The sequence below is a fragment of the Euleptes europaea genome, chromosome 8 (genome assembly GCF_029931775.1).
Source record: "Euleptes europaea isolate rEulEur1 chromosome 8, rEulEur1.hap1, whole genome shotgun sequence".
Taxonomy (NCBI): Eukaryota; Metazoa; Chordata; class Lepidosauria; order Squamata; family Sphaerodactylidae; genus Euleptes; species Euleptes europaea.
The window spans coordinates 57,054,808-57,118,009 of NC_079319.1; the positions used below are offsets into that span (position 1 = coordinate 57,054,808).

Consider the following 63,202-nt stretch of genomic DNA (forward strand, 5'->3'; position numbering starts at 1 on the left):
CCTGGAGAAAAATGGCTGCTTTGGCCATTGGACTCTATGGCATTGAAGTCCCTCCCCAAACCCCGCCCTCCTCAGGCTCCGCCCCAAAAAACCTCCCACCGATGGCAAAGAGGGACCTGGCAACCCTACCGACTGGCCATCTTTCAGCCCGTACTTTGCGTTGGCCCGTGTTGGGCGTAATCGTGAGGATTAGTGCAGACCTTTCCCTTCCGCTTTTCTTCACTTTCCATCAGATCCTGTAGCCAGACTTGCCTTCACTGGTTTCACGAAGGTCGGGGAGCTGTTTTGGTCTTTCTTGGCACTGTTTTGTACCCTTTGACTGATGCGGCTGCCTTTTCCCAGGAAGTTCCTCAGGGAAAAGCTTCAGCATCCTCAAAAACGTTTTCTGGTGCCAAGGGATCTGTGACAAGCATGTGGTGTGGTGGTGTGAACATTCAGGTGGAATTTGTTGGTTTCAAGTCAAGTCAAGTTTATTAATACGGTCTATTTGATCAGCCAGAAGTTAGTTTATCATGTTGTCCAACTTGATAAAACTGTAAAAACTGTTACAAATTACAAAAATTGATAAACAATAATATTAATTAGATATACAAAATTAGTGCATGACACAAAAGTGGCTTGCCAACTTAAGATTACTAAAAATATAAAAGTGTATAAGAATTTAACAGTTTTTACCCAGCCTATTTTTGCGTATTTTAATTGCAGTGGCACAGAATTTAGCAGGGGAGCGAAAGATGAGGAGTCTCCCCCATCAGAAGCTTCTTAGACAGGAACTCAGCTGACTTATCTGGGAATCTACTGATCAGGGGATCAATAAGTCTAAGAGGAGCCACATGATAAAATGGACAGCTGAACAATACATGTTTGATAGTTTCTATGTCACCCGTCCTACAAGGGCACAGCCTTTCAGATCTTGGGATCTTCTTATATTTTCCATCTAAAACTGCTGATGGCAGGGATTGGCATCAGATCGGGCTAAAGTGTAGGCCTTCCTATAGTTAATGTGTTCCAAGTGGGAAAGATAAGCCGCAGGTGTAAATTTGCTGGTTTTAATATGTAAACGTTCGTCCCTAGAACAGGTTGGTTTCCTTCTGAGCTGCTATGAAGTGAGTGGTAGGGTTGCTTATTGTAGGTGAACAGATGTGAAATGTTTTTTTTTTTATGGTGAGGAAACACCTACTTACTTGCCTGACAAAATCTGAAGCATTGATTCAAATGGATATTAGAAATTTCCGGTAGACCTTTCTGATTGTAACTTGCTTGGTATATTTCACTGAAGATTTTCTGGCCGTTCATGCCGCATCCTGAAAAGTCTTTAGCCCTTCTAAGGACATGATGCCAAACCAGTCAACCAGAAAGGAAGTAGTGTATCAGAGCCAAAAGTACAAGTGGATTTGTCAAATCTAAACACAATTTTATTTTAGTTTTTATTTACTTAATTTATACCCCACCTTTCTCCCCAATGGGGACCCAAAGAGATTTACACCATTCTCCTTTCCTCCATTTTACCGTCACAAACAACCCTGTGAGGTAGGGTACGCTGAGAATATGTGATTGGCCCACAATCACCCAGTGAATTTTCTTGGCAGAGTGGGGATTTGTACCTGGGTCTCCCAGATCCTAGCCAACAGCCTAACCACTACACCACACTGGCTTGAAATGGTTGTTAGCCAAGATGATCATGCTGTACATTCTCTGCCATTTCCCAATACGTTAGGTTGCTGGAAACTGGAAGTGACTGATGAAGAATTACACATTCATATAAATAGCATGACAAAATTCTTCTAAAGCATCCAGATGCCACTATTTGAGACACTGCTTGGTTTAGACAAAATTCCTTTGGCTCAGAAAAACTGGGCTTATAAGCTGTGGGGAGCACCTCGAAAGGAATCGGTCATTTTGACCGTCCAGATCTCTTTGACGAGCTCCAAATCCTACATAATTTTGACCTATGAAGTGTTGTCAGTGCCCAGAAGGTGGCAAGTAGAGTACTGGTTGGTTGCCAAAGAAAAGCTTCCCTGGTGCCTGGCGCTCAGTACTCTGCTGTTTTTAGACTGTCTCACTTTGTAGTGTGATTTTGGGAGCCAATAATTAGGAGTGATAGGACTATGTAGTACAAATGGATAACTGGCACATGCAGAAAACTGACATAAGCACATTATTCCATTCACAGATATGTGCGTTGTATTAATATAAAATCTCAGTACTCTGTTTATCTGCACATGGCACCCATCCAGTTCCTTGTTCGAAAGCCTTGAATGTAAATTAATACATCTAGACAGGTGGTGTTGAAACGCTTTGGAGTTGTGTTAAAACATGTTTGCATGTTTTAGAGAGTCATCCTTGCATCAGCTTCCTTGTTGGTTTCCTTTGTCTTGCTAACCTATCAAAACACTTCATTTAATCACAATGCATTTATCTTGCCAATTCTCACGCAAATGAATGCTCCCCCCCATACCCTGATTAAAATTTAAATTGTCAATCTTTAAGTAAGTTTAAAGTCTACAGAAAAGGAGAACGCTGATATATTTAAGGGCTGATGTTTTTTTGTCGTAAATACTGCTGAATGTAGAAGGCCCACAGAAACAAGAACTATTAAGAATTATGTGCTGCAGAGGAAAGAGACTTAACTTCTGCCTCAGTGTCTCTATGTGATGCTTCTTGTTTCAGTGCTGTCTGGAGGTCCCAGGAATTTCCTGCCCACAAGGAACATGAGGTTGTGGTACAGCACTGTGCCGGCACTAGTTAGCATGATGTTGTTTTTCTCGATCCAACCATCAATCTGCTGCAACAAGGCTCTGTGTGCTAGTGATGTCAGTAAATGCTTAATTCAGGTAAGAGAAAATGTATTTGCTATTTGTGTGAGTGATTATCCTATAGGAAAATCAGGGCCAAGAGTTTGGCTTTTGCAGCATCAGTTTATGTAAATAAACAGTGACCCTGAAACAGGAATTTAGCATAGACAATTATAAATTTGGGAATCTTTATTTTGTTTATATCTTTATTTTAAAGTATTTCAGTACATAACTCTTAATTCATAAGCATTTTCTGCATCTTATAACACAGAAGCTTAATAAGATGCTTGTGAGACACAGAGAAAGGACATAGACGTAGGGACCTGAGCAGGTCTACTATGTATTGTATTCTATGTATTGTATTCTACAACTAATAATTGTATTCCAAGTAGACCTGCTGGAGAGCCAGCGTGGTGTAGTGGTTAAGAACGGTGGAGTCTGATCTGGAGAACCAGGTGTGATTCCCCACTCCTCCACATGAGCGGCGGAGGCTAGTCTGGTGAACTAGATTTGTTTCCCCACTCCTACACAGGAAGCCAGCTGGGTGACCTTGGGCCAGTCACACTCAGCCTCACCCACCTCACAGGGTGTCTGTTGTGGGGAGGGGAAGGGAAGGTGATTGTAAGCCGGTTTGATTCTGCCTTAAGTGGTAGAGAAAGTCGGCATATAAAAACCAACCCTTCTTCTTCTATTCAAGTCTACTCAGTGAGCTTTGCTCTTGGGAAAGTGTTTTTACGACATCACTGATATATTTTAAGCTTTAATCTATTAATTGTAAGCTTTAATCTATTAATATATTGTAAGCTTTAATCTAAGGCATATTTTGCTCTCAAACAATGTGCACTGTATATCTAGATTTCTGGGATAAAAGTAGAAAAGAGCAAGAGTCCAGTAGCACCTTAAAGACTAACAAAAATATTTTCTGGCAGGGTATGAGCTTTCGTGAGCCACAGCTCACGTGAGCTGTGGCTCACGAAAGCTCATACCCTGCCAGAAAATATTTTTGTTAGTCTTTACGGTGCTACTGGACTCTTGCTCTTTTCTACTACTGCAGACAGACTAACACAGCTACCCACTGGGATAAAAGTGTAAATGTCTGTGAGGAGTGGGATATAATTAACATACTTGAAATATTCTGCTCACTTGAAGATGGAGTAGTCAGTAATGAAAATATTGCTTTCCATAATATAGGGCTGAGTGAGAAATGTTTGTTTCATCAGCCTGGTAATGTGCCTGTTGAATATAATATAAAAGTATTAGATGTAGACATTGTTGGTTCGATTAGTCGCGGTGATGTTCCTTACATGTTGGTTCATTTCCAGAGAACTTTTGTATTTTATCTTGTGCTCAGCATTTGAGGATTTGGCAGAGGGGGGGGCAGTAATTTTATAACTTCAGTAATAATGGAGCAATGAAGCACTAGGACAAGGTATATGGGTGATGGATAGATGAACATGGAGGAGGTGGGATTAAGCCATAAAGCTGAAGAGCATCCTTTAGAGTCACTGAAATGAGAGAACTAGCTATAACTTCAAAATTTGAGTTAGTACTGTTCTGAATTTTCCATCTTCCCTGAGTAATCTGCACAACACTATTGAGCGTGTAATTAACCCCTGTGGCACAGAGTGGTAAGCTGTAGTACTGCAGTCAAAAGCTCTGCTCACTACCTGAGTTTGATCCCAATGGAAGTCGGTTTCGGTAGCCGGCTCAAGGTTGACTCAGCCTTCCATCCTTCCAAGGGTGGTAAAATGAGTACCCAGCTAGCTGCTGGGGGTAAAGCGTAGATGATTGGGGAAGGCAATGGCAAACCACCCCATAAACATAGTCTGCCTAGTAAACATTGGGATGTGACATCACCCCATGGGTCAGTAATGACCCAGTGCTTGCACAGGGGATTACCTTTACCTTTTATTAACCCTGATAATTGTAGGATGGGGAGGGAGAATCCAGGCACCATTATCTCCCTTCACCATAGGACAACAAAGCTGAAAACATCAGTCATGTGGGAGGTGGGTAAAAGAAACCCTTGTACGCAGGCACAAAGCGCGCTGTTGTGTGTGAGAATATCTTGACTGGAGCCTGTACCTATGTTTATATGCAAGTAGATACAGAAGCTAAACTAGGAAAACTTGTTTAGCTTGTGCTTGTTGCAAAACACATACGAGAAAAATAATTAGAGGACATCAGCTTCCACCCCGATAATGGAGCCATAATTGTGACTCATAATGGGGAAAGGTGTAAATCATGGAATCATAGAGTTGGAAGGGGCCATACAGTCCCTCTAGTCCAACCCACCGCTCAATGCAGGATCAGCCTAAAGCACCCCTGACAAGTGTTCATGCAGCCGCTGCTTGAAGACTGCCAAGTGTGGGAGATACTAGCGATCTTCGATCTTACTAGGATTGACTTGGAACCTCTGTGATCTTGCACCATCTCTGCTTCCTGGGTATATTTTCTTGGCCATTGTTGAAACGGGGCATCAGTCTGGGGATATGACCTGAGGCGGGGGTGGGGGTGGGGAATAGCTTGCTTTAAGCCTTCCTTGATGGAACCTGGAGGAAGGGGCTGAGTCCTCAGGCAATATGGAACCATCTCCAGCCTCCACTATGTTACACAGCCTAACCAGATTTTTAACATGAGTTCCTGCCTGATAAAGGAGCAGAGTAGCTCGCAGATGAAGCCCCAGGTCTTTTTGCCTTCTGTGTTGTAGATCTTCACAGCCCTCAAACAGATGGTACTGCTCTCTCTATGTATTATTTTATTGCAAATTGTACTTGTGCAACATACAGGTATTTAGAGATTTGCATATAATTAGGGTAACTACAATTTGGTATCTTAAGAACACTCAAAGAAGAGTTAGAATTTCTGGACACTTTGAACCTCGCTTTAATTAGTTAAATTGGGAGTGTGTTGAAGCATCACATCCCCTCTCCCCTTCTTCTGTTATTTCAATCTGAATCACTGCTGTATGGGCCTGATTCACCTTCCACAGACTGAGAGATCCATGATCTTCATTATATATGTCTGTGCGCTTTGCCTCTATACTCTCCCCCGCAGTGGACTGGGCTTATAATCCCATGGCTAAGAAACCTTTTGCTCCCTGACTTCATGCTGCAGATAGACATTGCAGTGGGCAGGGATTTAAAGGGCCAGAATGCATCCTCTCCTGTAAATCCCTGCCCACCACATAGCTCTGTGATGAGGGGGGGGGGAGGCATGGGAAGTGCATTCTGGCCTTGGCTGGAAGATATCTCCTACCCTCATGGGAGGCACATTCCAGCCATGGCCAGAACATGTCTCCTGCAACCCCCACCCCACCCCGTCGATGAGCTGTGCAGCTGGAGGGGATTTAAAGTACTCTAACTGTGAGTCATTGCCTGCCACACAGATGATTGGCAGTATGGGGGCTGGGCATCATCCCTAATGCTGCCTAAAGCACCTGCTGCCACCTGAGGTGGTGCCCATGGCCAGGAGACCATCAAGACAACTTCCTCCTCAGCCTGCTCTCAGGCTGTGGAGGAGCAGGTGTTACTGTACCCCCACAAACACGTGAACAGACATTCAGATTAACATGGGGAATTAGCTTGTGTGTTTGTGCCGGGCACAGCAAGTGTTTAGTAGGGAAAGGATGACAGAGATCTGACTTAAAAGGAATACGGAGTTTATTGAGGGATTTAGTACAAAAGTGTGTGTGGGGGGGGGGACGACTTATCCTAAGCAAATACTAGCCATACTAAACCAAGACACAAACACATTCCTTATGCTAATTAATATAGCAACAACTTACAAGTATTCAGCAGAGCTCTTCCAGTTTGGAGCAGGAGTTAATCTTTGAGCTAAATGTGTGGAAAATGGGGAATAGTTGTTTGGAAAATAGGGGGGGGAATAGATCAGGGAGAGAGCAAAGATTACCTGTTCTAATCTGCGAAGAAATCAGATGGAAGGAGGAGGGATCCAGTGTGTGTAGGGAGTCTGCTGTAGTTCAACTGGTCTCCAGGTTCAGAGAGACTCTCTTTTCTGGCTCTAAAGCTAGGTTAGTTATACAGTTTTTGGCCCATAGCTAAATGGGTTATTTTCAGGAAACAAAAGATTACGATATAGGATAAAGGAATACTGGAGAGTAGTGGAAAAGAGCAAAAGACCAGTAGCACCTTAAAAGACTAGCAACATTTCTGGCAGGGTATGAGCTTTCGTGAGAGTAATCAAAAGAAAACTATAGACCGACTAAAGGGCAGAAAGAAGGGCAGTTTTTGATTGAATTATAATTCAGGATTACAAAAACTGGAGATATTACAGTGAGTCATGTGTTGGGCAGGAGCTTTGGGGACAATGGGAAGCTTTGAATCGGAGGTTCCAGACTGCCACAGGGCACTTAACATCCGAATGGTGTAAATGGTCATTGATTGCATATCATGTACAAGACAATACAGGAACTGGCATCTTTGTCTTCTTGCCTGGCGTGGCTTAATTGCTGTCTGCCCTGTTTGCACACCCCAGTTTCTCCCAACGAGGGTTCCTTGGGCAGTTGCTGTGGCTGTCATCCCAGGATGCTCCGCTGTGTTCACCGCTTCACAGCTCCCTATGAGACATGAAACATGGCTGTGCTTCCCATGTTTGGCATGTGCCTCGTGGGATTTGTTCACGGTGTCACTCTGGCAGTACATCCATTCAGGCTGGGAGGCAAGGTGTGCAGATAAAAGTGGGGCTGGCAACACACGCAGTGGGTTTCTGCTTGGTTAACCAGCATGGTTAGTTCACTAGCAGTCCCAGCTTCCCAACCATGCTGGTGAACACATTTTTCACTGTAAATCCTATATCCTTCAAAATACTATGTTCTAAGTTTCTTTCTCCTATCCAAATTAGTTTCTGGAAGAACAATAGCTTCCAGTTCTGAATTTGGATATTTATCTTCATGGGCATCAGATAACTGAAGCCTTGCATGGATTGAAACAAGCTTCTTTACTCTTTCATATACATTTCCAGTCATGGACCAGCTTCTTTCATATGCTGAAGAAGATAAATCTGAAACGGGCAAGAGGATCTGAAAGTTTTCCGTATCTACAGTATACAGGAATGCGTCTTATGTAGTTATTAGAAAGCATTTTGAGAGAGTAAAAGGCAAGTAAAATATTTGAAAATCTAACCTTAAAAAGTGCTTCACTAGTATTTTATAAGGATTTTTTTCTTGAGAGGGTTTTTTCAGTTTCCCTCAACATTTCCAGTGTTTCCATAAGAATTTTTTTAATAGACTGTCTGTGATTCCCCCTCCCTTTCCATTTCCCCCCCTAAACCCACACATCTCTATCTTGAAAGCTTTTGGCCCACACACCCTGCCCACAGGTCTGGTTAAATACAAGAGGCATTTACTCAGTCTGGTTTCAACATCACACTACTCTGTTCCCAGCGGAGTATCCAGCAACCCGACGGAGCCCTACTATCCTAAGGTCCAAGCCAAGTTTGCTAAGCATTATTACTGTAATTTAATTACTGTTGTTTCAGTCCTGCTTATTCTCATTCTCTCTCTCTCCATTCCTCTATAAACATGTCTATACACTTCTGGTTTTGAACAAGTTTTAAGGTCATTAACCAATATGAGAGGCTGATAATCTTCAATATTTCTTTGTGAGTCTATAAATCAATAGTTGGTAAATTATTGTGGGGGTAGCAAAAATTAAGAATGGAAATGTTATTTTTCCCCTTTTTTCTTTCTGTACCCAAAATATGAAATAAAATATTATTAAGAATATTTCTTTGTGATGCTGAGGAGTAAAAGCAAAAGTATCCTGTCTGTGACACATCTGTTTATCTTTACTATATGTTTAGAAAGTAATTCTAATGATTTCATGAGAAGAAGAACAGTTCGTTTTTATATGCTGACTTTTTCTGCCACTTAAGGGAGAATCAAACCGGCTTACAATCGCCTTCCCTTCCCCTCCCCACAACAGATACCCTGTGAGGTAGGCGGGGCTGAGAGAGCTCTAAGAGAGCTGTGACTTGCCTAAGGTCACCCAGCTGGCTTTATGTGTAGGAGTGGGGAAACAAATCCAGTTCACCAGATTAGCCTCTGCCGCTCATGGGGAGGAGTGGGGAATCAAACCCAGTTCTCCAGATCAGACTTAACCGCTCCAAACCACCATTCTTAACCACTAAACCACGCTGGCTCTCCATGAGGAGTTTCCATGTTAACCAACTTCATATATAAACTTGTCCGGTTTATAACAGAAAACATCAGCTTAATTTTGATACATAGCAAATAATACTGAATAATCTTTGTGTTGAGTCACAGTAGACCTGTGTGCTTAAACCCAGATCTGCCCCAATCACATAGAAAGGTAGGGTGGAGGAGACCAATTTAAAGATATAAATGCAAGCAGGGCTGATTGCTCTCTCCAAGTGACTTATCCCACTGCAGTGTGTCTCCAGGGGTTACTTCCTATATCAAGCCTGAGTGGGGGGAAATCATGGCAGATAGTATACTGCAGGGAAGTAAACCACAGATGGGAGAAACGTTTGGCATCTCACCACCATGCCCCTGTTGTAGTTTAATTTGGATTCTCTGCCCATTTTCTGTGTGATTAAACTAGGATTTGCCCCCCAAACACCTTGATCTGCTACTACCGTATCTAATTTTAGCCCTTACAGAACCACACTGAATACAGGTATATGATACATTCTTAATAATTTCAGCCTTCCCCTCCCCTTTTAAATACAAAGATTTTAGTTCATTACTGTAATTTTCTGTACTTTTCTGAAGTAAGAGGAAGTGGCTGAAGATGTATGGATAGCAGTACACTTCAAAAATGTCTTTTCAAAATGCAACAGCATCCCATGAGATGAGGAGTAGAATGCTAAGATGTTTGAGATGATGATCAGTTAATTAAGACACTGATACAGTAATCTGTCCTTAAATTGCAAGAACTCTGACAAATAATGTAGATGTACTAGTGTGTGACTATCCATGCTGCTGTGTATTTAATTTTGGCACTGCTTACACAGGAATGCCGCTGCATGTCAAAATGACACTTATTGAATGTATTGTTAGATATTCTTACTGGGGTCTAGTCTTGCTGAAATTGACGAAACTTAACTTTAGTCATGATTAACTTGTCCACCGACTTCAGTGGTACTCAAGGATAACTAACTCTATAGATCATGACTGATACATTTATTTAAAGACTGTAACACAGTAGTGAACTGTTAGAAAAATATAAGTTAAATGAGATGTATTTGCTCTTAGATTTTTTTTCACCCACATAGATGCAAAGGATTGCACATGCATTGTGCCTTTTCATGACAGAATTCAGAAGGGTGTAAATATTTATTTTAGCAGCTCTGTAGCAGATGTGAGTGAGATCAACAGTTTAATGCCTTGAGACATGCTTCACTTGTACTTCCTTGCTGCATGGGTCTTTTGAATATCCTATTTGTCATGTCGCCTTTCCTGAGATCGTTGACTTCCATAAAGTCCTTGGCAATCTACATATATGCCTAGTACTGCAAGTGGAAAAACCCAAGCTATAACATATGGATTATGGACAATCTGTCATTTTAAATGCAGACAGTAATGAGTGACACTTTCACAGCAATAACAGCCAATTTACTGTGCTGCCTAATCTTGCGGAGTTGAGGCAGTCCTGCTTAAAAAAGTTCATTGTATTGTATCTGAACCAACACAATTTACTTAGCAATGTACCATCAAAAATAACTTTTCTTAACTCATTGTCTCTTCATGGAAGTGCGGCTATTCTCTCCTTTCCATTTCTGTCATCCTTTGAAAAATGTTGATCATAGCGGCTTGGTGGGTACAGTATTTGCAAGGTACAATGCTCAGAGTTTTCCATGTTTGCTGAGAACTAAATCTCACTGAGTTATGTGACAAAACTCACGTTTTTGAAGTGCAAAACTCACTGTTTGGGTGGACCATTTTCTTCTGAATGATAATGCATAGAATCGCGGCCTTAGGCAGTAATGCAATATAGGCAAATTAAAATGGGTAGCGTCGTAATTCCAGCAACGTGTTTGTGTGTTTCCCCCCAACTAAATTTATTACTGTGCAGGTCAGAATCAGTAAATTAGTATAGTGGCACAACCTCCTCTTCTCTTAGAGTGCATGTAGTAGAAGACACTGTGGCATGGATGAAATACAGTATCCTCATGGGTATAAAGTTCACAGTATACTAATTCCCAGATTGCAGTTGGGAATACAATTGAAGTGGGGACAAAACCTATCTGTGCCTCCTGATGTAAGGAAGTGAAACTGTCCGGTTGCATTCCTTTAATTTCTGCCATGCATGACTCCCATGGCACTCAATGATAAATTTTACAGAGATGCATCTGGGAACATGGTTGAGGCAGGAACCAAGCTTAGCCCTCACACAGACCCAGGTTTCTCCCAGCTCAGTGCAACTAACAGCTGCAGCCCTATTACAAGCAATCCTTTAATTTTTTATGTGAGAAAGCAAACACAGATTGTCATGCCATTGGGAACTTTGTTAGTCATTTCAGCCTTGAACTATGTATCTGTCCTTAGAACACAGATATTTAAAATTATGTATTACGAATTTGACCATGAGTTCAATTTCATAATTGTTATACTTGAACCAAAGCTGAATCATTCCAAGGTAAGGGCTGTTTGCAGTAAAGATGTTTTCTGTTGCCCCATAAGGTCGGACCAGAAACAACGGGTTGAAATTAAATCAAAAGAGTTTCCGTCTAGTCATTAGGAAGAATTTTCTAACAGTTAGAGCTGTTCCTCAGTGGAACAAGCTTCCTCGGGAGGTGGTAAGCTCTCCTTCCCTGGAGGTTTTTAAGAAGAGGTTAGATGGCCATCTGTCAGCAATGCTGATTCTATAACCTTAAGCAGATGATGAGAGGGAGGGCATCTTGGCCATCTTCTGGGCATGTAGTGGGCGTCACTGGGGGTGTGGAGGGGGAGGTAGTTGTGAAATTCCTGCATTGTGCAGGGGGTTGGACTAGATGACCCTGGTGGTCTCTTCTAACTCTATGATTCTATGTAATTTCCTAGTAATTTGTATATTGGTTATAAAAATTCTGCTAGATTAAGCACTGTGATATTTGTAAAGAATATTTTATTACTTGTTTTTTTTAAAAATTATGAATAAATGTGCTGTGTAGCCTAAAAAAAATAACATTTGCAAAAATAGTTTTTCTGCTCTCAGTCTTCTCATAATAAATTGTGATGAGAACAAATGTTTTTAGATGTCTCCAGTGCCTTGAAGCCATGTTTCTGATTACATTTGGAAAATGAATTTGTTTCCCCCCTCTTGCACAGACACTGAAAGATACAAATATTAAATCCCCTTTACAACAATTTATCTGTTTCGGTATGTTAATAATTAGGCATGCCTGAAAGTTTTAGGATTTTTTTAATTTGGAGAAGAAATATATTCACTGTATGAAATCATAATTATTTGTGGTTAAATCTGAGTTTGTTTTCTGAATCTACATTTTCTCAGCTTACATCCTCCCTACCATTAAGTATACATTTCATGTCCTAAAAATACATATTCTGGCTATCATGTAATGTGGTATAGGAACCAGCAGAATAGTAATTTAATTTGGGTTGGGGAGAAATATGATGCACAAGTCTTTACATAGACTTATGTTTTGATGAGTGCCTTCCTGGAGCTGTGCTCGGCTACAGAATTTGTGGATCAAATTGAGAATCTTAAAAAAAAACTTTAATTTTTCAGCGTGTGTATGTATGTGCATGCTCAGCATTACTTACTACTTGGGACTTCTTGTGCAAGACCAGTCTTTATTGATTAAGACTTGAAATTGTTGGGTTAGATGGATTTTAAAATGTTCACCTTAACTGGAATCTTGCACATAGGAAGTTCTAACATGCTGTGGTGTGTTTCTAGGAGCTATGTCAATGCCGACCAGGTGAAGGAAACTGTTCGTGTTGTAAGGAGTGCATGCTTTGTCTAGGCATGCTTTGGGATGAATGCTGTGACTGCGTTGGTAAGTTCATTCTTCATCACTTAATGCTCTCATCTTACAGCTGCGTCAGATAGTACCCAATGTCAAGCCAGAGAATCATTGAACCCAACCTGAATAGGAACGCTGTTGCAAGCCAAGCAAATGAAAAATCAGATAATCCAAGCCAATGCACAGCCAAAAAATCAAGGCAGTGTCAAACCAGAGAATCCATCGCAAACCACAAACCCAACAGACCAACTCAAGCAAAGAACACCATGTTGCAAGAGCAACAAAACAATTTCAAAGGACAGAATCAAAGCCACATCAACATGGCAAGCTGATGCCAAGTCCATCTAGTCCACCATCTTACTTCCAATGTTGGCCAGTCAGATACTACAGGGAAACCCAAAAGTAGGGCCATCTGGCAGCAGCCCTCAGTAGCCAACTTCTCCCTAGCATCTGACAGCCAGAGGTATTCTGCCTCTGAACTTGGAGGTCCCATTCAGCTATCATGGCTGCACCTTGTCATACACCCACTCTGGGTCTATATGTGTTTACATGTGTGAAGTGTGTTCATGTGCATGTAAAGCATGTTCTTCATGTCACCGCTCCACATTAAGAATCCAGCCTTAGACATTACCAGTTACTTGGAGAACACTAATAAAAGCTGCCTCTGAGCATGTGAAAAGGGCAGTTTACTAATTACTTTAGCCCTACCCCTGTGCATGCATGTGTAGCATGAGGGAGTAGCTAAGGAACATGAGGAGGAGTTGAATCACAGTCTGCTCTCTTAAACAGGAAAACTTGATTGCTACAGGTTAAGCTAGAGCACAAGACAGGGAAAATAACTATCACGCCTACTGGTTGTACAGATTGAAAGAAAAGAACAGGAAAATCATAACACTTAGCTAAACTTAATAAAGAAGATTTACCTCTGACATCCCTTCCTGGATATCCTGGAGCAAATGCAAATCCTGACCCCCACCCGTTCCATGCAGGGGAATCCAACTTCTGCCATTTGAACAATGTTACAGGGGTGTCACACTCAATTGTTATGAGGGCCGAATATGACATAAATGTCACTTGGTCAGGCCATGCCGTGCCTCAACAGCCCAGATCGAGAGTGGGTGATGGCTGCCTTGGATGGCTCGTGGGCTGGATAAGAGCTCTCAAGGGGCTGGATCCGGCCCCTGGGCTGTATGTTTGACACCTCTGCTCTAGATACATCAGTTTTAAGCCTCTTCTTTCAAATTTTATTCAACTTTGTCTCCAGGCCAATTTACGTGTTACTTGGAGCAATGCGGTTACTGTTCCTCCATGTATCATACGCTGCTCCAGTAATGTTGGTACAGAGGAACCACATAATTGGGAGGAATGACGCAATTCGTTCCCCAGTCAAACATCCGCAGCACCCTGTGGAAGGGGTGGGGCAACGCTGGGCATAGGAAGTCACCATAGTAGTTATCCCACTTGTGCCCTTTACAAACATCATTGAAGTGGTCCAGCCAAAAGGGAAGAGACAACCACATTATTCCAGGAATACATGAATCAAGCCTCTTGCTAGGGGAACTATTTAGGAAGGCTTCATCTCCCTGTTGTTTTTCAAAGTTAAGTTTACTTGTGAAAGACGGGTTAGGAACCTTATGGTTTCAGCTTACCACAAGCCAAATATATTATACCTGTTTGTACCTCTTTTGTATGACAGTTTATGCTTCTGTTAGATTTGAAGTGAGTTCTGGACTGATAGTCATTGATTATCCTGTGCCAAATAGTCTGTCTTCCCATCTTTCTCTCAGGATGCATGCGAAGGGGCTGTGTCTATCAACTGCTGACCTAGATTACCCTTTACAATGTTTTAGTCTCAGGAACATGTGCAGTTGCTGATTTCTTTCATATTAAAAAAGTACCCTTGCACAAACTCATACTGTATATTGCAAAGGAATAAAATAATCCTGATGGATAATAAGTTCACCAAAGCACACAACTGCATTTTGTGCCAATCAGAATGGACAAAAGCAACTTGGAAAAAAGCAAGAGATGGGCACAAGCGTCATGATAGCCATGGTTAACTTTGGATTTTTGTTTCTGCAGAAGCCTAAGGATAGACCAGGAAACTGGAAAGGGTGGGGGAGGGATATATTTTGTCCCTTGTTTTTGTTGCAAACTGGTTCTTCGACAAACTGGTTCCTCGTATTATCTTCTCTCCATGCCAAAGCTCCACTGAATCTTTTCATACCTATACATTTTCCCACATTTTCTGATCACCATCTAAACAGTAGGGTTTTCAGAGCCTTTTAGGGAGAATGGAAGGGCCCGGCAGACCCTTCCATTCTCCCTAAGGCAACGAGATGGGAGAAGCTATGGGAATAAGCCTCCATAAAACACAAGCCTTTTTACAGTTGGCCGGCCATTCTTGCCAAGCTAGGAAGCCACCATTGGGTACCTTTCTGTGATGATACATTTGCTGACATACACAAATCAAGAATAGCTTCAAGATACGCAAAACAGAAATGTATATTAAAGACCTGTGAATTTTACAGTGTCAACACACGATAGAGGATATTTAAATGAAAGTAATGGGCTTGTTTACACTTAATTTAAAAGTTTAAAATGGGCAATACAAATGACTAAGGTATAAATGAAAACAGTTCATTATATATTGATGTATGTTTGAGCCTAACTGGAATGGACACCATGAAATGCATGGTGCCGTGCAGCTGTAGATCCTGACCCACAAACATATGCTTGATTAGATCCCATGAGTATGTATTTGCCTACAAAATATTACTTCCTTTAGCTTAGTGGATAGATAAATTATAAAAATAATGAAATAGCTTTCAAATGTTTAGAAATGTAACAGGTGCAGCTAGTTCATTTATGAAACTGTTTAGCAGATGTGTAGCTTGGAGAATAAACAGTCTGATGCTATCTTGCATAATTTTGGATCAAATTAAAGTGGTTTTTCTGGGAAAATATGAAATGGAAATTTTTCTAGTGGCCTCAATCAGCATGAGCTGGTTTAGAGTATTTATTTTGACGGAATGGGCAGCACAATCCTAATGGCGGGGGAGGGAGAACTGACTTAGGAGACAGTGGGACCTCAGCCCTGCAGTGTTGCGCTGGCTAAACTGGCACTAATGCTGGCATGAAGCCACTTACGTCAAAGGGGGAGTTCCCCAGGGCGGAGCTGGCTTTAGTCAGCTCCCAAAGTCCTTTCAGCCTGGAAGCGCCCCCTTTAGCCAGCACCGAGTTATGCCTGCAAAAAGGCAGGCATAGTAGCCCGATGAAACCCTATGGAGGAGTTTCACGGGGATTTGTTAAAATTATCTTTTTGCCTTCTTTTTTGGGACAGGAAGCTTGCTCAGGAGGCAATATAGTTCCTTTATGCTTCTCTATATATATTTTTTACATTTGAAGCAATCTATTTCAACAGAATTAAGCTCATGTACAGAGGTCACTGGTGCATCTCAGTTTCACTGTTGGTCTCTGCAGCATTACATATTAGTACCACATCAGATCGGTGATTACAGTAGGGGAAGGGCCATGGCTCAGTGACAGAGCATCTGCTTGGCGTGCAGAAGGTCTCAGGTTCAGTCCCCGGCATCTCTAGTTAAAGGGACTAGGCAAGTAGATGATGTGAAAGACCTCTGCCTGAGAACTTGGAGAGCTGCTGCCGGTCTGAGTAGACAGTACTGACTTTGATGGACCAAGGGTCTGATTCAGTATAAGGCAGCTTCATGTGTTCATGCGTGTTCAGTATCCCTTCTGCCAGGAGAGAAGAGACATAAAAATAAGAATTTTAGTATTCGTTAATTCGTAACTTGATTTCTTATGTTGCTTATTATGTGTGTTTGGGGTTTTATCCCCTCACAATTCCTAGGGATAATCCAACTGAAAAAACATTAATTGCAATTTTGAAACTGCCAAACTTGCCTCGTGTAATGGTAGTCATCCATTCTTACTGATTTTATGAAACACACAATCTTAACAAATGAAAGTTTTCCACAGAAGTACAGAGGTCTGGAAGGCTTTCTGCCCTTCATCACTGAATTAAGTGAATCAATTTTTCAAACTTTAGATTCCACAGTTGTCAGTGTATGCCAGATATGCACAGATGAACACATTTTGTTCAAGAAAATAATCCACATTGCATTGTAGTCCCTTGGGGAAAGGAAGGTTTTGGTGACTAGCAGACATTAGTACAGTGCAGAAAATAAAATGCAGCAGAGCACCTAAGCAGCAATGTTCAGCTGTGCTCTAAAACAGACGCAGTCTCTTGTATATCAGGAGAGGTTTAATCCTCTCTTGTGACTTGCAATGTTAATCTTTATAATTCTGCTGGGAAATTATACTTGTTCCTAAAGCAGACAGGATCAGATTCTTGAACTATGATCAAATAAGCTTTGTGTAAACACGAATTGATGGGCAGAACACAAGTTGTCATGCTATGCCTATTAAATTCTGATTTACATCTAAGAGATGGGAACCTGTCATTTGATCTTTTTGTCAGATTAAATTGGCGGCCGGTGTCTTGACACTGCTTGTTGCAAATGTTGTTTATAAATTCACCTGGAAGAGGACAGAAGGAATTCAGGGAAGTATTCTGTTAAATTCTCACACATACACACACAGTTTTTTACAAGAAGTAGCAAAAACAAGCAATCGTACAAACAAACCTCCTTTTCTGTAGAATATTCTTTTAGAGTTAGGGCTTCGTGAGTAGAAGAAAGTGTTAGCTTCAACCCCATGAATGCCCTCCCCCATTAAAAAATTTCCGCATTTCAGTATGGGATGTGGGATATGAATCTTCAAACCAGCCATACAGGGAAGTTTTATGTCACTTCTGAGAAACTACAGAAGGAACAGAATGTGAAGGTCTTCATTTATACATCAATGTTGCAGCATGTGTTTCCATCTCAGAAACTACTTTTGTAAATCTGTACAAGGATGTTAATCTCATATTTTTAAAATGCTGCTTTTTAATGCATGCTTTTTCTCCAGCAACTTTTTGTTTGATGTCAATTTGTTTGCAGGGATGTGCAATCCTCGCAATTACAGTGACACACCTCCAACTTCCAAGAGTACTGTTGAAGAGTTGCATGAGCCAATCCCTTCTCTTTTTCGGGCACTCACAGAAGGTGACACTCAGTTGAACTGGAACATTGTTTCCTTCCCTGTTACAGAAGAATTATCACATCATGAAAACTTAGTCTCGTTTTTAGAAACTGTGAACCATCCCCAACATCAAAATGTCTCTGTTCCAAACAACAACGTCCACATATCGTACTCCAATGACAAAGGTAACACTATTGTGGTTACATTTACGCCTTAAAAAAAACAACAGGAGAAAACTGTGCTTTACATGTGGGTTTTTAAAAAGTCTGATCTCTGTTCCAAAGTTTTGGGATATGTAGCCTAGATATAATGTGACAAATTGGGAACCAAAATCAACAAAAAGGAGACAGAAATTATACCAAAAAGAAGGATTTCACTGTTTAGTCATTCCGTGTGGGATAACTTCCTTTTTAACATTATATCAGAAATTGATGAACCCATTTGGTAAAACAATTCCCCTCCTGCTGAATGTGGCATTTATGTTGTCGTTTTAAGAATACTTTCCTGAGAGGAAGTACCACTGGACAAAATAGACATACTTCTGAGTAGACTAGCTTAGGCTTGCTCCTTCGTAGCATTCGGGTCTACTCAGAATCCTACTCGGGTCTATTCAGTGGGACTTAAGATGGCACTGCCAGGCTTCTTTAGTGGTTTGTAATTCACTACAGTGATCAAAGGCCTCCATTAAAGACAACCCTGATGCCAGGAAAGAGGGAAACATGGGAAAGAGGAAAACCTGGGAGCTCGAAGCGTTTTAATTACTGAACTATACATTTCAGGTTGTTTACATTGTTTAATTTTATAGGATTGGGTGACAAATGGTATGGAACATTTCTCCCATACAATTTACATTCTTACGAGATTTAAACAATTTTAAGAATCTCCCTTAACTAGAATTTTTTCAACTTTAAAACAAATATATATATAAAAAATCTCATTTTAAAATAAGCACTATGCTGCGTTTTCTCTGCTAATTAAAATGTTAATTATTCTTTGTGTTGCTCTCAGCATGTTAGCCCTTTTATGTAATTAATAAACCGAATCCCAATTGCTCCAGACACATTCCGTTTTTATACCAATGCTGAACTTTGAGCTAGTAATGTTTCTCAGCAAGAGTACTCTTCATTAAATGAAACTCAGAAGTTGGGCTTTTCTAGTTTCCTTTGGATAAGGTAACTAAATTAATTCCAGATCCTCAAATGCATGTTCAGAAACTTGTTATGTCTGCATGGTATGCTTAAATATGCTGTGGCAGGGAGAGACAGAAAGGCAGCCAAAGCATTTCCATCTTTTCAATGGCAGACCCAAACAGGAAGTTAAGGCACATCCTTCATAAGAACATAAGAACAGCCCTGCTGGATCAGACCAAGGCCCATCAAGTCCAGCAGTCTGCTCACAGTGGCCAACCAGGTGCCTCTAGGAAGCCCCCAAACAAGACGACTGCAGCAGTACCATCCTGCCTGTGTTGCATAGTGTCTTCCTCCCCTGTGGGAGCCTTGTAGAACACTGGTATGAGGTTGCTGGGACTTGAATGAAGCCCTGGATGCCTGGAGCCTTGAAGAGACTCCTTTTCAGCATCCCAGGGCAATCATAGCACCTTCTGTCTTTACCCTTGTTAAGCCAGAGCAGAAACAGTCAGCTGAAGGACCAGGGATAGTATCAGGTCTGTAGCATGACTTTGTCTAGGCTTTGAAACCCAGCAAGGCTTGGAGAATATGTAGAACAATGTAGACAAGTTGATGCATAATGCTGTGATACAAGAAGACAAACTGTAGATGGTGCACAATAGTTGTACTACTTCACAGTCTTTGATGCAGTGTGGTGGAGCCAGCAAGGGGATTCTTTGAATTCACTGTGTGGGGAAAACAACTGAGTTGTAAATATGATTTTGTTTGAAGGATGTATGGTTAACCTTTGTTCAGTAAACTAAAGGCCTTTCCCACTTTCTCCATTTAGAGCGCATGTGTACAGTGGTTTACTTTGATGACTGCCTATCAGTACATCAGTGCAAGATCTCTTGTGAATCTATGGGTGCATCGAAATACCGATGGTTTCATAATGCCTGCTGCGAATGTATTGGACCAGAGTGTATCGACTACGGCAGTAAAACTGTAAGATGCATGAACTGCATGTTTTGAAGCGGAAAGGTTGACTGGTAATATGGACACTAAAATTATTTTTAGTGAGACAGATGGAACTTATTACTATTGTTGATAATGTAATAGATTCAATGAAAGCACAGCGACTGGAGAAGATGTATACAATTTTAAACATTTAATTCTCCCCCTCCCTCCAAAAATCATATAAACAGTATTACTTAGTAAATGTTTAGGTTTGTTTTTCTTCTTGATTGGATAATAATCTTATGCTTATATATTTAGACTGTTTTGCTTTTGATCTGAATTTATCAACTAATTTGCATATTGTAGCATCTTGTTGATCAGAGGATCATGAAGCTTCAAAGAAACTGCAACCAGCTCTTAAGTGAATTTCTGTTTTGGCTTATCACGTTTTGAAATGTTCAGATCAGTACTAATATTTAGCTTATCACTATAGACCTCATGCATTTCTGTTATGAGATGTGCTAAACAACTTCTCAGCTAAAGAAAATGTGTCCAGGTTGATTGTGAGGAAAGAAAACAGATGTTGCATTTGGTGTCAAGATTTCCCTTCTCCTTATGAAAGCCTTCTCTGTATCAAAACAAATTTAATAGGTTTAATTATGTTTACTTTATAGCATCTTTTTTTCTTGCTTTTTATTCTACACTACAGTGAGGCTATTATGAACCAAAAAGAGAACATGCATTTATTGGGAATTAAATTGTGGGTCACAGTGAATTTAGAAGTTATTGATGTATAAGAAGCAGAAATAGATTTAGGTTAAGTGCAGTTGTATGTTTTAAATAGACAGCTAATTATGTTTTCTATAATTCATATACTTGATTTCATATCTGTCCACTTCACTCCAGACTCTTAAATCTTTACCATAGTTTTGGTAACATACTTCTTTGTAATGTTTATGTTCAACTATACTGTGTATAGTTTAACATTCTCCCTGACACAGTGAATCCAATTTGTACACGGAAACTGACTTTCACTTGCAGATTCCATGTTTAGATGTGATCTGAAGACACAGAATGGTATTGTATCGGGGAGGGAATGACACCGAATATCCACTAATATATGTATGTACATATGTGCATCATGTCACAACCAACTTATGGTGTCCCCAGCAAGAGGCTTTCAAGGCAACTGAGAAGCAGAGGTGGTTTACAGTTACCTCATACACTTAATAGGTCACTATTATTTGCAGTAGGCTAAGAGAAATGGATAATCTGGAATGTGAACCCCTCTGATATTTTTTACCTCAGAGCTATTATGCAGACCAAAGACTGGATTTCCAAAGGTAGATTGAAAAGCTACAGTTCTTCAAAGGAATAATTTATGCTTGAAAATTTATCCTGTCTAGGAATGTTTATATTCTATCTGTTTTACCAATAAATGACCAGCAACCTATTCTGTTATCTTTTTGGCCCTCTTCAATTAGAAAAATAGGAAGATATCTGTAGATACACATCAGTGACATACTGATCTTTCAACTGTATATTTTTCTGTCTGTGATGATTTTACACCTTTGCAAGGCTGTCCTAAGTATGTATACTCAGCCGTAAGTTTCATCGAGTTGAGTAGGACTTACTTTCTAGCAAGTATGTTTAGCATTGAAGTAGAATCGTTTTCTCTGTAAAAAAAGAAGGCTATCAGTCCTTTCTTTTAATTTGTTTTTATTTTTAGCTACTGCTTGAAAGAAAGAAGTAAACTAGTTATGAAATTTGGTAAATTGGCAGTGCAGCAATACGTACTTTTAAATGGCAAACTCATTCAACAAAATTCATGTGGTAGCTTTGCAGCTATTAAAAATCTTTGTACAAGGACATTTCTCCTTTACATTATTTTATACTAGTGGTAATGTTTTTCTGGTTGGGAATCTGCTACCACAGATCACACTAATAGCATAAAGAACGGTACACAAAAGGTTAAAATTTGAGAAGTTTAAAAAGACCTTGAAATATTATTTTAAAATTCATAATTCTGCCTAGAAATCCTGTACTGTGAGTTCAATGTATATATAGTTCAATGATCTACAGCAATATTAAATATATTTTCTTAGATTATATGTTTACTTCATAAAGTATTTTAATAAATAACATTCTACATAGCTGTGTGGTTTTCTTTTTCATTGTATTCTCAGTTTCACTTGAGACATTGGTAATTCAGAATCACTACTGGTATCTTTGCTTCTAAGAGAATTTATTAATGAAACAAAGGAAGTCCCCACCATCTCACTTTTATCAAACCCTTTGGGTTGGATCCCGTTCAAATTCCATGCATGGAAATGTGACTTCCTTGCTTACCCTTCCTACTGTGGCCTGAACTGTTCCCACAAATACTAGTCCTGAAGGACAGGGACCACCAAGAGCAGCATGAGGGGGGAGCTGAAGGGCTGCCACAGCAGGGAAAGAATCAGCTAGCCTTGCTTTCCCTGCAGATCTGTTCCATGAGATCAAACTCTTTGTTTCACCTTACCCGGACATGGTGAATTCACTTGTCATAGCAAATCATCTAAGAAGTAGTGGCTTGTGGCTGTTCATATTTCAGCAGAATCACGCAGTAAAGCTTTTCTTTGACTTCACCACTTTTGGCAGTGGAGCTTGGGGTGTGTGTGTTTGAATGTTATACCTTGGGGAAAAACATCACTACATGTAGAAAACATGGTCAAACTAGCTTCCTTCTTAATGCATTAGTATTCTATTTTTTTAATTCCTTGAATGCAACCCAAAGTGTTTTCCATACTACATGAAAACATCCAGTTAAAATCCAGAAAATATCCAGTTATGTGCATTCCACGTATGATTTCCATGCGTGTGAGGAGGGGGGATTTTCACTAATTCTCCCCTCCCACACAAGTCTTCCCAAATGTTGTTCCTAGGGGACCCCTCAGGAATCGTTTGTGGGGAGGTAATGGAGGTCTCCTGTGGGGGTGGAGGAATTGCCTAAAATCACCACCACCCTGTAGAAATTCTAGGCAGGATTAAAGGCAGAGCCTGAACACAGCAACACAGAAAATGCCCTTTGGATACAGTTTAAGTGTGAATCCTGAAAAAAGACCTACTCTTGACATAATAGAATAACAGTATCCTTACTCTAACCACTGCCATATTCCTAGAAGAATTGCATGTGTATGTGTATAGTCTACCAGTAGAATAGTCTTCATTGATTGGTTTTATTCCCAACCTTTGGAAATCTGTTTCCATTGCACATAGATTAATCAGCAAATAAATATACGCTGTGCTTATCTCTTTTAGTGATGGTTGAAATTCTTGTGCTTTCCTGTATTGATTAACAGCTGAATGATTAACAGCCTAATTCCAAGAATTCTTGTTTGGATGCACATTCAATTTAAATTAATTAGATGTATACACAGATGTGCCTACAATTGGGATATATAATAATTGAAATAATGAGATAGTACCAGAGACTGATTTGCTTATAAAGCATGCTTTGAGTGCTTTGCTAAATAGTGAGATACAAATCATGTATAATACAAAAATTATAGGGAAAATAACCATTTGGTTTAAGAATTAAGGCTTTTTTACACAATAACTCATGCTTTAAGAAACATGGACTTGTTAAACATGGGTGTATAAGAAATAAAAAATGACTTTTTTTGCATGTTACTTGTTGACATCTCTGTGAGCCTCAATTACACCTGAGGTTGTCAGGTCCTCCCCACCCCGGCCACTAGCGGGGGCTGGGGGGGTAGGGTTGCCAGATCCAGGCTGGGAAACTCCTGGAGATTTGGGGGTGGAGCCTGGGGAGGACAGGGACCTCAGTGGGGTACACTCCAAAACATCAATTTTCTACATGGGAACTGATCTTCGTAGTCTGGAGATGGGCTGTGATTCTGGGAGATCCCCATGTTCCACCTGGAGGCTGGCACCCCTAATTACACCTCCATGTTGTCTGAGCCTTTTCAGCTGTAGTTTTCTCTCTGCAGGTTGAGAGCAACTGTGAGCTAGCATCCCTGCTATGCATGTTTTCAATAAAGGGTTTGCCTACATGTTAAAATTAATGAAATTGAATTTCCATTGGCAGTTTGGAAATAAATCCTACTATACCATTAACTGTCTGGGAAAGAATGTATTGGAGCTGCTTCTTTGGGACTGGAGTGGGAAGAAGTATGACATAATGAGGACTGCACAAGGGAGTAAAATGGCAAGTTTCGCTGTATAGGTTTCGACACCGCAGAAAAGAACAGGCTGAAATGACGGGATTAATACCATGACAAAATAATGACAAGATTGGAATTGGCAAGCACTGGTGGTATCCCATGCAGTCCCCATAGCTGCTTTCCTTTTCTTACATTCTAGCCTACTAGGAACGTGCAAACATTACATTCATTTCCACATTTTGGATTAATTTGTTTGGTGGCTTTATTCTTTTCGTTTGTTTCAACATTTTGTTTTGATTAATCTTTACTTTTCTCTCCTTCCCACCAACCAACCTTTTATTTGCCCCCCCACCATCTTCATCTTATTTACTTCATTTATACTCTACCTTTCTCTACAGTGGGGACCCAAAGCAGTTTTATATCATTCTCTTGTCCATTTTCTCCTGACAACAATTTTAGGCTGGGATTATGTGACTGACCCAAGATTACCAAGTGAGCTTCCACAGTAGAGTGGGGATTTGAACCTTGGTCTCCCAGATCCTAGTCTAAAACATTAACCACAACGGCTTTTGTGCAGGGGCTGTTACTGAATAGTAGTAAGCAGCTGGGCCTGCCAGTGATTGCTGCCTGACCGGGCCCCAATGAGTCCTCCCTCAAAGGTCATAACAGGCCTGGAAAGGGCCCTGTCATGTCCCCTTTGCTGACAGAAACCAAAGCTTGAAAGCTGGCAATACTGTTCTGGATGGCTAGCAACCCCCACAATGGCCACTGCAGACTGCATTCATTTCTTAAAGGTATAGGTGCTGCTTCTATTATTTGGGGAAATTTAACTCCTCATTTATTTATTTGAGAAGTTTTAGGTTTCAGATTTTTCTGCAAACATGGGGCTTTTACTCAGAATATATCTATATACATTAAACATATTGGGGGTATAGAAAGAGAAACGAAGAAAAAGATGCTCGGCTTAGTAAAAAAGAAAGTGGGGAACCATCATAGCTGTATTTCAAGTAAATGCACAAAGCAGATGGCAAACTGCCACACAAATATAGTGCCACAAGTTGAAGGATTATGCCTTAAGCATGTGGAAATGAATTAGAGCAAATCCATTTTAACCAAATTCCTATGCTTATTAGAAAAACTGAAAGAAATCAGAACTAAATAGTTGTTCTGTTACTCCAAAACTCATTTTAAAATAATACAGAAAGTTAGATAAGAACAAAACAAGATACAGCATGAAGCCTAATAAATTCTCGAGATTACATGACGTTTTTGCATTTGTTGGTATTGCCGGGAGGAAAAAACCCTGTAAGAATTCATTCTGGTACATGTGTATACAATAGTGCTGTCTAACAAATAAAGATCTTTACAGCCCAATCCTATAAACCCCAACACCAGCCCTGCTGTCCTATGTTCACTCAGCAGAGAAAACAACAAAAGACCTCACGCCAAGGTGCTGAGCACATATCAACTGCACTCGCGTTTATAGCAACCCTTCCACAATGCACCAACCATGGTTTAGTGTACTGACAATGCCCTTGAGACAACCAGAGATGATGCAGCCAGCTGACACCACCATGTCCCCCTGATGCCACCTCACCACCAGCATGCAGAACACAGTACCCTTCACCACAGGAAGGGCTGTGTTGTGAATGAGAGGAGCCCTGCAATGAACACACATCATGGAACTCCATAAATGTGGATTCAGTCCCCTCCTGCAGTCATATTACCTTTTGCCACGTCCACATAAGGGAATCATGGCTACTCCTGCTCTGGCACTTTCGGCTTTAACTTCATCAGGAGTCATTTCATGTCTTCACTATTTTCTGCCGGTAATGTGATATCATTTGCATATCTTAAATGGCTATTTTCACTCCACCTTTATCTAAATCTAATCAAGATTTCCTTATGGTATAGCTTAATCAGATAGTGAGATAAAATACATCCTTATCTGTCAACTTTGCCAACTGGAAATCTCTAGGGCCTCTTCCTTTTCTGAATCCAGCTTGAACATCTGACATTTCTCTTTCCATATAAACCAACAGTCTTTGTTGTAAGATTTTGAGTATCATTTTACTTGTGTGAGAAATTAATGCAGTGGTCTGATAGTTGCTGCAAGTCTTCCATGTCTCCTTTTTTCAGAATTGGAATGTAGATTGAACGTTTCCATTCTGTGGGCCATTGTTTTGTTTTCCATATTTGTTGGCATAGTCTTGTTAAGATTTTGATGGATACGATTTCTGTGGCTTGAAATGCTTTATTGATATCCCATCTACTCCTGATGATGTTTCTCCCAATTGTTTTGAGTGCAGCTTTCACTTCACTTTGTAAAATTACAATTTCTTCAAAAGATTCTTCTTGGAAGGAAGGACTCAAAGTATCTTCTTGAAACAGAGCTCTAAAATGCATTTTAAACTAATATAAAACTTCTGCAGAGCCATCAAAAACGTTATGTGATTTGAAGTGTAATCCCAAACAGTGCTATACCCTTCCAGTCCCCAGAAACCAATGGGTTTAGAAGGGTATAACTCTGTTTAGGATTGCACTATGACTTTAACTGGTAATTCGTTGGTTTTTTTAAATCTCGATATTCTTACTCTTTTATAGGTTGTAATTGGATGAGTTATGCTGGCTATTGCTACAAATAAATTCATTCACTATGAGGGTGCAGGGATGGGGAGGTGCTAAAAGAGAGGCACACAAAGCCAATTCTCCCAATATTAAGTTTTGCAACACATGGAAAAGGATGTGCACATCAGTGTGAAACACTCATCCATCAGCAAAAGAACCTAATCCTGGACATCAATAATACCAATAGAGAGAGAATAATAATCAGACATTAGTTTTATTCTCACAGTAGACCTACACTATGTTCAAAATGAGATACTGCTATCTTAGACCACATCAATTTCAGTACTTTTATCTGATCTCTTTCATCATACCTGTTATGTATATTATGCTGGCTTTGCGGGCATTGTTCCAAAACTTATTCAAATTGGTCTTTGCATAGACTTGTTGCAATTGCAGTCTGTTTGCTTATCACCATCATAAATATATCCAGCCATGGGAGCTTGGCTGACCGTTCCTTCCCAAGAATGCAAGTTGAGTGAAAGACTCTTTCTTGGGTGAGAGAAACAATGTAAGGAAAGTACCTGCTACGTTGTCTTTAAATTTTTACTATTTTTTTTGCCATCAAGTTGCATCTGATTTATGATGACCCCTGGTGGGGTTTTCAAGGCAAGAGACATTCAGAGGTGGTTTGCCTGTTGCCTGCCTCTGCATCATGACCCTGGTATTTTTTGGAAGTCTCCCATCCAAATACTTGCCAGGGTCAACCCTGCTTAGCTTCTGAGATCTGACAAGATCAAGCAGAAATAATCTCCATATGAAGATTTAAATCTGTTTGAATATAACATTTAAATGATGATTTCCCCCCTAATAAAATATTTTAGTTCAAGTATATCTTGCTCTTGAGATGCAAAATTAACATGGAGTATTTTACAATTTGTTTTTACTAAATACAAGTCAAAATAAACATGCTAAATCAGCTCTATTTGACATCAGGTACTTTTCAGGATTTCCCCACCCCACCCCACCCCTAAAAACTCAGGACAGTGTAACAGGGTGACTACACAGCCTCCTAATGAAACAGGGAGAGAAGTCTTTATATCGCCGCCTTCCTCCAGCAGCATAAAACATGCTTCCCTTCCCTTTCAACTTCACAACAACCCTGTAAGATAAGGTAGGTTGCACTGAGAGATAGGACTGGTACCACGCCCAATAAACTTTATTTCAGACTGGGGTTTTGAGCTTGGATCTCCATGCTCTAGTCCAGCACACTAACTGCTTTATCCAAGTAATCTGAGGATTAGGTTCCTTACAAGAGAAACAAAATAGTAAGTGCTGTTGAAGTAGACAGACTGGGGTTTTTAATCAGAAATTCTATTTACAATTTTTAAAAAAATCCACCTGTTACAGAATTGTTTGCAAAGCAGTATACTGCCATTAAAATATAAACGGTGGTCACTGCTATGCCAAGGATTTGCCACGCTGGCTAGTTTGCTGCTAAATAGTCAAGGGCTGAGTCTTGGGTTGCCAGGTCCCCCCTGGCTACTGGTGGGGGATGGGGGGGTAGGGCTATCAGATCCAGGTTGGGAAACTCCCGGAGATTTGGGGATGGAGCCTGGGGAGGACAGGGACCCCACTAGTGTAAAATGTCAGTCCACCCTCCAAATAATCCATTGTCCCAAGGGGAACGGATGTCTGTAGCCTGGAGATGAGCTGTGATTCTAGGGGACCCCCAGGTCCCATCTGGAGGCATTCCTAGCTGCATCGCTTGCTCCTGAGCTGGGACCCCACCTCACTAGGCCAGACCTTTGCTTGGGGTCAAGCCCCAAGTGCAAGCAAACAGAGGGCACGGTTGTGAGCAGGTGACCCTTAACATAAGAAAGGCCACGCTGGATCAGACCAAGACCCATCAAGTCCAGCAGTCTGTTCACACGGTGGCCAACCAGGTGCCTCCAGGAAGCCCCCAAACAAGGCGACTGCAGCAGCACCATCCTGCCTGTGGTCCACAGCACCTAAGATAATAGGAATGCTCCTCTGATCCTGGAGAAAATAGGTATGCATCATGCCTAGCATCCATTTTTACTAGACCTTTCTATTTGGACTGGGCTAGCCTCCTCAATGAGCGGGTTCAGTGTAGCTTTCTACCAAACAGGTGTACAAAAAAACCCCTGAGACTCATAGCCTCCCGGCCTTCCTTCCTGCCAGAGCCATGCAGTAACGCCCTCACATGCTTCATAGAATCATAGAGTTGGAAGGGGCCCCCAGGGTCATCTAGCCCAACCCCCTGCACAGTGCAGGGATTTCACAACTACCTCCCCTCCCCCATACCCCCAGCGACCCCCCCACTCCATGCTCAGAAGATGCCCAAGATGCCCTCCCTCTCATGAACGGCCTAAGGTCGTAGAACCAGCTTTGCCGACAGATGGCCATCTAGGCACTAACTCCTCGTGGAACGAACAAAAAAGCCTCCTACCGAAACACCAGCCGGCCACCCAACGCATGCGTAAATTATTTCTCTTCCTTCCCGCATGTGCCTGAGGTAAAGACTACATTTCCCACACTGCACTACGACGATAAGGAGCGGGTGAAGCGCGAGCCGAGGTCCACCACTTACGTAAGGAGCGACCCCTTCGGACTTGCGCCTCTTGCGCAAGGGCGCGCAGGCGCAGCGACGCCTCCCCGTTTTCGGCTTTTGCAAGGAAGAGCTCCCTGCTTCGGAGATTATGACGGCCCCTCCCTACGAGTAGTGCGCGTGCGCCTTTCAACCCCGGCCTCTGCCTTCGGTCGCCAAGAGGCTGGAAGAAAACGGGCCGGAGGCAGAAAGAAGAGGGCGTTTGCGCATGCGCCCCAGAACTGCCTCCTTGTAGTCCTTATACCCGACCTTGTAAACAGATAACGGTAGGATGGGGCACAGAGAGGGGCGCGCCTGAAGGCGAGGAGCATCCGAGCTCAGAACGGCCGTCCTGCGGGCGACGGGGTTCCCCTCTCAGGTCAGTATCGTGGGTGAAGGCTCCCCGCCCTGGTCTCTCTCCCACAGCAGCTCCGTTCCCAGCGATGGGGGGAGGGGGAAGTAATGTGACTTCTCTTCTGCAGGCGCAGATGTTGGTTGACTGGGTCTTCATATTGCGCATGCGCACAGGGATCTGCTCGGCGCCCTCTAGGGCTCCGGGGGTGAACTTCACCGCCGGCTCTCCTCGTCCCCTTCCCGCCTTAGCTTGGGCTATCGGCGCGAGGGCTTGGGGGGCGTCGGACGGCGTCGGCACGGGCCTCGTGCACGTGAGCATGGTTTTGCAATCCTCGTAATTTCATTTGCAGTAGTTTTTTTTCCTGCCTTGTGGCTTCTCAGAATGACTTCATAGTGAGGAACACTTTTTGAAAAGGCCAGTGGCACCCAGGGCTACCATTAGGCGAACTAGGCGGTCGCCTAGGGCACAAACCTCAGAGGGGCACAGAACTGGCCCGAGGGGCACAGTTTTAAACAGATCAGTTTATTGGAAAAAAATGCAACTGGCCATTTTTATTTAAGTACCACGACATTGCAATGGAATATAATTAATTATAATATATTATAAAACGTTGTGTGCTGTTTATTTTTCTGCAAGACATCTGTTTTTGAAAATTGGTTAGCAATGGGGGGCACAAGTAGTTAGCCTTGCCTAGGGCGCAAAAATGACTGGCACCGGCCCTGGTGGCACCTTAAAGATTGTGTGTGTGTTAAGTGCTGTCAAGTCGCTTCCGACTCATGGTGACCCTATGAATGAAAGTCCTCCAAAATGTCCTATCTTTGACAGCCTTGCTCAGGTCTTGCAAACTGAGGCCCGTGGCTTCCCTTATTTAGTCAATCCATCTCTTGTTGGGTCTTCCTCTTCTCCTGCTGCCTTCAACTTTTCCTAGCATGATTGTCTTTTCCAGTGACTCTTGTCTTCTCATAATGTGACCAAAGTACGACAGCTTCATTTAGTCATTTTAGCTTCTAGGGTCAGTTCTGGCTTGATTTTACTTTACAGATTAACAGCAGCTATTTCAATATGAGCTTTCCTGAGTTAGAGCTCGCTCCTTCATGCTCTCTCTATCAGTATGACAGGACGGTTTAAGTATAAGAAACTTCATTCATGGTCTCCGAGTTGGTTCAGACGTTACTACGCTTCTTTAACCCCTCTCCTCCGTGAATCCTACTTGTGTGGCCACTGTCCCCACCCACCCCGCTGAAGTGGGAATATATACAGCACTGCAACAAGCAGGCCCTTGGAGCATTCAGTCAAGATGACTAGTTAAAAAAGGTGTTTATTGGGGAAGAGCCTTTTGCTTGAGTTCCTGTGGGTGGTGTGCTGCAGACTAGGGATCTGGGTGTTCATTAAAAACCTGTAAAATCATACAGGTGGTGTTTTGCAAAGTGGAAGTGATGGGTCTAACCTTTTCCCCACTCCTCAACCATCTTTTCAATCCTTTCCCGCTTCTGGCATTCAAAAATACATTATTAGCCTTTCTGTCACATTATGAGAGGGAGGGCATCTTGGCCATCTTCTGGTCACTGGGGAGGGCGGGAAGGTAGTTGTGAATTTCCTGCATTGTGCAGGGGGTTGGACTTCGATGACCCTGGTGGTCCCAACTCTTATGATTCTAATACCCAACCTGTTGTTTCTCGGCTGTGTTCTAAGTAGGGTTGTCAACTCCAGCTTGGGAAATTGTTGGAGTTTTGGGGGGTGGAGCCTGGGGAGGGAGGGGTTTAGGAAGGGACAGCATGGTATAATGCCATAGAGTCCACCTTTTAAAGCAGCCATTTTCTCCAGGGAAAAGCGACCTCTGTAGTCGAGATCAGTTGTAATTCTGCAAGATCTCAGGAGAATGTGGGGGGAGGGGGAAGGCATGCATGTGTGCACACAGAGACAGGGTGTTTTGGAAACAAGCCTAAAATATAGGAATGTTCTTTTTTCTTGGGGAACTTTGAAACCTGGAGCAGCACTCTTATTTATACAGCTCCGAGCAGTAGACACATAATAGGAATGGGTGAAGGGTCTTGTTTACTTTAGAAGCTAGCATGTTATTCTGTTTCCTTAAAATGGCGTAAGCCGTACCATTATGTGTAACATGGTATTATTGCAGTCCTATTGTGAATTTCAGAGGTTTTAGGATTTCAGTGGGCTTATAGGAGTAACTCTGCGTAGGATTAAATTGTATATGACCTATTGGGGAGGTTTGGGGATGTGTTTGTAGTGTTAAGCTATGATACTATACGTGTTACACTTACTTTATACGATGCTATGATACTTTAAGTCCAGTTCTCTTGCTGCCTACTACAGAATTTAATATCAACCCAGACTTACCATGATATCTTACAGAGACAGCGTGAACAAAGTATTAAGCTGTTTGAAGTTTGTGAGTATGCCAGTTATCAGAAATTGTATATATAGTAGTAAGAAGTTGAAAGGGAGTCCTGCCTGAGATACTGGAGCTACTTGTAAATTTACAGACAGCCTGCCAAGTCTGCTTTATTTTGGTATGTGATGTTTGAACCTTTAGATATTTTTTTCTCAAAGGAACAAGTATTGTTCTGCTCACACAGAGTGATCTTGGTTATAAGTTTCAGCTATTTTTTCTGAAGTTTTGGAAGCACTTCAAACTGTAGACCAATTTATACATTGCCAGTGCTGTACTGTTTCTGCTCCGCCTGTGACTGGATCTCCCACAGCTCCACTAACATATGAACGAGAGAATCACATTGCGAAAGCAAGAACACCCCACCCATATTGTTTACATCGGCGTTGTAGATCTGTGTGTGTCCCCTGAAGTGCAGCTGATTTGAAAATAACATGCTCAATATTCTATCCCATATGGATCTTGGTTTCATTTTACTTGAATACTGAACACTGTTATGAGAGGCTCGGCATATCCTGGCTTGGTGGGGGGAGAGGAAATATGTCCCCTTTTCAATTTTGTCTAGTTATCAGGATGTGCTGGGCTACACATATACCATGTTTCAACAATGTGTTATGGAAGTATCTTAACGATTCCATGGACCTGGGCAAGTGCAGTATCATTAACAGCTGATCATCAGTTGACAAGTAAAAATTTTAAAAGTAGCAGTGTTCCCCCAAACATGCAGGAATTTTTATTCCATGTGACAGTGCGTTAAAAGTGCCCCAGCACTTTAAACACAATGGTCTGTTTGTCAGGCATTTTCAATTTGAAATTAAATTATTAAAATCATATTGTCAACCATTTCTAGGAGTTACTGTGCTGTACACTCTTAGGTCAGGGCCCCCTAGCATGGTACCCATGGGCTCCGTGGTGCCTGCTGACACCTTTTCTGGTGCCTGCCAAGTGTTTTTAGGAAGTGGGTGGGGACAGGTAGGCTTTTGCCCAGCAAGGCTTCTGACTAACTATTGGAAATTTGATTGGCTGTGCAGATTTTTAAAGTGTTGCTTTGGCAGCAGCTGCCACCGCAGTACAAGGATATGCACTGTGTTACTGCGGTTAAGCTGCGGCAATCATTTTGTGGCTGCCTCCACCTCCTGTGGCAACCAATTTGTTGCTGTGCCCACCAAGCCATGTCAGAATTTGAAATGTGCCTGCAGGCTCAAAAAGGTTGTCCTAACTATTATTAGTGAAATATCATGGATGAATGGGTTCTGTGGAAGGTGTGTTAAGGCAGCGCTTACAGGCTTCTGTTCCGTGATTATCCACTCCAGCATTCCCCCTTCCTCTCTCCCCCGCTTTCTTTTTTCTATTCCTTGTTTTTCAAGCCTACTTTGCCTGGCATGGAGCTAGGATATCCTTTTCACATTCCCCTCCTTCCCATGATGCATCAGCGTGGCTCTGCCAGGTGCTTTCTGTTTTTCTCCTTGCTACTGTTTTTTGGCCCATTATCATTTCTCAGAAGAGGGCCGCGTCAAACCACATGGAGGGGGGTCTTTCTCAGGATCTTCATGCTTGTTTCATTGCTTGCTTGGGGCGTTTGAGTTAAGAAAGAGCCCCCTGAGGAAGCGTATGCGAAAAGTGTAGGGACAATCTGATTATGAAATATTTTTCCCTAGCACCAATTGTTGCTTTTTGTGTCCATTATCATTGCTGCCAACAGCTTCTCTGCATGCTGTGAAAAGATCATTGGAGATGAAACTGTGTAGCTAGAGTGGCTATTTTAATTTTTTTTAAGGCACCGGGGATAGGAAGGGAAAGGTAAGAGCCCACAAGATGGGAGGGGACATAGTTGGTCTTTGGCATATTCCTATTGTCAGCTTTTCATTCGTACCGCACTGATTTCCAACTGTTACATAAGTTATAGAGAGAGATACGAAGGCCTGTGAATTTTGGGGGGGGGGATTTGGAGTACCCTTTCCCCATTTTTCCTGATGGGAAAAATTGGGACATTTGGGGGAGCACTTGAGGTGGGGGGAACAAAACCTGTGAAATATTTTCTCTTTAAGAGACTGAAATGCTTCTTAAGGCAAGATGTGCATACTCAAAATGTATAGCATCAAAAATTTTGAGTACTTTTTCAGTGGAAAAAAATTGGAAATCTTGGAAACCCTATAAAAAACTTCTATGATTCCCCCCCCTCTTTTGGAATGAGTGAAATGAAAGACAAGATTTTACTCAAAATATGTAGTGTTAATATTTTTATGTAACACAGTATATAGCATTAGATAATGGCAATACCTAGGTATGCTGTAAAATATACAACATTTTGTTTAAATGTAAATAGTTTTTGCAACAATAATATCTTATAGTTTGTTCAGTGATAATACATTATTAGAGTTCAGTGTTTTCAGTTGTATAAAGCTTAACAATATTATAATATGCTGGTGCTATTGTGACTGTATGAGTGTTTTTTTCTGCCACTCAGATGGCAAAAGTTAAGATGGCATAGGGTTCAGCAGTCTGCAACTCTTTCTCTAGTATTGGGTAAGACAGTGATTATACTTATAAATTCCATAAGAATACAAAATCATACAATTTTATAATTTAGCACGATTTTCAGTTATTGGTGGCTGCTCATATTTATATGCCCCTTTGCATCCAGGTTGAAGTGAGGCAAACTGTGCTCTTTTTCTTAGTATATGGTGTCCTGGTTGACAGTGGGTAGATATCTGAGATAAATTAGGGGATTGGACTAATGGCTGCCCATGTCGTAAAGACACTATTGAAAAGTAGTAATATTCTTCCATGTCATTTACAGAAAGAAGAGAGAGCTGGAGTCTCTCTCATTTAGAAGTAGTTATTTTGTTTTCAGTCCAACCGATTAAGCACTTTTAGGTCCCATTGATTTAAATACTGTACAAGTGATAAGCAGATGCTTAATTTATTTTCTCTCACATATCAACAAGTACTTAGCTGTGGCTGATTCTTCTTTTCTGTAGCATTGTAAATGGAATTTTTGAATTTAATTGGATAGTCTGTCAAGACAAATTAACTTTCATTATTTGTTCCTCCTTCCAACAGAAGTTCGAGGAAGGCTTCTGATGGCACTGATTGGATTTACATCTGAATATCAGCTAACAAACTGTATGAAAAATAAATTCTGTGTGGGCTTCTTGGTATCAATGCAGTTGTATTAGTAATAAAATGCAAACTTGAAATAGGTCACAGTATGTGTGGTATGTAAAGTCTCTTGTGTTCCTTCTCTCTGACCTGAAAAGTGGGACAACTTTTTTTCTAACATGAGGTCTCACTTGGGCTGAAAGCAATGAGACTACTCAAAGAAGTGGTTTAAGTTCAGAGCCATAGGGCAAAAAGAGGAACATATTTTATTTTGTCCTCTAGAAATACATGGCTGTTTTTTCAGAAGAGCTAATCATCCATATAGGTTCACTCTTGCCTGTCGAACTTCACTGGAGGGCCTTTGTGGGATTTTCATTAGCAGTAATTAACAATGTGATTCACCTGGGAATTAGGAGGTGCCTTGGTACTTTTCATGTAATGATGCTGGTTTTTGAAATGAAACCTGTTCTGCCAGTATGTAGTTTACACATGGTGTACTTTTTGAACCAACAAGACTGAATGCACTTCACATAACTGCAGGTCAGCCTGAAGGCTGGAGATTCCCACAAGAAGGCTTATAGTTTGCCTTAAGAAAACCCCCACATTCAGTGACGGAAATAGACTGTTCACTGAGGCAGAGATGTAAAAATGTCTGGAAATTGTGAATCAATGGGGCATGTATGGGTTTGGAGAAGGGTAGGGTTGTTTGGCAAACAGACATTTTGAGGGAAATTGAAAACATGCAATGTTTATTTTACTGTTTTAACAAGATAAAGTGCACCACTTATAATGTACCACCGTTATTTGCTAAGTTATATTTATTTGGTATGGAATTTTAAAATGTATATGTGTTACCTCCTGAAGACCACTGAAGAACTGAGATCCAGGGAGAAAAAGAAAGTTTGGGGAGTTAAAATAATTCCAACTTGATCTTTAGAAGAGCTGTTAAAATACTATCTTCTCTTGGAAAATTTTGCAGACCTGTTTGAATTTCTCTAGGTCGGTAATGCCTGTGTGGCACCAATGGCGCGTGGTGTCCACTGATGTGTTTTGACATTCACTCACTTCTTCCCTAAAGCAGAGAGCCAATGTTGGTTTTCCTCCCTCTCACTGGCATGAGAGGTGTTTCAGAAGACTCAAGGAGGCAACACCTTTGGGTCTGCAAGAGGAACCCATTCAGAAATAACTGTCGTAGCAGGATGCTTGGCTGGGAACCTACAAACATTTTGTGGGGGTCCCCATCTCCCATGGCAGCCATTTTGTGGTAGTGCCTACTCCACATTCTCACATCCCAAAAGAGCTCATGTGCTCAACAGTATTGGGAACTCTGCTCTGAGCTGCAAGGTTTCCAAAAACTGAAAACAAAGAAAGAATACAAATTGAATTAAAAGCTAAGAAGAAGAAAAAAAACCCACAATATTCATAGTGTGCCCTGACCTGGATGGCCCAGGCTAGCCTGATCTCGTCAGATCTCAGAAGCTAAGCAGGGTCAGCCCTGGTTAGTATTTGGATGGGAGACCCCCAAGGAATACCAGGGTTGCTGTGCAGAGGAAGGCACTGGCAAAACCACCTCTGTTAGTCTCTTGCCATGAAAACCCCAAAAACGGGTCGCCATAAGTTGGCTGTGACTTGACGGCACTTTACACACACACACATTCATAGTGTTGCCATTAGAACTTAGGAGTTAGATTGTTATATCTTGATGCTGTTCCAACCTACTTGCAGCAGCAAAAACCCATCCACATTCATGGCAGGATGATTCACTTGCCTGTGTAGTATTTTTTTTAAATCAATGATCTTTGGGGGTAGGGGACTTCTCACAAAGCTCTGCTACCTCCTTTGTCTCCTATCCTCCTTTCTCTAGGTTTTTAAAATTTGAGTTGGCAACAGTTAAGGTAAACAATAGTTTGTACACTTTAGTTTTATTAAACTATGTTTTAGAGTAAGGTTACCCAGCCTGGTCATTGGCAGGAGATGGTGGAGGCAGAGACTCAGGTTTGGGGGGGGGACTGGTGTACCTGGCACAATGACATCACCTCCGGCATGACCCAGAAGTGATGCCTAGCTTCATACCATACACTTACACGCATGAAGGCAAGCAGCTTACAACATCTTCAAATCAGCATAAGTAACAAAGCAGCAGGTAGGAGATGCAGCAAGATGGTTTCTGGCCCATTACTGGTCCTGATGATGTTACTGGACCATGCTTGAAATAGGCTAACTTTATAGGAAACTGGACCACTGACCTCCTGACCAGTATAAGCCAATCAAGAATGTGATCCCGAGGATGATTCTCGAAAAGGAACAAGATTCTCTTGTCTCATCTGACATCACTGAAAGAGCAGTTAAGTAGCTTTGTAATGCAAAGGTTTAGTCTCAAACTTTTCATCTTATCCTGGGAACGGCAGAAGGAAGAGTTTAAGCATTTGATATGGAACTCTCCCTGTGTTATTCTTTAACTCTAGGCTGACACATGAGGAAACAGGCTATCGCTTTAGAATTATGACATGGCCAAATGCTGATGTTTAAATTGTCAGGTTGATTGATGCAGAGGTGACCATCTCTCTTGACAGGGTGATCTAGCATTCGCCCAAACTTTATAGTTTAACCATAGTTATTGGCGAATACTAAAGTGTCACCAGGCATAATGATGTTACTTCCGGGTCACACTAGAAGTGCCATCATCATGCCAGTTGCATCCCCACCTCCCCATTTTACCAGGGAATCTCCTCCTGCTGCCCAGCTGAGGGGTGGTGGTCAGTGGGAGCGTTGGAAGGGGTGCAGGAGGTGTTCCGCTATATCTGGAGGCCAGGCATCCCTAGTTTAGTGTGGTTTCTGAATGCAGGGTATTCCACAAATTAAAATTGATCATCGGGTACTAAATTGGGATTCTAAACCATGGTTTATATCTGGCCCTTTAGCTGTGGTTTGTTGTAACATTTGAATGCAGAAATTCATGTAGCACAGTCCTGAACAGATGACTGGAGACCGTAATGGATTGGACAAGGGCCAATAAACTGAAGTTCAATCCAGCTGAGAAGTTAGGTGCCACCGGTCAGTGACAAAGCTTTTCAAGGACTGAGAAACCAGCCTTCGTAGAGTGGATTGCACTCCTCCTGAAGGAATGGGTACATAGTTTGAGAGTACTGCTCACGCTTGGCTTACAGTTGGAGGTCCATCTCTGTGTCATACTTTTATCAGCTTCATCTGTTATGACAGCTATGGTTGTTCCTTGAAAAGCATGATCGGGCTGCATCATCCATGCTCTGATCAAATCCAGGTTAGATTACAGTACTGCACTTCATGTGGTGCTGCCTTTGAAAATGGTTTGGAAACTTCAGCTCATCCAAAATGCAGTAGCCAGGCCATTGTCAGGGACAGTATTACCGTGGTGCTGAAAGATCTGTCTTGGCTGCCCATTTGTTTCCAGGCACATTGAAAGAGTTGGTTCTTACCTTTAAAAGCCCTAAGTGGCTTGGGTCCAGGGTCCTTGAGAGAATGCTTCCTATATTGTCCAGCCTGCCCACTAAGATCTGCCTCGCAAGCTCTTCTGTCTGTGTCCCCTGCCTTTAGAGGTGAGATGGGTGGCAACCAGAGACAGAGCTTCTTCAGTAGCAGCATCTGACTTGTAGAACGCCCTTCCTTTTGAAGCTTGCCTGGCGCCTGTACCACTTTCTACTGACGCCAGGCCAAAACATTTTTGTCCATCCAGGCTTTTAATTAAAGGATTTGGGGTTTTTTAGCACTTTTTTTTATTTTTGGTCAAGAAGCTTATTTTAAGCTCAGTGGTCTGTTTTTATGCTTGGCCAGGTTTTGAATTCTTGGTTTTAATTAGTGTTTTAATGTTTTGTTTGTATTGGTTTTTATTTTGTAAGCCACCTCAGACAGGTTCCTGGAGAGGTGGCAGTTTTCCCCCCTAAGTAAATAAATAGAAAACGTCACTCCAGTTGCATTTGACTATCCGTGATGCTTTTCTTAGGCAGCTCCGCCTCCTCTGCATGCCTCCCCTCCTTGCTAATGATGACCCATCAAGCAGGAACATGTTTCAGTTACTTCAGCCTCTCCCAACAGCATATTTTAAAAGGCAAGAAAGAAAGTGTGTGGTGTATACGTGTGTGTGTGTAAAAGATCTGTTTTGTTTCAGAGTATAGTGGGGTGGGTGGAGAGAATGGGAGGAGGGTGGCTGGCAGTGACCAAGAGAGAAAGGGGAGGTAGAGGGCCATAAAAAGGTGTATTTTGTTTCAGTTAAAGAAGTGTAAGACTTCAGGGAAGCAGCTACACAGAAAGGGGAAGGGAGTATAGAGGTACCCTTAATCAAGAATGAGGAGGAGGTGGTGGTGGTAGCTTGGCTTTCCTTCAGCTTCCCCCCCCCTCTTCACCCCTCCCTACTTATTGTAGCTAACTAACAGGAAATGGGCTGTACACCTATTTGAGGCTTTTGCCAGAATCCTAGCTATGCACAAGAACTTGGGACAGCATCTGAAGATTATTCTTGGAGGTGGAAAATGAAGCAAGTGGTAGACAAAGTGTGATTTATAAACAAATTGTGGTATGTTAGTATACTTGGAGGACTAACCAGTGTTTGTTCAGTAAACTTCTTTACTAGAATTTATTGTGACGTTTGGATGCAGTGTTAGACTTTTTGTCCCAGCAAAGAACCTAATTTTTTTTTAAATCAGTAAAACAACTTCAGAAGGGTATCTGAAGCTAGCATGAAATATCTGGGAAATAGTGGAAGTGCCAGTGTGGGTTGTAGTGCATACAGTGCAAGACATTACATCATATTTCACTCTTCCAGCCTCAGGTACAGACTTTCAGACACAATTTTTCATGTATTGTGAAACTGGTTGGTTTTAATGAAACTGTCAGTTGCTGAGTAAGCTGAGTATGTTCTGTGGCTGAATCTCTTGACAACATGACAGGGATTCAAAATGACTGTCTACTTTGCATGGGCAGCTTACAACCCATGAGCTAGATGTGACCTGTGAATTCCAAATTCAAAGCCTGCTAACACATCCAGGATTCGGGGCTTATTGTCCAGTGGAGATTTTGTCTGGTTGTTGTGAGAAGTGAACAGAATCACACAGTACTTTGTGCCACTGCATTATAATCATTGTGTTGCCAGCAGAAAAAAGTGCTTGCTTTCATGTTGGGGAGGGGGTCACAGGGCTAGAACTGTGGGAAGAAGGAACCAGAGCAAAGTTTCTTAAACTGTGGGTCGCAACCCCATATGGGGTCGCATAACTGAATGTGGGGGTTGCAAAAAATCTGGCAACAGTATGCAAATTAGTATGCACATTTGCTTTAGTCTTTAATAAGTGGTAACATTATATATATACAAAAGAATAGTTTTAAAATAAATTTCTTTATGATTTATTACCAGTAAATATTTGATTTGTATATCTATTTTATATATCTATATACCCGGGTTCGCAAAAAAATTCTTGGGTGAAAAGGGGTTGCAAGTGGAAAAAGTTTAAGAAGCGCTGAACTACAGTAACTCTCCTGCCACATCCACAGTATCTGAACCCTCAGGAAATCGCACAGGGCTGTTCTAACAGATTGTGCAAACTACGACTGTATTTAAATGGAATTTTGTAAAACATTTTCTTGCAGCTCAAGGTGGGCTTACAGTTTGCTCCCGTTAAAGATCGTAATCGTCAAATAAAACTGTTAAGAAAAGTAAAGATTCGTGCCTGCATCTCTTCAATCTGATCATTTTATGTATTAACTTTTGATGGTCAAACAGACCGTATCAATAAGAGATATATGTATATCTCTTCAATCTGATCAAATGCACGGTTGCAGTTTAACTACAGATTTCTGATCTTGCAGCTTTGTGTTGTTGTGAGTAGTCCTATTGATACAATGTGGCTTATTCTACACACTCTTCTTTTTGAAATAAGGTGGGCATGTACTTGTCCTCCAGAATGTTTTGCATGACCTTCTTAACGTTCTTTTCTTTGCAGGCAACATGGACAGGTAACAGGATATTGCTTTGCTGCTGGGCCAGAGAGTGAGAATGACGGAGTGCTTCTTGCCTCCCACCAGCAGCCCCAGTGAGCACCGTAGGGTGGAGCATAGCGGGAGTCTTGCCCGAACCCCAAGCTCTGAAGAAATCAGCCCGACAAAATTCCCAGGCTTGTATCGAACTGGTGAACCTTCGCCTCCCCATGACAGCCTGCATGAACCTCCGGATATTGTATCTGATGATGAAAAGGATCATGGCAAGAAAAAAGGAAAATTTAAGAAGAAAGAGAAAAGAAGTAGGGTCACTTTTTTAATATGTATAATACAACTGTGCAATAATAGTGTTTTGGACACTTTACTGTCTGTTTCATGACCTTGTCCCAATGTGTGCCTTTTAAAAAAATGCTGTCCTTACTGATTGATTTTTAGCTATTATCGGACAAAGTACCATCAGGGTAAAAGTTTTAAATATAGAAATATTTTTATCACTGTATTATTTTTAAATGAAAAGATACCACTTTAAATATGCGTAGTTGAATATAATCAAATGGAAATAACGCACTGGTTCATAGTGGTTATAAAAATAATATAGAAATGTATTTTTAAGGCATGTGAATTTGTTTAACACACTTGTTGGTATCCTTGAGCTTCAGCTGATGAGGCCACTTGGGTTATAAAAAAATTACAATTAAATATATTTTCTAAATGTCACTACTAAGTTATTAAAATTGTTCCAGATAGGAACATTGACATAATATGATCTTCACTTTAATTTAAGATAACTTTAAAAAGTTATCTTTCATCTTGTGCCTTCATAATAGGCAGTCAAGGTTCAGTTCTATAATTTTGTGTGACCAGTAGGCATTCTTAAATAATAAAGATTCTGGCCTACAAATTGTGGGTCTAATATTTCACTATCGCTTTACTTCTGACTTGAGTTTGTTTAGATAACTTACAGCTGTTGGCTCAAAGTCTGACATCTTTAGGAGAGGACAGAGGTAAACGATATGGAAATGTTAGAGTAGAGCTTTATTTTATTGATTGATTTTTTATTTAGTACATTTTATCCCACTTTTCTCCACAATGAGGACCCCAAAGCAGGTTATCAAAAATATATTTTAAACAAACTTACAAACACAGTATAAAAAAATCAACCAAAAGTAAACAAGACATCCTGGGCTGATGACTTCCAGGTCAGTCCAACTAGCCAAGAGGCTTTTTGCCATCAATACCAGCATCAGGAGAGAGCGAAAAAACACTCAGTTTCGATGTTTTAAGCTGGCAACTGTCTTCCCTCAATTTCCCCTCCTTATACTTTCAACTTGTGTAGAGCTGAAGGAACAAAACAAGGAGGATGAAATTTATATAGAGAGATATGATAGGGAAAGCCCTGATGGTCAGGAGCAGGAGCCATCAGTCTATGCGAAGGGCTAAGAATCTGTGAGTCGAGGATTTGACTCTTATGTTGGGGGGTTGAAGAAAGAGGATTGGAAGTAGAGACAGGGTTTCAGACCTGTGGGGAAGGACTGGACCAGTGGCATGAATCAAAGTCCTGGCGCAAAGGGAGAGGGTTAAAAATCAGAATTTGAGAGTTGGTAGATGAAAAAACTCAGAGCTCTGAATGCATCTTGATCTTATTCTTCAACTACATGTACACAGGTGTGCCATGGTAGCACAGTTGTAGCCACACACTCATCTTTTAATTCCAGGTGGTCTGTATGCACAGTGAATATGGAATCCTTACTAGCACCTTGGAAGCTTGTTAACTAACCTAGAACGTTATAATGCCCTACAGTTGGTTATCCAGGATGATTAGAGTATTCAAAACTAAATGTTGCATGCATTTTCACCCCTGTTTTAGCACACGTGTATTTAGAACAAATTTGTGTGTTTAGAAAAATAATGGGTGTGTTTAGATGGGTGTGTGTTTAGGAAAAAAAAATCTCGTAATTATTTTCCTGTTCTTGCCCACAGGGTAGGCAGGGCTAGTTGCAGAAGAGGTGTAGCTTTTTAGATTCTTGTGCGTCTGTTTCAGAGGCAGTACAGTGCCTGGTAATTTGCAGCGAAAGCAATATTTGCCTTATCACTGTGGAATTGAAATCTTTAATAATCCATTCAAGTAGTTGGTGATGTGTCAGAATGCTTGGAACAACTTTGCCTATTGAATTGAAAAGTAAGTTTTCTTTCTTTTTTTAGAAGCTGTGCCTCCAGTTCATGAATGCATGTATATTCTAGAATATCTGGTTTAGCCTGTTCTCAATGAGTGGGCAATTAAGTACGCTCCTCATCTCGTTGAGATTGGTAGCAGAACAGCCATTGATCTTAAGGCTTCAGCTGCACCTTTATATTATTTCAAGCTTGACTTTTAAGTGCGCTTGCAAAAGCAGTTGATTTAAGTCCGTGCGAACCTATATTTATTTCAGGAGCACACAACATTGGGAGCAGTGAGCCTAAACAAGACAGTGTCTTCTAGGGGCTTAAAAAGAGCAGATCTGTGGGGTTCATAACTGGCATTCACACCAGCATTGATTCTGAGTTGATTTTGAGGTAACCTTTCCCTTCATGGTGGAACATATATCAATACATATAAAAGTTTTTAAGGCTGCAGTCCTATAAACCTATTTATTAGGAAGTAATCTCACTGAACTCAGTGGGATGTAACTTCAGAGTGAACGTGTTTAGTATTGTGCTGTAGGTTGGAATGCAAATTCAGAATGGGCTTTGCGGGAAAGATCCATTCAGAAGTGTCAGAAGATAATCCAGTGATCCTGCACAGAGTTCCCTTCATGAAAAATTTCTATGGATATCTGTATTGGTATAAACATTTTTTAATGTATTTTCTTCAGTGGAGAAAAACTATTACAACTGGTAGCAAGTAAGCTGGCCTGTTTACCACTGCAAAAGGTACCGTGTGTGTTGGGAAGGTTGCTCAGCATTACTGTTTTGTTTTGTTGCCTTTTCTGGGTAGATTAAGTACTTGTTATTTCCTGCCATTTCACCCTCTTTCTCCCAACAGCGGAAGGTTATGCAGCCTTCCAGGAAGACAGCTCTGGGGATGAAGCGGAAAGTCCATCCAAGTTAAAACGCTCCAAGGGGATCCATGTCTTCAAGAAGCCGAGCTTCTCCAAAAAGAAGGAAAAGGATTTTAAGATAAAAGAAAAACCCAAAGATGAAAAGCACAAGGAGGACAAGCACAAAGAGGACAAGCATAAAGAGAAAAAATCAAAAGACTTAACAGCAGCAGACGTTGTCAAACAGTGGAAGGAGAAGAAGAAAAAGAAAAAGCCAAGTCAGGAGGCAGAGATACCACAGGTGGATGTTCCCAGGTATCAACCTGTGTTTGGCGTCCCTCTGGCAGATGCAGCAGAAAGGACCATGTTATATGATGGCATCCGCCTGCCTGCGGTTTTCCGGGAATGTATAGATTATGTAGAGAAATATGGCATGAAATGTGAAGGCATCTACAGAGTTTCAGGTACAGTGGCCCACTGGATGGTATATTTTCTATGCTTTTCCTCCTTGCTTAACCAGACATGGTTGGGCTCTCTATCTCTTCCACTCCTTACACTCAGTGATAGAGGTAGCTTGATGTAACCACATAAATGTTTGCAGTTACACTGAATGAGATACTTCTGGTCATTTATTATTAGCGCTAAATTTGAGACAGAACGGATACCAACCTGAAAGTACAATGGAAAAAGCTCCATGATTGGAACAGCAGAGGTGGTTAAATGAGCAAAATTCATTCCCCTTCAGTTGAGGGAGAGAGCACTTTATTGACTCCATTGAAATTTGACTGCCCTAGCATGGCACTTGCAGTTTTCAGGTTTTTTCCGGCCATCTGTTTGCTGAATGCAGCTGCAAGAATTAACATAGTTTATCCTGTGTGACGGAAAATTACAATGCAGTCTTATGCAGTGAACTTAGAATGGAGGATGCCTATACAGGATATTAGGAGCCCCGTGGCGCAGAGTGGTAAGCTGCAGTACTGCAGTCCAAGCTCTGCTTAGGACCTGAGTATGATCCCGACGGTTGGTTTCAGGTAGCCAGCTCAAGGTTGACTCAGCCTTCCATCCTTCCGAGGTTGGTAAAATGAGTACCCAGCTTGCTGGGGGTAAAGGAAAGATGACTGGGGAAGGCACTGGCAAACCACCCCGTAAACAAAGTCTGCCTAGGAAACGTTGGGATGTGACGTCACCCCGTGGGTCAGGAATGACCCGGTGCTTGCACAGGGGACCTTTACCTTTTATTTTATACAGGATTGCATTGTTAGCCTGTGGCACCACCCAGTTGCATTTGTACAACACTTACTCTGAAGTAGTCCCTGTGACTTTATTGGGACTCTACTGATATAAACGGTTTGAGGATCATAGCCATATACCATAATTAGAGATGCCGTGGGCCTATGTATTTTATCCCTGCAGTTTGTCTTATTTCCGTGTTGGCGAACCTATGGCACGCGTGCCGACTCCAGCACGCGTAGCCTTCTCTGCCGGCATGCGTGGGTGGGCTCCAAAAAGCCTCCCGGGTCGTCTGTGCCCCTCCCTCTCTCTCAGCTGAGCTGTGGCCGCGGCTCAGCTGTTCCTCGCCCCTCCCTCTTTCAGCTGAGCTGCAGCCGCGGCTCAGCTGTTCCTCCTAGCTGCAGGCCTTTCCGGCTCTGCCCCGCCCATCTCCACCTTGGCGTCGCTCCATTGTAAATCCGGCAGCGTGGGAGGTGACTCCGTGCCAGCGGCTCCGGCACTGAGGCACGCAAAGGGAGAGGAGGAGAAGGGGGGGACGGGCAGAGCAGCTCCAACCAGCAGGGAGAGTCGCAAAAAAGTCCCCAGCCCCCTCTCCCCAGCCCCCCTCACCGAGCCCTCCCTGACTAAGCACTTCGAAGGGCAGGTTGTAACTTTTTTTCTGCAGTGGGGCGGCAGGGAAGACCGCCAACACAGCATTTCCCCCCCCCCACCGTCCATGCGTTGGAGCGTCAACAGGGCTGAAGGCTTCCTGCCTCGCACACACACGGCTGGCTTCTTCCTCTTCCCCCCCTCTTGCCCCGCAACAGCTGACAGGCGGCGGGGAGACCAGCAGCAACGACGCCTGGCCTCCTCCTCCAGGCTCCAGCAGCAGCTCCTCTTCGCCGCCTTCCTCCTCCTCGTTCCCCTCAGGCGGCTCCCAAAAGTCCAGCTCCAGGCTGCCGCCGCCATCGTCCTCCTCAGGTGCCTCTCCCCTTCCATTTTTGCCCGCCGCCTCCTCCTTCTCAGGGCGCTCGCAGAGGGCCAGGTGGCCCCTCAACAGCTGCACTTCCGTCAGAGAAAGGCCTGCCATCTCCCGCTGTCCTCCCCCTCTCCCCCCTCTTCTTTCTTCCTTCCTCCCTTTCATCCTTTCTTCCCCAGTTCCTTCCTTCTCTTTCCTTTCCCAGTTCCTTCCTTCCTCTTTCTTTCTCTCTGTCCCTCCCCCCACTCTTTCTTTCTTCCTTCCTTCCATCCTCCCTTCCTTTCATCCTTTCTTCCCCAGTTCCTTCCTTCTCTTTCCTTTCCCAGTTCCTTCCTTCCTCTTTCTTTCTCCCTGTCCCTCCCCCCACTCTTTCTTTCTTTCTTTCTTTCTTTCTTTCTTTCTTTCTTTCTTTCCCTCCCTCCCTCCCTCCCTCCCTCCCTCCCTCCCATCCTTTCTTCCCCAGTTCCTTCCTTCTCTTTCCTTTCCCAGTTCCTTACTTCCTCTTTCTTTCTGTCCCTCCCCCCACGCTTTCTTTCTTCCTTCCTTCCTCCCTCCCTTCCTCCCTTTCATCCTTTCTTCCCCAGTTCCTTCTCTTTCCTTTCCCAGTTCCTTCCTTCCTCTTTCTTTCTCTCTGTCCTTCCCCCCCCCTCTTCCTTCCTTCCATCCTTCCTCCCTCCCTTCCTCCCTTTCATCCTTTCTTCCCCAGTTCCTTTCTTCTCTTTCCTTTCCCAGTTTCTTTCTCCATCCCTCCTCTCTTTCTTTCTTCCTTCCTTCCCAGGTCCTTCATTCTCTTTCCTTTCCCAGTTCCTTCCTTTCTCCATCCCTCCCCCTTCCCTTCCTCTACTAGGGCTGCCAACCTCCGTATTCAGGTTAAATTGCCGTGTTGGCACTTTGCGATAAATAAATGGGTTTTGGGTTGCAGTTTGGGCACTCGGTCTCTTAAAGGTTCGCCATCACTGACCTATGTTCTTAATTACTTTGTACAAAAAGATGCATTGACAAGTAAAATATTGATTTAACAGTTGACAAGTCATTTTCCCCCTTCTATGCTTTTGTTTTTTCTTCCAAAAGAAATGCATACCCAAAGTATTTGTTCATAGGCATCTTGAAAAAGGAAAATGTAGAGCAGCAGTTGAAGATTTCAGCTTGAATTTGACGAAAACACCCTGGTAGCCATGCCAAGTTAATTAGCAGTCTCAGTAGTTGTGTAGTCTCGACCTACATAAAAGTAACAAAGGATTTGAGTCATTTATTCAATTATACAGCTGTATTTGGAATTGTGAATGCCACCTGTGAGAGGCGAATCATGCCAGTGATCTAAATGCAATGCACGTTCTGTTTTGACAAGGAGTGAAAGGCACATTTGGTGGCAGAATTTAGAGACAAAACTGCAGTGGAAGTAAATATTTTGAGGATGTATTATATGTGAATATTTTACGTTAGTGCTACATAAATATGAAAGCATTCATTGTACTATCTGTGGCACTGTATATCTCATAGTAATACAGGAACCTATCTTCTTTTCCTTGATGGTTTTTAATATTTTGAAGTTCTTAATCTTTTATCCCGTCCCCACTCTTTCATTTGCAAGACAGTGTAAAGGATGGTTCTCTTGGTAACAAAAATGAGTACCACTCCTTATCTAGGCTCAGAAATCGTTCATGCAAAGTCAGAACAATTCAGAGAAGCAGCCCACTTTAAGTGGAAATGCTGCATTACAGACTAGAAGCGTGGGAACAGAGGTCTTCACAGAGGAGTATTTGATCAGCAAATTGCAGTATAATCAAAATTTCTAAGGATAGAAATGAGGCCTCCCCAGTGGGCAGGAAAAGGCCAGGAGAGCCAGGTGCAAGGCTGAGAGTTTATTTAGCTAAATAAGGGTAGAAATGACCATCCTGTCCCTGCCTCTGCTCCATCTCCCTTGTTGCTGCTTCCAGGAATTTGAGATGGCCATTAGTTCCCCCTACTGAGCACAGTTGTAAACTCTCCCCCCTTCCCTTGCTTCTAATTCAAGTAGCTAGTAAAATACACTATAGTGTATAGTGTAAGTGAGTAAGGGTCAGTGTTTCCTTACTTTACAAAACTTAATAGAAAATGAACTTTGCATTTTAGGTATGTGTGACTGTTACTCTTTATTTTGGAGTCACTGATCGTATAAGCAATTTATTGTTCATTTTATTTTGCTACGTGTTGATATCCCAGGTCCTTTCTCTAGTTAATTAGGTTGAAAAGAACAGCCATGTGCCTAGCAGCAAGTGTGAGATAAGGGGAAAGTGTATAATTCTAAGCATCATGCCCACAGTAGGTGTTACCTCTGGTTGCAATACTGACTGGTGCTTTAATGTTTTAGGCGCTGGAGGTGATTCATAAGAGATTCATAAGTGAGAATTTCTCACCGCTGCAATTGCTTCCCTGCAACTGAAACAAAGATGCTGGTTTTACTTACCACACCCTAAATGGCTTTGGGCTGATGAACCTTGGGAGATATCTCATGCTTTGCAGCCTAGTACAGTCTCTCAGATCAATCTAGAGCACCCTTTTATCTATGTAGGAAAAAGGGGACACAGAGAGACATTCTCTGTGGTTGCTCCCAAGCTCTAAAGCTCTCTTTTGCCCGTTTCACCAAAGTCTGAAGACTTTCTGGAGGCACCATAAGACCTGTTTGTTGCGTAAATAGTGGGTGGGATTTCAGTATATATTTCATTTCTTTTATTAAGTGATTGCCCACCCTAAGCTTCTGAGGTCAAGGTGTGTTTATATAAACTTGATTTAGATGACAGCCCTCCAGAGTAAGAAGCCACAAAAGGTGTATTGCAAATTTAGTTGGGTAACTCCCTCTACTATTCATTGTGAATGTTTTTAAAGGAATTAAATCAAAGGTGGATGAGCTAAAAGCTGCCTATGATCGAGAAGAATCTCCGAACCTGGAGGAATACGAGCCCAACACTGTAGCCAGCTTGTTGAAGCAATACCTGCGAGAACTGCCTGAAAATGTGCTTACCAAAGAGCTGATGCCACGCTTTGAAGATGCCTGTGGGAAGAGCACGGAGGCTGAGAAAGTGCAAGAGTGCCAGCGTCTCCTGAAAGAGCTGCCAGAGGGCAACCGTCTTCTGATTTCCTGGCTGGTGGTGCACATGGACCACGTCATCGCAAAGGAGCTGGAGACAAAAATGAACATCCAGAACATTTCCATAGTACTCAGCCCTACGGTTCAGGTACACACAACATCCTGCATAACCCGTGGTGCTTTCTGACACAGTGATAGAAATCACTCTGCCCTCTGTTCTGCATGTGTCTGTAGTGCAGGTGGTGGCTCCTTAAAGGGGCATTCCTGAAGGATGTAGTGGCCTTGTCCTGTGGTGGCTTCCAGTTGGTGCTGGAGAGTCCCCTGCCCCCCAGACAGTGATAGAAATGTTCATGGAGGAGAGGGGTATTAATGGCTACTAGTAAAAATGGCTACTAGTCATGATGCATGCCTATTCTCTCCAGGATCAGAGGAGCGTGCCTAATATATTGGGTGCTTTGGAACACAGGCAGGATAATGCTGCTGCGGTGGTCTTGTTTGTGGCCTTCCTAGAGGCACCTGTTTGGCCTCCATGTGAACAGACTGCTGGAATTGATGGGCCTTGGTCTGATCCAGTATGGCTTTTCTTATGTTCTCAAGTGGCTGAAACGAATGCAGGGCTGGGTGGGAAAATTGCCTGGAAACCATGTTCAGAAGAAGAGGCATTAAATGGAATGAGTGAATTTATGTGTGTGAACGAGTGTGTGTGTGGGGAGGTCACCTTGGTCCTTGGATGCCACCCAATTAACCTGAACAGAGAGGGGAGAGAGGTTTGAAGATCACCAAATTCTTCTTCCTCTCATCAGCTCTCTTCTTTTACAGCCCGGTGTGGGTACCTGGGGGCCTCCTCCCAGCCCTTTTAAAGGCAGCGCTGCAACTCACGCATGCCAGGAGTGGCTTGGCTTGTTGATTCGTCTGGGCCCTGTCCTCAAACCCCCCCTGGAGACTTTATCACCTGTAGTGCAGGTGGTGGCTCCTTAAAGGGGCACTCCTGAAGACTATAGCGGCCTTGTCCTGTGGTGGCTTCCAGTTGGTGCTGGAGAGTCCCCTGCCCCCAGACAGTCTGCTATGCTTCACACCCCACCAGAAGCCCTAGGTTTAAATCATTTGGTGCAAATGTCTTCAGCTCAAAAAAAAAATTGGACATCATGACCTGAGCTGGATGGTTGCTGTGTAACTTGCAAATTGAATCCCCTGGTATGAGTCATGCAAATAAAATGTTTGAGTTCGTAAATTTGTGGCACTTCCCTTGCAGCATCTTTTTTTTGCGGGGGGGGGGTATGCTTGGGTACCCTCAAAATATTAGCCCTTGAGAAAGTGGTATACGTAAGCAGTATTAATCTGTGTTCATTAAAATGTTCCAGAACCATACTTCTTAAAATGTTAAACAGACCAACTTTGTTCGTTGACTATAGAATTAAAATTTAAGGCTCCTTTCACTTCCGCTTAAAGCAAGAACAATGTTTGCAAAAGATTAAGAAATTGGTTGCATGGCCTGGGTATTATAAGGTTCTCTGGCTTCTGTAAAATAGGTGTTTGCAGACAAAACAGGTGACTGTTTTTCTCTGAAGTGGTGTTGTGACTTTGTGTCTTCTCAGATCAGCAACCGTGTCCTGTATGTTTTTTTTACTCACGTTCAAGAGTTCTTTGGAAATGTGACTCTCAAGCCAGTGACAAAGCCTCTTCGTTGGTCTAACATGGCAACAATGCCAGCATTGCCAGAAACCCAAGAAAGCATCAAAGAAGAAATTAGACGCCAGGTTGGTCTTCTCATTACTAAACCGTTCTGGTTGTATTGACAGTTGACTTTGATAGAAGCAGTTGTGACTTTCATGTTATATCATAGTGAACTTGTGTTAAATTTGAATCACTAGAAGCAATAGATTTATTAGATTTTAAAAAAATGTTTAAGAAAAGAGTTGAGGCTCTTACAAATTCATTCATGTTTCAAAGCAAGCACCGGTTCATTCCTGACCCATGGGGTGACGTCACATCACAACATTTACTAGGCAGACTATGTTAATGGGGTGGTTTGCCAGTGCCTTCCACAGCTGTCTTCCCTTTACCTCCAGCAAGCTGGGTACTCATTTTACCGACTTCGGAAGGATGGAAGGCTGAGTCAACCTTGAGGCGGCTACCTGAAACTGACTTCCGTCAGGATCGAACTCAGGTCGTGAGCAGAGCTTTTGACTGCAGTACTGCAGCTTACCACTCTGTTTCACAGGGCTCTGTTCCATATTCCAAGAAGCGTGGGAATTAACTCGTGCACAGCGCAAGCAGTAAAGAGGATGTATTGTTTCGCATGCTGTGCTTGCTTACTTCGGCTGCTTGCACCACACTTAGTCTTGCTGTTCCCGCTCCAGTTGTCTTCCTTTGCAAGTTGGGTTAACGCTGAAGCTGAGGCCAGATTTTATATTGATAGGATGACGATCTCAACTTTATAAGGAGCAGGATTCTCTTGAGGACAGCTAGGCTTCAGCTATAGTGCCAAGCTACTCCTGCAGCTCTATTCTAAGATGGGTCAGAGGGAGAAAGGCCAGACATACTTTGTTATTTGTTTGGACATTTTATATCCTGCATTCATTCCAAGTTCAAAGTGGCTTACGATATGTTTAAAATATTAAATAGCCTACCAACGGACAATCTTAGCACAGCACTACCCATTAATACAGCCCAAAGCCCATCAACTCAGCATGGAACTCTGCTGAATGAATAATTGCTTTATCTAGGGAAGTCCTTTGGGGGAAAAAATCATTCATTGTCTTATATAACTTCTGAAACCTGGGCAGTGAAGAAGAAGAGTTGGTTTTTATATGCTGACTTTCTCTACCAGTTAAGGAAGAACCAAACCGCCTTACAATCACCTTCCCTTCCCCTCCCCACAACAGACACCCCATGAGGTAGGCGGGGTTGAGAGAGCTCTAAGAGAGCTGTGGCTAGCCCAAAGTCACCCAGCTCTCTTCATGTGGAGGAGTGGGGAAACCTACCTATTTCACTAGATTAGAGTCCACCGCTCCTAACCACCGCTCTTAACCACTACACCATGCTGGCTTTACATACACCCTCTGGGAAACTGTTCCAAACATCAATGGGGAAAGCATGAGACCTTGCCAAGGAGAAAACCCGGCAGAGCAAAGGAACAGCAAGCAGTGGTTTTGGGGAGCCCTCAATGTGCAAGGGCTGGTAAAAAGAGAGCCAGGCATTCCTTCTGATTGGGCGAGCTGAGAAAGCATACGAGTTAGAAGAGTGAAGGTTCCACAAGAGTCATGGTCTGCTGGATTAACCTGAAATAAAGGTTCACAGCCAATCTGTGAAGGAAAATCCATTTACATTAAAAGTAAAATATCCTTTCAAGATATAATTTTTGAATTCAAGTTGAATTAATATTTCCTGGTTTTGGAACAGAAGCTGATAATCAGGCAAAACAAAAATGTATTAGAAAATATTTCGGTTAGAAAAAATTAATTGGTTGGTTAAGCTCTGGGAAAAATAATAATCTGTGAACTTTATTGAGTCAAAATTTGAGTCAAAATTATTGAGTCAAAATTTACAGCCTGTCCAACAATAACTTCCTTGAATAAAAACTCTAAATTGTTTTAACCCCTTCTTCTCACTATTATGGCACCTGGGTACTCCATTTATTAACCTTGTTTGCACCCTGGGTTAAGTTTCAGTTATTTCAAATTGAGCTGGGCCTTTCAAGGTGCTAACTGCTGTTAATGCCCTTCAGTGCTCTCAGTTATGCATTCCCTATCCCCCATCAATGGCATATAGTTACAGCTCATGCCTAACTAAAATGCAATGTTCTCTTGATGTCGCAACATTTCGTTTAAAAATATTTCCTTGCCCACGCATAGCTTATTTTCAGTCACATAGTAAAGATTTTTGTACTGTGGTGGCAGCTCCTGACGAAGCAATGTGTGTGTGTTTTTTTTAATCTGCACAGCCAACCAGAAGCCCTGCTGGGCAAAGTCCCACTGGGCCTGGCCCACCTTTTAAAAACACTTGTTGGGCACCAGAAAAGGGGTTGGCAGGTGCCACATTGGAGATCCCGGTTTAGAATGTAGGGTGCTATTGACCCCATCAGCTCTCTTGCTGGATTTGTATTTTAAAAACAAACAAACATGTATTTCCATTTTTATCTCATCAAATTATTTTCTTCCAACTGTGATTTTATTGAGGTAAATAGCTGATTAATGTTCTTTCGGGAAAATTTTTAAAGGAGGAACTGGGTTATGGCTAAAAGTTAACTGAAGTGCTGAACAGGGGTGCGTGTTTATTTTACCAGGAGTTCCTTTTGAACTGTCTGCACCGAGACCTGCAAGTGGGGATCAAAGATTTATCCAAAGAGGAGAGGCTATGGGAGGTGCAAAGAATTTTGACTGCCCTCAAGAGGAAGCTAAGAGAAGCTAAGAGACAAGTGAGTATGTTGTAGTTTTAATTAACATGAGACCTTTTTTCCTTCCCCGTAGTTGTTAAAGTTTCCATGTTGCGTGGTTTGCTTTATCTGAAGTGATAGAAAGTGTGGCTTGTTGGGAATTGCTAAGGTGCCGTGCTGTTCCTAGGGGGAAAGAGAGTAGTCCACCACTTCCATCCTGCTAGAAAACCCTAGGTCTAGTCCAGAGGTACCTGGTTGGCCACTGTGTGAGCAAACTGCTGGACTTAATGGACCTTGGTCTGATCCAGCATGGCCTTTCTTACGTTCTAAGAGTTGTGTGAGCCTCCATAGTTCTGATTGAGGAAAGTGTTTTTAGTCTGTTTAAGGAGGCGTAAGGGAGGAAAGGGCTCCCTTTCACCTGGCTGCTTGACACATGTACCTTTGCACAGCAGTGTATCGTGAACAAGGGATAAATAAACTGTGCAGTAACACAGGCAGCGGCTGCCAACTGGTAGGGATTGCATCCCTGGGCCTGAGCACAGCATTACTGAGAACCTCTGTGCCCTGCCCTGTCTAATGAATAGTCTGGTGTGCCAGCAGAACACCTGATCTGGCGAAACAGTGATCTGGAGTCCTGATATCACACTGCTTATGCTTGTTCAGCTTCTGTTGGGGATGGTAATAGATTCACCCATTGCACTGGATGAATGTTCTCCTTGTGGGAAGGCTTTTGGTTTCTGGCTTCTAGTTTCGCAGTTCGACATGTGACCTCTTTGCCATGGTTGCCTCACAGACTGCTGCTGTGTTTACCTGGTGCTTTGTCGGGCCGTTGCTTCTCTGCGCTCAGTTGCCCTGTGTTCGGGGATGCAGACGTGTGTCAAATTGCCGTTGCATATGAATCAGCTGAACAGTCTGCTAGTTAGAAGCCACAGCCTGCTTGTTCCTGGAAAAATCAAAAGCAGCTGCACTAATTTAACCACCATCTGTCACAGAAAGAATGGCAGACGATTAATATAGCCAACTAACCCTGCTCTAGGAAATGTGAAATCTCAGATTTTCTCTCCGCAAATCCGTGGGCACAAAAACTGTATAGATGGCTATTTATATGCCATCGCATTTCACTGTGTGAATCTTTGTAGCAGCACGCATTGATGAAGGTTCTTTCCCATGTAGGAGTGTGAGACAAAGATTGCCCGGGAGATTGCCAGCCTTTCAAAGGAGGATGTTTCCAAAGCGGAGATGAACGAGAATGAAGAAGTTATTAATATTCTACTTGCTCAGGTAACTCCAGTTATCAACCCAACCTCCTTGTGACTTTTCCCCCCTCTTCTGCCTCCCTTCTTTGGCCATACCATAAGGCAGTGAGTAAATGCAACCCAGGTGCCTTGGAGGCAAACTCATGCAGCTCGTAGGTGAATGACGCCTTTCTCTGTCAGTGGTTTGAATAATTTGAAAAATACTTTAATCGACAGCTGCCTCATGTCTTATGTCACCTGGGCTGCAAGGGCGGGGGTGGGATAATTTATTTATTTTTCATATTTGTAGCCCTCCCTCCCCAGCAAGCCGGCTCAGGGTGGATAATGTCATTTAAAAAAACACTTTACAACATATAATAACAACAACAATAAAACCATCAATAAAACCAAGCCTTAAAACAATAATCAAGAGATGGCGTATAAATCCCGCTCTGCTGCAAGAGCCCACACAGGCGGCTGCCCCTCAACCGAACCATTGCAAATATGTGAAGGTGGGGGAGGCGGGCCAATACAGACGGTATTTGCGGCTGCCCTCAATTGTAGGCCTGGTGGAAAAGCTCTTGTCTTACAGGGCCCATGGAACTCCCTTAGGTCCCGCAGGGCCTTCATGTTCCTTGGCAGAGCATTACACCAGGCCGGAATGGAGGGCAGCTGCACACTCTTAGGGCCAGAGACCACCGGCGAGTTCTCATCGGATGATCTTAATGTCCTTCGGGTGGTATACCAGGAGAGGCAGTCAATAACGTCAACTTTGATTTAGAGTGTGGTGTGTCTTTTCTAGTTAGGGTGGCCAACAGCCTGGATAAAAATGTCCTGTCCCTTTAACGAATGCTTAATGGACTTACCAGATGATATTTACCTCCACGCCATGAAAAACTTCAGCTGCCTATTTCCATCTATCAAACATCTATTAAAGGGATGGGACATTTTCCTCCCAGCTTGTTGGCAACCCTACCCACACAGCAGCTATGTCTCTCTCCTCCCTCCCCTCCCCCCTCCATGGCCAGTGATTACGGTGTGATGTCCCTAGCCCATGAGTCAGGACATACTGAAATAATTTATTATTATTATTATTGTAGGAGAATGAGATTTTGACAGAACAAGAAGAACTACTGGCAATGGAGCAGTTTTTGCGCAGGCAGATAGCCTCTGAAAAGGAGGAGATAGATCGCCTCAGAGCAGAAATAGCAGAAATTCAAAGGTAATGCAACCTCTGCCTGATCAGGCACAACCTCTGGCTGAATTCTGAAGAAACTTTAAAAATAATAAATCAAATGCTAGTCCCATTTGAATGCAATTCAGTTCAATCCCCGGCATCTCCAGCTAAAAGGACCAGGCGGTAGGTGATGTGAAGGGCCTCTGCCTGACACCCTGGGGGAGCCACTGCCAGTCTGAGTAGATGAGACTGACTGTGATGGACTGATGGTTTGATGCAGCTTCACGCATTCAGACTTGTACCTTTTCCTGGGGCACCCTGATAAGGGTACAAGACAGGCTGCCGGGATGGGCCCCTGGCAGCAGGGGTACAGCATGCATGACAGCCACAAGCATCTTCCCAAGCCACAGCTCCTGCCCGTTGGGCATGCCGAATGCCTGCTTGGGTCGCATACTGGCCCTGCGCTTAAATGCGTGGAGGTGTTCTCCAGAAGATGTTCTTTATGAGACTTCAAGACAGGGGTGTCAAACATAAGGCCCCGCAGGCTGGATCTAGCCCCTTGAGAGCTCTTATCTGGCCTGCAGGTCAGCTGAGGCATCACACACACACACACACTCTCAATCTGGGCTGGTGAGGCATGGCGCGGCCCAACCAAGTAGCACTTACGTCATATCTAGGGTTGCCAACCTCCAGGTACTAGCTGGAAATTTCCTATTATAACTCATCTTCAGCCGAAAGAGATCAGTTCACCTGGAGAAAATGGCCGCTTTGGCAATTGTACTCTATGGCACTGAAGTCCCTCCTCAAACCCCACCCTCCTCAGGCTCTGCCCCCAAAACCTCCCGCCGGTGGCCAAGAAGGACCTGGCAACCCTAGTCATGTCCGGCCCTAGGAACTATTGAGTTTGACGCCCCTGCTTTAAGACTCTTGTTGGAACAGACCAGCCTAACAGCAGTGTGTGCTACAAATTTGTGCTTTGCCCATTTTAGCCGCCAGCATGGTAGAAGCGAAACTGAGGAATATTCTTCTGAAAGCGAGAGTGAGAGTGAAGACGAGGAAGAGCTACAGATAATCTTGGAAGACTTGCAAAGGCAGAACGAAGACCTGGAGGTAAAATTGTGTTCCAGTGTAATAATGGTGTTCTTTGACTATTTTGTGGAAGAGGGAGTGAAGGGGTGTAAGCCTGGTTATGGCAGTGCTTGTTAGCAAGTGTGCTCAGGTTTGTGTGCTCAGATGCAGGGGCGTCTTTCTTCCCTTAATGGCAGTTCTGTTAACAGCTTCCTGGTTCACTGAGAGCCTTTCCTCCCCTACTTTTTTTCAGTTTAAGGACAGAAGAATTTTTTGATGTAGAAGTGTACTGAAGCAAGATGTAATGCTTTGAATTAAAATTACAGTCTCTTGCTTGGCAAGTGTAAGTTTTCTTTCCCTTGCAAATGTCTTCAGTATTTATGGTGCTATAAGGTAGCTTTCAGGCTTTACATGGAACAGTCATTAAAAACTTTTTACTGGTTGCTGCCTGTTTTAAATATACCGGGAAAGAGGAGTGAGGAATGGAATAAAATCAACACTCTGATGGCAGCTACAACTAAAACATTTTTTAAAAAATCTGCACAGCCAATCATATCTTCAGTGGCCAATTAGATGCCTTGCTGGGTAAAAGCCCCATCGGGCCCCACCTAGTTTATAAAAACACTTGGGTGCCAGGAAATGTGTTTTAGGTAGTATGTTGGGGCCCCCTGCCATAGAGTTTCCAGAGTGTCAGCTGACGTCATGTCTGGGTTTTCACCCATTGGGTTTTCACATTGCCTGATGTCACATCTGCCCCCCCCACTGTTTCACCTGCCAGTCCAGATGTATGGGCAGGTGGGAGAGCCAACCAGCCAAAAGATCAGGTGCCTTATGTGGGCAGGTGACATGCCTACTCTTTCCACAAAGATATTTCTGCATCTTTTGCCCTAGATAATCATACTTCTAAAAAATGAAACAAAAACATGTGAAGAACTGTAGTAATATAAAACAATTTGAAGAAGACATTCGTACTATAAACTAGGATTATATTGCTCTTCCTAGAGTAGAAAAACTGATCCCCTCCCATGGTGATTAAAACTCTCACACCAAACGTCTTGCCAACTCTGATTCTTTTTTTCCCATCCAAGAAGCATGATTATCTCCCAAATTTTGGTGAGTCCCATAGGCAAGAGGCATGAAGTGAGCTTTCCTCACGTAGGGAGCCTTGCTCTTCCTGCTAGCGGGAACATTTAATCTGCAAGATGTCTTTGATCTCTTAGCTAGGCTTCCAAGTGCTAGGGAAACAGTGACGTTCTCTTATGACTGGAACAAGCTGATTGTCTGGATGCAAGAGAGGATTGCATAATAACAGAGACTTTAAATCCTGGGCGAAGCATACCATTTGCATCATTTCTGTAATCCCTAACCCAGCTGCCCCACTGGTCTTCCAAGTGCCCAGAAAACAGCAGCAGGGGTGGACTGAGGATTGGCCCGGAAGGCTCTTGAAATGTTCACGTGGGCCCAAGACCTCTGCCTGAACGAAGGGGTTTACAGGCGGGCATTTAGAAATGCTTTCTGTTCTAAATGCCCACCTATAAATCCTCTTAACCCATACGAGTGATAGGCACTTCTCGCTAATAATTATTTCTTCGCTTACTAAGTCTGTTTGCTGCAGATGCATGGCCTTAGCACACACAGCATTTCTCCAAAATGTGTTAATAGGTAATCATTACAAAAACCTCTTTAGAAGACAGGGAATCAGGAGTGTATTCAAAGGTGCTGTTGATGTCTCGTTTATAAATTTTTGTTCCTCCTGGAACTGGATCTTCACTGGCCATATTTTTAATCTTTTGCCCTCCCACGCACACACTTGTCTCCCTTCCAAGAAAGAGTGACACTGAAGCGATACCCTGTTAATGATTCATTAGCCACATAAGTGGCTGTTTGATTGCCGCTAAAAGTGATCCTTTTCTTCTCCCTTGTGCTGGATACAGATTAAGAACAACCATCTGAACCAAGCGATTCATGAGGAGCGGGAAGCCATCATTGAGTTGCGAGTGCAGCTTCGGCTTTTGCAGATGCAGCGGGCGAAATCAGAGCAGCAGGTGCAGGAAGAAGAAGAGCTTGAGAAGCGGGGAAGCACATCGCAGCAGCCACTGCCAAGAGACTCTGTCCCCCCAGAGACGAAAGCAGTGAAAGAACAGCCAAAGGTAACCAAGGAGCCAGTGAAGCCATCGCCAAGCAAAGACAGAAAGGAAACTCCAATCTAATTGGATTCCTCAGGTATTCAGAATATCTCCTGGGCAAAGCCAGGACCGTGCAACTTACTGTAAATCTGAGGTGTGTACATTCCTGTAAATAATCTTCTTTTACACCATGGAGACATTTTGTCTCCTTCCTACCTGTGGCTTCTGCCTATCAGGCTCAGGTTACTTGGAAGGACAAAGCAATTTGAGATGGGGCATGAGGAGAAGGGGAAGGGGGTGCAGCACAGCAGTTATTTGGCCATGTCATAAATTGATTTCAGGTGACCGTAAAGTACTCCATGGAAATAACAGTAGGTTACAATAGGAACAGCCCCAGAAATTCTCTTGTGCATTATCGACCTAAGGCCTATTTTATCCCGGACATCTTACTTTTTGTGTGGGGGGGGCATCTGTATGTGCCATGTGTAGATCATACAAGCATCTTTTTGGCTGTGTGTACACACACTGGGAAGCCACTATTGGCAGCAGCAAAATAGATATGGGTGAGCAAATATCTCTTGTAACAGGTCTGGCTCCTCCACCCAACCCCCGTCCCTGTATAGGTAAAAGGGTATTTGTGAAGTGGCCCTTGGGTGGTGGGGTGGGTAGATGCAACTCATAAACCATAAATTTACTTGCCTTGTGAATTTCTTTGCTCTCTCTCTCTCTCTTGCAAGTTCTGCTTTTATTCATTCTTGTGTGTGCCTTTGGTACAGGTTATCTATGAAGGAGCTTTAAAAATAGGTCTGAGCAGCTGGAAAGTTCTTCAAGTGGAAAACATTAGTGTTAACATGTTCACCTTCTTGTCTAACATTCTTAAAACTGTAATGAAAATGCATGTAAAAGAGTGCAGATGAGAATGATGGGTATGTCCCCATTTTTAAAAAAAACTAAAGAGCTGTTAAATCTCAGCTATGCACTTACTTACAGGTTATCTAGGGAATGCAAAATACCGTATTTTTTGCTCCATAAGACGTACCTGACCATAAGACGCCCCCCTTCAGCTGGCCTTTGGATCGGGGAACGCCGGCTAGCGCCTTCCCGACATGCCCAGCGGGCTCTGTGGGCCCGCCCACCTCCCTGTTGGCTGTCAGGGCGGGGAACGCCGGCTCGCGCCCTCCCGACGCTCCCAGCTCTGTGCACCCCGCCCGTCTCCCAGCACGTCGTCTCGACGCGCCCAGCTCTGTGCGCCCTGCCCGCCTCCCAGCTGGCCGTCGGGGCGGGGAACGCCGGCTCGCGGCCTCCTGACGCACCCAGCTCTGTGCGCCCCGCCCACCTCCCAGCGCGCCGTCCCGACGTGCCCAGTTCTGTGCGCCCCCGCCCGCCTCCAGCGCGCCGTCCTGACGCGCCCAGCGCTGTGCGCCCCGCCCGCCTCCCAGCTGGCCGTTGGGGCGGGGGACGCCGGCTCGTGTCTTTCTGGTGCGCCCAGCCAGCTCAGTGCGCCCTGCCCACCTCCCAGCTGGCCGTCGGGGCGGGGAATGCCGGCTCGCGTCATTCCGGCGTGCCCAGCCGGCTGGCGGGAGGGGCGGGGGTCCCTCCGCTCGGCTCTGGGAGTCATGGATGGGCCGGGCTAGGTCCATAAGACGCGCATTCACTCCATAAGATGCACAGACATTTCCCCTCACTTTTGAGGAGGAAAAAAGTGTGTCTTATGGAGCGAAAAATACGGTACTTCTATTGGGGCGGTATTCTCATATAGCTAACAGCCTCTAAATGCAGACAAAATGTTTGTTTTTGAAGTTGATTCCTGTGTTAAAGCCCTGTGAATAATGCTTTGGTGATTAAAGAGAGGGGACCGTGTTGCTTGCTCTGGGAAGCCTTTCTGTTTCCGTGAGCAGGTAATATATTTCTCAAGAAGTTCTAGCTGCCCGAGACCTGCAGGAGCTGGACAAAGGATTCCTAATGGGGGAGTGTGATCGATAGTTCATGTGGGTGTGAAGGTGACTGAACAGAGACTCTCAACATACACAGAACGCCTCCTCTCCCACATGGTCTGCCCCTTCAACAAAGCCATTTATGCATGGGAGGTTTTGCCTTGGATTTGCCGCTCTCTAGATGCACATTTTCCCCATCCAAATTCTCAAAACTCAACCAAAAGCCCCCATGCAGGGTTTTGAGAATTCGGATGGGGAAAATGTTCATCTAGAGAGTGGCAAATCCAGGGCGAAACCTCCCATGCATAAATGGCCAAAGAGTGCAATATGACGCGCACATCCCTTTGTCTGCACCAGGCTGGCCAGACGGGCTATGTATGCATACGTGAGTGTATGCAAGTCTTCTCCTTGGGGATTTTCCGTCTCGTGGCAAGGTCTCTGTGGCTGCCCCCCTAATTCTGTGGTATGGTGTGGAGCAACTTCCTGCCTGCATACGTGTGATGAGCTGGGTTCATCAAGAGCCTTCTGTTTGATTCTTCAGTGTTTCCAGCAATTCATTATTCGGGCCCTCTTTCAAAGGCACCCATCTTTTTAATGCCCAGTTCTATTGAGTTAGGTCGCTCATATCAGTAATACCGAATAGAACTCTGGACGGGGGTTATCAGTTTTTTTTTTCTAGTCTGCATATTTATTTTTCAGTGTGGTTGTTGTCTTTGCCTATTGCACTGTTGTGAATCATTGGCCATGATTTAATTTTTTGTACAAATAATGTTTTGAGATATGTTACAGAGAACAGCATATTTTTTTAAATCTTGAAGAAGAGAGTATATGGGGACTAGTTGGATGACAGTTCTGTGTGCATAAAGCATTTACCCTAGCCTGTTACATACATTTTATATTTGCTGGCAGTATTTAAACCTTTTTTTTGTTTCAATTCACACTAATTTCTATTAAGCTGTCAAACTTTTCTATAATCAATGTTCATCAAACCAATCTCTTGCTATTGGTTAATTTCTGTTTTGTCAAGGACATGTTAATCAAGTAAATGAATTCAACAGCCACCTGCGAATTGTTTTATTAATTTTGCTATGGAATTCACCCTTAGGGTAAAAAAAATCCAGCTCTCTTTACCTATTACAGAGGTTGTCGTGCACACTAATGCCTATTCTGATGTTGCTGATTTAATGTTGAGAGGGATACAGTGATTCATTTTCTTCCCTGACAGATAATTAGTGCTGAGTCATTCACTGCATTTACCCTCAGTTTAGTCATGCATATCTTTCTTTGGCACCCTTCAGATGGACTCTTGAAGATGTAGAATCCCTAGTTTGACACTGGCCTTTCGTTTGATTTTTTTTAAAAAACCAGATACTTACATATAGGACTACTACACTGTGTATAGCCACATTTATTAAACATTCTTTTTACATTTGCTTCAAAGACTAAAGAACATGACTAAAGAACATGACTGCACCAGTTCAACAATTCTGTAAGGAGCGTCGCGATGGCTGAAAACTGCCTCTACATGCATTTAAATCTGATTTCCTGATGAGTACCAGAGTACTCTGGAAAAGACAATAATTCTAGGAAAAGTTGAAGGCAGCAGAAAAGACCCAACAAGAGATGGATTGACTCTATAAAGTATAACGGAAGCCACGGACCTCAGTTTGCAAGATCTGAACAAGGCTGTTAAGGATAGGACGTTTTGGAGGACACTGATTCATAGGGTCGCCATGAGTCGGAAGCGACTTGGCGGCACTTAACACACACACACACACACACACCAGAGTTAATGGAAAGGGCCCACAATACTGCTGTTGATACCATTGTGATGCAGGTACAGATAGTGTAGGGAGCTCACAAGAATGGTTTGACCTTTTTGAGCAGTGGTCGCTGCACCCTGAAGAATCTTTTAGTCTGGCTTTCT

General features: G+C 42.8%; 2 protein-coding genes across 2 annotated transcripts; both read left to right on the top strand.

Moving 5' to 3' along the window:
• Nucleotides 1-2,675: 2,675 nt before the first annotated feature.
• On the top strand, nucleotides 2,676-20,034 carry TWSG1 (twisted gastrulation BMP signaling modulator 1). Its single transcript, XM_056854518.1, has 4 exons — nucleotides 2,676-2,834; nucleotides 12,680-12,779; nucleotides 17,771-18,037; nucleotides 19,809-20,034. The coding sequence occupies exons 1-4, from the start codon at nucleotides 2,712-2,714 to the stop codon at nucleotides 19,988-19,990; spliced, it is 672 nt and encodes a 223-aa protein (XP_056710496.1). The 5' UTR covers nucleotides 2,676-2,711; the 3' UTR covers nucleotides 19,991-20,034.
• A 9,539-nt stretch (nucleotides 20,035-29,573) lies between these two features.
• Nucleotides 29,574-59,698, top strand: RALBP1 (ralA binding protein 1). The gene is made up of 10 exons (XM_056854326.1): nucleotides 29,574-29,636; nucleotides 41,094-41,390; nucleotides 44,111-44,569; nucleotides 49,159-49,508; nucleotides 50,956-51,117; nucleotides 53,646-53,777; nucleotides 54,909-55,016; nucleotides 56,071-56,192; nucleotides 57,137-57,257; nucleotides 59,150-59,698. Exons 2-10 carry the CDS (start codon nucleotides 41,147-41,149, stop codon nucleotides 59,423-59,425), a joined length of 1,974 nt encoding a protein of 657 aa, XP_056710304.1. The 5' UTR covers nucleotides 29,574-29,636; nucleotides 41,094-41,146; the 3' UTR covers nucleotides 59,426-59,698.
• Nucleotides 59,699-63,202: the final 3,504 nt, after the last annotated feature.

Bases quoted from the DNA above. Each gene is read 5' to 3' on its own strand.
- RALBP1 (XM_056854326.1), top strand. From the start codon at position 41,147: ATGACGGAGTGCTTCTTGCCTCCCACCAGCAGCCCCAGTGAGCACCGT. The intron at 41,391-44,110 runs GTAGGGTCACTT...TTCTCCCAACAG, and splicing joins TAAGAAGAAAGAGAAAAGAA to CGGAAGGTTATGCAGCCTTC. The intron at 44,570-49,158 runs GTACAGTGGCCC...ATGTTTTTAAAG, and splicing joins AGGCATCTACAGAGTTTCAG to GAATTAAATCAAAGGTGGAT.
- TWSG1 (XM_056854518.1), top strand. From the start codon at position 2,712: ATGAGGTTGTGGTACAGCACTGTGCCGGCACTAGTTAGCATGATGTTG. The intron at 2,835-12,679 runs GTAAGAGAAAAT...GTGTGTTTCTAG, and splicing joins TCAGTAAATGCTTAATTCAG to GAGCTATGTCAATGCCGACC. The intron at 12,780-17,770 runs GTAAGTTCATTC...ATTTGTTTGCAG, and splicing joins TGAATGCTGTGACTGCGTTG to GGATGTGCAATCCTCGCAAT.